This window comes from Metopolophium dirhodum, chromosome 8 (assembly GCF_019925205.1).
Source record: "Metopolophium dirhodum isolate CAU chromosome 8, ASM1992520v1, whole genome shotgun sequence".
NCBI classification, from domain to species: domain Eukaryota; kingdom Metazoa; phylum Arthropoda; class Insecta; order Hemiptera; family Aphididae; genus Metopolophium; species Metopolophium dirhodum.
The window spans coordinates 20,847,008-20,919,096 of record NC_083567.1 but is presented as its reverse complement, the minus strand read 5'-3'; the positions used below and the strand labels follow the sequence as shown (position 1 = coordinate 20,919,096).

The following is a 72,089-nucleotide window of genomic DNA, read 5'->3' as shown; positions in this document are numbered from 1 at the left end:
CGAGCGCCGCCGCCGTCATGTCATGTTACATTTATTATATTATATTATTATTATGCTCCGGTGTATCCTCCTCCCACAGGGAAGTGCACACACAAATGATAATAATAATAAAAAAGAAAATGTTCAACTAGGTCGTGTGTATGTGTGTGGAATCGTTATTACGATTATCATTTAAACCGCATGTATATAATATAAGTACCTATGTACACAAACGACGTCGTAAAAACGTATATTCTCGCTATGATATATATGGAGCGACGAGTGGGTTTTAGATCGCACAGTTATTATATAGCTGCCAGTTACCGGAGTAACAATATATATAATAGTCTTTTTCGTTCCTGCGTATCTGTGCGTGGAATAACTCAAGCCGGTTGCGACGGAATCAACTACTGAGAGCGAACTTAATTTCACAATAATTTTTAACAATTTGACAAACTTTAACCTATATAATATGACTGTAATAATATTATAGTATAACAGCTACGCGATTATGCGTGCATTTGCATGATTGTCTACCTTTACACACTAGTTAATAGATAGGTACTGTAATATATACCAATACGTCTACGCACGTCGTATTTTTTTTTTTTTTTTTTTTTTTATTGGGTAACCCGCGGCAACATAGGCCATTGGGTGTGGGGAGGGCACTGTAGGTTTTTATATTGGGTAGGTTTGGTAGGTTTTATATTGGGTAGGTTGGTACACGTGTGTGTTGTGTTTGGCAGAATTTCTAATGGGGCACCCGTAGGTTTCTGCCGTGCCCCGGGGTGGGGGGATGGCGGCACTTGTTCTCCGGACACCGTGACTTGCACGGAGAAAAATGCACGTCGTATTGTTTTACACTGCTAATGTTATAATATTAATATTAATAATATATACCGCCGACATGAATAATTTGTGAATATTTGTGGACATTTTATGTAAAATATGCATTTTATGTACTGATATATTTTGTCGTTATATTATACTCGTAATTTATGTTTTATGTATTCGTAACAACATTTTAGGGTATGATAATATATAAGATATATACATGTGTATAAGTCTTATATTACTGTGACATACGAATCGATGTAAAATATTTTCCTATTGTGTTTTCGGATTATCTGATATTATTGTCATTGTCTGAACGAAATTTCGTTCAAAAGCATGTCAAGAAGTATTGAGTATCTTTCCGATCGACAATAAGAATAAGAATATGTATATAGGTACTTATTATATTGAACCTACCTGCAATTTGTTGGTTTATTTCCTTTTTATCGCATGCACTACAGTGTTCTTCGTCCGCACGATATTATCAGTTTTTCTTCACTGTTTTCAGTGGCCGCTTATCGAGTTCGCAGTATATTTTTCAATAATGAAAATGAATATACTTGCATACCAATGTACCAAATACAGTACATCGTCGGATCGCTGTCACAGCCCAAAATTATTTATTACCATAACATTGTACGTTTATCCGGTTTAATACGTGTAGAATTCGCAGACTATGCATATATTATAGTATATACTATAACATAATCATCAATCGATTGGTATACTATACAATATAAGTCTCGTAGTTGTTGGTAAACATCCATTATCTTTAGCTCTCCACTTGTGTTTATGTATAATATTATAGTGCACTAGTGCGCACATATCGTGATAGACATAGGTTATAAATTATAATATAGACGACAAGGTTCACGTGGGACCCCGTGTCCCGTTGTGGAGATGGAAAATTCTATAATACATATAGAATAGGGAAGAAAAAAGAATGTATGTAAAAAAAAATTGTTAAGTCATCAGTACAAAAATCAATTAAAAAAATGCATAATATTAAAAGATTGTTCCCCGGCTTCGAGCCGATAGTTCTGACGACATTTTGTAGAACATAGCGTGCTGAACATTTATAAATTATGATGCCCATGATATATTTCAGTATTTACCCACTCTTTATCCCCTTAATATTATATATAATTATTATGTGACTGTAAATATTTTAATTTTGCTTTATGTTGTTAGTAACCATAATGTATCCAATTACCCCACCACCCCAAAAAAAAATTCAACTATGACGCCTAGGTGTCTTAAAACCCCGTTCACTGGCTGTACATACGTATATATTATACGCACCACTGACTGACGATAGAACAGAAAGATCGTACCTATTAACTATTATATATGTATAATAAAATAAATGATGATTTTATATTATATATTATTATAAGTGTACGTTTGTTCGTATGGGCGCCATATAGACTTGGAAACTACTGAACCAATTGACACCAAATTTTACACGCCTCTACCTTTCCTTCAGAGCTGAGATTTGGGTAGTTTTCTCAGATATAATATTTTCATTATTTCTAAGATAAGATGCCCCCCGCACTAATGTTATGTATACAAAAAAAGGTCGTGGGGAGGATCTATTCCTCATATTCCATTCTTCTCCATGGTCGAGTGACATATATTTAGGTACCTATACTATATTATAATATAATAATGATTTTGAGTATCCGTTCATGGCCTATATACAAGTTTAAATATATTATTTAGGTACCGTCTACCAGGCGCATATTTCCCGCTGCGGAAATTCCTAGATATTCTATATAGTGAGCGGAGACGAGCACTTCGATCGCCTGTACACAATATTATAATATACACTCATACATATCATACAGTATTATACATGTTATACACGATAGATGTGAGGTATATATATAATGTTTATTGTACATTATGTATCGTCAATATATACGTCGCACCACCGCGAACCGTGAGGTGGTTATCCGCGCACGGCAGCCAGGCGTTAATGGGGACCACAAAAAAATAATATAATGTATAGAAGAAAAATCCACCTGTGCCTCTTCGGCCATATTATTATCATTGGAATATTATTGTTGTAGCCGTGCGTACGTTGTATGGATATAATATGTATATGTATGTATTTCATTATTATGTATATATATATATGTTATGCATGTGGTCCGCGTTCCCCGGAGATCAGATTTCTAAGAATATGCAACTCGGACGACTACAGAATATAATATTATATTATATTGTAAACCGCGTGTCGGCGCGAAATTATTACAAAACGATAAACGAGCATAAAAGAGCTTAAAAAAAAAATAAAAATACTCGTTTTTAGACAGTGTACAATACGCACATAATATATATATATATGTACGACGACGTAGAATAAACACACTCACGGACTCGACGCGAAAGGGACGACGACGGCGACGAGGTAGGTGCGCTGCAGCAGAAACACGTGAACTGGGCCCGAGACGTTTTTACTCATTTCTACCCGCCGCCGCCGCCACCGTCTCCCCCGATAAGAATCTTAAAAGCGATCCATTATTATATTATATTGTTCTCTCGCCGTCTCCTCTGCACTCTCCTCGAATAATATATATATATAGGTACATATAAACACACCTATATATACGCACACGAGTAAGTATATAATATGGGTACGAAGGCACGCACATTGTAGCCGCCGCAGTCCCGTCAGCGTTAACGGTTCCCGATACAATATTGGATCGTATTGTCCGGACAGGCTGCAGTTTCGGGTCCCGAAAACTGTTTCCACCACAATAATAATAATATAATACCCGACGCGCCGTCGCCCTCCGCCGCCGCCGCCGCCGCCAGGTCGTATCACAATGGATCGCAGCATAATAACAATAATAATAATGTTTTATATTTATTCACATTTATATTATTTCGTACGAAATTTATGGATTTCCGAGTATACGTATGTATGTGTGCGTCTCGGGGACGAAACAATATTTCTTTTTTATAATGCTCGTGGGAAATGTTCGGTGCAGAGTGTTCACCGCCCACGCGCGTTCTGTTGTAAAAATTCCGCTAAAAATTACTCGGAAATATAATATTCATATTATGATATCCTGCAGCAGTTGTTATACAATATACGGCAGGGATACATCTATCGCCGTCGCCCCTACACGCCTATGACGGCGGATACGCAAAAGTTTCAAGTGTGACATTATACGCTTGTTTAATAATATTATTATATTTATATATAGCTGCGTATGCCACGGTATAGGTGTGAACAATTTCGAAACACAGATATCGTTCCCCGTGACCTAAATATATCATCGAGTGTCGTTGGACTCGAGACGAATGATGAACGACAATAATTATAAACGTTTAATTTATTTATTTTCAACCTAGTAGAGCAGCAGTAATCAACTTGTTTTGATGGTGCGTCGAGAGATCAAGAGTCAAACAACTTACATCATGTTTTATCCTCTATTAACAACTATATAATATGTACATAACCCAATCGGTTGTTCCTCTCGTCTCAGATAGGTACATATATATGCACAATATTATATACCGTACGGACGACACGCAACATTTTTGTGTAAATATGTTAAGATAAAAAATAACGGCTGCACACATCGCAAAACTGCGACACCTAGACTGTTTTTTATTTAAATATAAAAACATTATATTATATTTATATCTAATATAATATAATATGTAATAAGACGGATGATATAATATAATGTACTTAATATAATCTAATAGTTCAATAATATCAAGTAATTATATCATAAAAATGACGTGCACATAGACACAATTCAATTTCACATTTAAATTCGCAAATCAAACGTTTAAATTTCAAATTTTGATGAAATTGGACTTTAATGTTTTTGTTGTAATTCAAAAAATATTTTTCATAAGAGAATTGAAACTCATAACCATTACGTATACTATGTTTAGTACCTATACAGTATAGGTACACAATGCAATGAATTGTGCTAATATTTAGATTAATTTTAAGCTATTTATACCATAAACTTAATTCACACCGTTCTACGGTATTGACTATTGTATGAAATTATAATTATTATTATGCCATTTGTTTTTGTCAAAAATTAGTTCAATCTAACGTAATATGTTACTAATAGCAATATAAATACTCCTATATAATACAATATCCTTAGAAATATAGGATCATAGACCGTCTCCGCTAATCCATAATCGTTTTTCCTATACCTATTTATTTATCATTAAACTCAAATTTAACACATCCATTACTTACTACAGTAACCTACCTATACTCAATGAGGAAGTACACTTGCACCTACTATACAACAAAACAAATTCCTGATTATTAAACATTTCGTTTTTTCATTAAGTATTTCCGCATTGTGATAATTATATAAGTTACAACCAAGTAATTAACGTACAATTTTACGTAAATTTAAAAATATATATTATTTGATTGATACTAAAAATTATGTTCAATGTCATTTCTGAAGGAGAAGTTTCTATTAAAAATACAACAGTGACAAAAAGTAAATCATGTGCGTAACCCACAACCATTATAACAACTGCAGACTATTGACAATGTCGAATGTCGTAGGCCACAACTTAACCCTCGACGTTTTAATAATTTTATTGATATTCTGCAGAAGTTGAAGTAGTCAAATCTTATAAATTCTTTCATAATATATATAGATTGTAGGTAGGTATAATTTGATTCGAATTTTATGAAGTTATACATTTATTAGGTAATCGAGAATTGGAACACGTACTTACTTATTCAGCGTTTTTAAATTTTTAATAAATTACTATCTAGAACTCTGTAGTGTATGTATAGATAAATCACATATTGAATACAACTATATTTTGATGCGGATGAAAAAAAATTAAAAATTGATAACGTTTTAAAAAATTAACACGATTATAATTTTATTTAGTTTATCATCTGCAGCACAGTGACATGGCATAATATTATGTACCTACTTACTATATATTTGATAGTACCTACTTAGTACGTTAGTGATATTACTATACGCGATTGCCTGTTTTTGGATAATATTATGATAAAACGTGTGCAATCGACAGATTGTGCAGGTTATAGGAGAACGGAAATGGCCGTTACGGGAACTCGAAAATAATAATTCCAGTTGAAATATTGCAGAAATGGTTCGGCTGACTATGTGTAGAGTTGACGCGATATCTGAGTACGACGCGTTAGGTTAGGCGACTTACCGTATGCACAAAACATAATTATAATATAGGTATACGGGGAATATAAAATGTGCATCTTTTAATTTCCGCGTGTGTGTTAATCAAATCGTAAACTAAATATAACGTTACACCAAATATAATTATATATTTATATGCATAGGCACATTCTCGCCCATCCCTCGCGGTAATTAAAACAAAATCTGAAGGAAATGACGTAGTGACCTATACGTATATACATACAACTGCGAACTCTACAGTTCCTAAACCGCCTAATTGACGAGCACGCTGAACGTATCATTAACCCACATTGAACTACATCGACCGAACTATAGAGCACGGTATCAAACTTTTGGGCGGTGTGGATTACGTACTCGTATAATGACGTATACGTCACAAATATTGTGTAAATATATGGTCACTATTATGGGTAAATCGAAATTATAGTGTTTCGTAATATGATTCTTCCACGCCGATTACGTGAAAGTGTCATTACCTGCAGGGAAAAACAGCTGATAATAATAACGGTTTTATTTTTTATTATTTACGAAAATTGTATTACTGTATACAGCCACACATCTAAATAATTGTCATAATATAAACTCCACCACGTGTTAATTTTAGATTTGTGTGCATTAATTATATTGAAACGTAGAAGTGGTCCCTTTGTTATTAAACGAAGCATTTTATTTTGAGTTACTTATAATTTTTTTTTTTTTTTTAGTGTGAGCGAAAGTTTTGATTTTGAGTTTAAAAAGTATTTTAAGAATACGATTATAAGAATTTAGTTTAGTTTGTTATTGTAGTGAATCCAGATAAATTTTTTTTATCGAAATTGACACTGAATTATTTTATACCTAGTAATAATGAGGTTGGAATTAATATGTTGTTTGTTAAATATAACTCGCAAAGATAATACAAATGTCGTGTTTGAAAGCAAAAGTGATGTACTCGGCTGGATTTGCTTTCGTTCATTTTTACTTTCCAGTTTTGAAACCTGGTTTCAAAATGATAAAGACGAGATTCAAAATAATTTGCCGTGCAGTGATTAGATTTTCATAAACTGAGAGAATCGCTTTATTACCGGAGTATTCAGTGACAAAAGTAGTATAAGGATAGAACTCGAAAGAATTGGGTTGATCCTCTCTAAAACAATATTAAACAGAAGAGTGAAATGATAATCGATGAGGTAGGATTTAAAAAGGAGGAATAAGTAGGAGGTAAGATTTTATTTATTTTAAAAGGAGACTGGCATTCGGGCATTCCACAACCGAAACACGTATGTAACATTAAGAAAAACTGCAGTACAGTGTTAATTTTTTTTCTAGAGATAAGGTAAGGTTGAGTTTGTTATATGGTTTATTTGGTTGATTGTGAAGTAACGGTTGTGGACGCCAAATTGAGTGTTAGGTAAGCATAATATTGGAGTTATGTATGATTATTGATTACCTAGGCTAAATTTTTAGTGGACTAATTTTCGAGCATTTTCGGTTAGATTGATTCATATGATAAAGACATAAAGTGCATCGGGAAGTTTGTAGCCAGGTTTTGGTATTACTATTACAAATTAAAACATTCATTATAACGGAATTATTGCATTTAAAATATAAATTAATAGTATTAAAGTTTTTCTCGGTAAGTGTTTGGTGACTTCAAATGTTATGAGATCGAATCCAGAAAATTGTCTAATGGGAAATGTCAAGAACCGATGTTGGACTTCAGCTGGAGAGATCGAATTTGATACTCATTTTTAAAGGGAATGATGGAAAATGTTTAATTTATTTTGATAAATGAAGCTTAAAGACTTCATTTAGATAAGTTTGACGTTTTCTAGATCATCCACGGCTCATGAGTCATCAGAATTTTTTAGGAGGGTCTGAAGGTTTCATTTAAGAGGTTTTTTTTATGGATTTCCATATTTATTCATCTTTGACAGTGAGTGAAACTAAAGACATAATTGAGAAATGAGTAATTTCTAAATTTAGAAAATATTATTTTTAAAAGTGTGTTTTACAAGTATTTTTACAAGTATAGGTACTGGTCATTGCCAGATATAAGTTTTTAAAAACAATGTGTTTGAAATTTTAACCTAGTGCTAACTAAAATGCAATTCCTTACATTTTACTATAATATGACTTACTTTTTTTACAAATTATGACGATGAATACCAAAAATATTTAAAATAAAAAAGTTGTATGATGTTCCATGAAGATTTTCAAAATATGAAAAACTAAAAAGAAGAAAATTGTTGAGAGAATTTTCAGCCAACCTCCTTGTGGTGTCCATTGGATAACGCTTATTGGCTGAAGTGTTCGTTAAACATACTGTCATATACATTTATCATATTACTACGATGTACAACAATAGGGGAATCAACTCGTACAAACCTCTTAATAGTCTGGGAATCAACTAATACATCAAGTAAGTCCCGGGGAATCAACTCAACAATAGCGGAAGTACCTCAAAAGTTGCCGGTTAGCTTAGGCAGCCGAAAGTTAATATCGATTTGTATGTTTAGCACGCGTCAATCACTTTTTAAAAAATTAAACGTTTGTTAATATCCAAATTTTGTATTAAAATTTGTATCAAATAACTTCGTATAGGTAATTTAATTGTGTGTGTTTATCATTTTTGAAAAATGTTAATCATTCTAAGACCAAAGAATTTTTTTCGTGTGCGTCATAATATTGTTTTTTGGGTATACTATTTTAAAATATTTCACGTCTATATACGTATCATAATAATATGCACACAATAATTATTATCTATGCAATATTATAATATAATGATTTAAAAATTATTCATGCTGTATAATATATTAATATACTTTTATTACACTATAGATTATTTGCATTTAAAAATTTCGTACAGGAAATAATATAATTGCATATCGACATATGGTATACGTGTTGATATTTGTTTAGCGCGTTAACCAGCAAACACATAATGAGCCGATCGTTGTAATTATGATTTGCCAACCGATTTCCGCATTTTCGACTTTTAAGCTCACCGCTCACATATATATGTATGATAATGTTATGCCTATAGCATATTATATAACATAGCTTATCCGTCATTCACCGTAAGTATATACAACACCTGCGACCTATACTCGTCGCAGTTATTGTTTTTACTCACACCAGTCATACGGCGTATATTAAAATATATAATAATATTGGCACATGAATACGTGCGTCATATATATATATATATATTAGTTCCTAGTATATTATAATGTATGTGCATATGATGTACCATTTACCTATGCCTTTTTTTCTTCCAAAACCCACGTGAGTCATCCGGTCGTTCGTTCGTTAATACGTCATTCGTGATATTCGCAAGACCGCGTTTATAAAAATGTCTACGGCATTCCAAAATATAAACCGTGTACAGTGCAATAATATACAACAAGGTCGTTCAACCCGCAAAAAACAATCCTCGTTTAGTTCTCGAAATAAAAACTCGCACAACGGTCTTGAATCGTTATATATATTATAAAATAAGCATATTATGCTGTGTGCACATCAATAACATTATACATATAGGTACATATAATATATTATGTACATATTATATATATGTGTATTTGTGTGTTTTTGTGTTTGGTTTTAACGAGATAAATATATTATACATATATCATATATACTATATTTATCACTTAGACACACACACATTGTAGATTTCGTCTCGTTTCCTCGATCTTCGAAAATAATAATGATTATTGCGTCGAATGCAATAATTCGGTTCTGTTTAAAAATGAAAAAACAAAAAACCAACGATCCGTGGTAATATATTGAACATGCTCATTCTTTATTTTATGGAGTTGATATAAAATGCTAATGTATCGATTTTACGCAGACGTAATTAATTTTGTCCTGCGTATCTATATATATATAATAATATATATATACAATGATTAATAATATAGTTTGTTGACTGTGCAATTGAAAATGCTCAAAAATAAATTTCCAACATTATAATATTAAATAGGTAATATTTTGAAATATCTAAAATGCTGTCTTATGTCTCGAATAATCATCAATTATTTATATTTTTTTTATAGTATTCGTTATACTTATACAAGTTTTATTAAACAGTTAAAATAAATATTTTTGGAATCTAAAGGTCGCGTTCTTCATTGTATGCTTTAAATTGGGCTTTTACAAATTGTAATGGTATATTATATAAATTGTTATATTAATTAAAATTATAATTATTATCGCGGTTCTACATTGAAAATATAATCTCATTAATCTCGTTGTAAAAAAATTTTATTATGTACTTAAACGATAAAAAAATTAATATTTTTTGTTCAATTTAAGTGACGTAAGAATGGTTTTACGGTTTTGGGTCAAAAATGCTATACTATAATATAGTGAAAGTCGTATTCCACAATGTTCAATGAAATTGTTTAGTTAGGTGTCTCGCAGCGTGTATAGTCAGTATACAAAATGGTATATCAAACATTTTTAAAGCACAAAAACCATATGTTTCACACTTTTTGTTATGAAATAATAATGTGTAATTCTATAACTAGATATACGAAATAAAAGTCTTGATTATTCTTCTCAATTGTTATACTTAATACATACCGCTAATACAATAATAAAAAAACATATGATAGGCATACATATACGGTTTTCTAATCAGATTAAAACGAGTATATTAATGACCAATGAGCTAGATAAATGATAATGAAAACATATTTATGTATAGTTTCTGCGCTAATGTGTTTGATAAATGCATTTAAAAAAACAATATTAGGGAACAAATTGTAATTAAAAATGTTATCAATGATATCATCATTAAAATTGTATTTACACGTCTGTGCCAAAACTAAGGTTTAATTATTTTTAATTAAATATAATATGGGCAACGCCTTTCGGCAAACGGCATAATCATTTTTTATACTGTGTGATTAGCATCGTTATGTGGTACAATATTATTAGTTGTACGCCTATATATAATATAATACGAGTAGGTTACTCTTTTATAAATTATTATATTATATTATCATGAATCATGATTGTCGAGTGTTTCGTTGTGCGGGAATCGAGCGCCCCCCTAGGTCTCATATTAAATAGTACTATATTATATTATAATATCGTCTGATTGTGGTCGTACGTGATATTATTAAACTTGGGTGCTACAGGTGTAAGCATAGTCATACCCATTGCAGCAGACGATATCGGAACGGAAAACCGATATAATATATAATATATATATATATATAGGTATATACACGACGCGCCATTTGTGTATTCGTTGCGGACGTTGAGACGGTAGAGAATGGGAAGGTCCGTCATAAATTATTCAAATTCCGAGCACACAGAGAGAAAAAAATGTATTTTTGTTTTAAACAAAAAAATTTCCATTTACACCGTCGGAATGTCCGAACGCGGGCTTGACGATTTGAATTTAAAATCGACTGTCGCCGCCGTCGTCAGTTAGGACATAATTATTTCTAACGCATACCACAACAGCTGTAGTATAGGTAGGTACGTAGTTCGACATTATGATAAAGCGTTATTCGAACTTGCCATTTAGTTTATTGTTATCATTGTTGTCAATACATTATTATATATTTTCACGTGTGGATATATTTTTATTATTATTATATGCCACCGCCGGGTATCGACGCCTTCGTCATCAGACGGACAAAGAGGAAACCACACCACCACCATCACCAGCAGCTCCTACAGTATGATCGAGCATTAGGTCTTCCAGGTAACCGGTTTTGGAAACGAAAGAAAAAAAAAATACTAAAACTATATCCAGTTCGTCTTCACTGTCGATTTCTGCACCCTCCGCCGCTGGGCGTTGGTAACTCGAATTTGCGAATTTTATTCTCAAACAAAGACAAAAAATATCCCTATACAGACAGCATAATATTATAATCCTTCTCGGCGTAACAACATTATCGTTCAGCTGTGGCTAATAATAATAAAAAACGTATACCTATACACTTTTCCCCGATGCATAATATTGTACTGCGTAATTACAATTTTTTTCTGTATATTATTATATACGAATATACGATGAATAAATGTGCATTTTTCAGTATTCGGCCCGGAAGTATCGATACACAAAAGATAGATAGTATGGCTTATAATAATGAATTTATTATTTTTATTTCGATTAATTAATATTTATGATGAATTGGTGAATTACACATATATCTAATACAGTGGCATGTAACATAATATACGGTCCAAGTATTGTTCAGGCAACACCTAAGACATGGGTGGTTAGGTATTGATAGAAGAAAAAATAGGACATTTTATAAGTCAGTCTAACAATATTAAGGGTTAACAATTAATTATTTGAGCAACACCAATATTTTTTTTATGATACACGCCAGTACGCCACTGATTTATTATCCATATAATATTTCATGTACACAATATATATTATTATGTTTATGTAATATCAGCACAATAGTACAATACCATCGATAAAGGATATTTTTAGCAGAATTTATGTGATAAATATCCATAACAACTGTGCTCTAATATAGTATGATATCAAAATTTAACAATATAAAAACATTCAAACATGGCTAAATTTATCATTTATATATTAAAAAATGTTGTTTCTAGATATTATATACTTTGTAAATTTGTTATACAAATAAAAATAAACTTACAATATTAGAATATAATTATTATACGATAATATACCTAATATAACATTACTAATTAAAATATAATAGGGACATGATTAACATTCAAATAAAGGTTCAATATTCATTTGTCTTATCAATATATTTTACAATTTTAGTTTTCGCCTTATAATTATTTATTTACAAACTATAAAAATATTTAAAAAACTAAACACTTACGATATTTGCTATACCACTATACCTACACCGTATACTGAATGTGATATTTCAGTTTAACAAGCACTCGGTCGTTTTGTGATGTATTCCTTTTTATTATAAATTGCGTACCTACTATTATAGCTAAATAACCCGACTTTCCTCGTGAAAAAAAATTTTAAATATTTAAAATGTTTTACCGTAAAACTGGTACCTTGAAATACACGTGTGTCTTCCCCTCCACCCCTGTCCAAAAATGAAAATGGGTTAACGCTATCGCTATGACATCTGGGGGAGGGAATGTATTTGCAACAACTCTGTGAAAAAACCTCGTGAAATTATTCAAAAGGTTCGTCGGAAAACGTGAAAAACGAAATATAATGTGTGCCTCCCCCTCCAGTGGTAAAAAATTGCAGGAAAAGCACCGTGTTGAATAGGCGAGGACACTCTGTGGGGTATTTTGAATAACTGCGAAAATAATCGTAAAAAAGTTCAATGATGTGGCACTGTAGCGAGTCATTACAACATATGTTACACATCAAATACCTGTAGTTCTTATGTAATATACACTATATACATGCATGAGGATATGAATTATACTTTAGATAATATATAGTAATTAGTAATAGTATTGAAGCGGTATACAACGTTAAGTAAAATATTGAGTTGCCGTCCGGAAAACGTCCGACTTTGTGAAAATATTTGAGTTCCTTATTTACTATATACTATACATATTACAATATGGGCATGGCGGGAGTGTTATGCAAACCGATTTCGCCCAAGGTTAAACGTTAATGAGTTTACCTTCTACTAACTACTGTCTACTAAGTATAAGCCGAATGCATTTTAACAATAGTCAATCACATTATTATAGCTTCGCTTTTCGACAACAGGGCGACGTACACGTCCACAAATCGCGATTAAAAAAAGCATAAAATTGGCAGAATTTTTTATAATATACAACGTGAACACCATATAACCGTATAAAACTCGTACTTCGTAGTTAGTAGTGTACTGCAGTAAACTAATAATATTATTATTATAATAATTATGGTAGCATAATAAATACATATCATCAACTATGCGGTACATTGTACCACGTTAGTTTATAGAGTGACGTCATAGGAAGAAATCTTATCGGGCGTATTCCCCGCCGATAAAGCGGTATGTCCGGTATCCGTTTGTTTTATGTAATACGCATAGTGACGTCAAACTATGTACCGTGGTAAAAGCGTAGATAATAATCCCTTATCATCTGTTGGTAAAAGGTCGGATGCTTCCGAAAATGCTCGAACGGTATTTTATTAATATATCCTGGCTATATAATAAATAATAAATAATAAACTAAATACGAAGTAGTTATATAGTAGTTGTATATAGCTACACGTCATAGTAATATAAACGGTCGATAACGAGATGTGGAAGCGTTAAAATACTCGAAATATTTAGTTAATTTATATTTTATTTAATAAATAGCTCAGCTGTGTATATAATTGTGGAGGGATGCCGTGAAAATGTAAATCTCCGCTCCCATACAAGTCTTGGTTTTTAATTTTAACTTATAGGTAAATAGTTATGAGCTTTTGATCGGAACGGAAGTGCTTTTGATCATATTATATGTATAATATAATGCATATATAAAATACATGCTACTTCAGGTCTTCGGTCTTCATACGTTTAGCAATCGCCGTATAACTCGTAAAGCACAAAACGTTTCATCCACCATATTATTTGTAATTCGTATACACATATACATAGTATTTATATATATGGAATCGTTTATTATTTATAGGCATGTATTAATATATTATACCTACCTATTAATGTATTACACAACGATTGTAATTCAAACACGGATCGTATTGTTAACACATTCATTTTTCGAATATTGGAACTCTATATAATAATATTGCCATGTGCGGTGACATCAGCTCTCAATCGGTATATCTACTATGAATAACCCTACAGCTGGTATGAGATTGAGTAAATCCGATGATTTTAAACGTCTGTCATAAAATACCTCGTCGGGTTGGGGGGAGGAGGGGATTACGATTGCCACTCCAGGAAAGTGGATATCACTACAACAGCTAGTGCACGCCAGAGAGAAAATGTCACGCGGCTCCGGTTCGGGGGGCGCGCGGAGGGAGTCGACATGACACGCGTATAATGTAAGTATATAAAATATAAATATAGGAAACCCGCGAAGTGCGAAACCGTTGACGGCGACGGCGGATGACGTTAACGCGACGAGACCAGCGTGCGAATAACGATCACGTCGAGTGTGAAGAATGCGCGCGCATGTAACAATATTATATTATTATTAAATATATACATAATATATCCATGTGGTATAGTACACGACCGGGTAGGGCTTCCCGGATGGACCGAGTTATTTACGGACGACGGATGCGCGAGGTCGTAAGTCTCCCGCGGGCGTGTTGGAACGTCGTGTGGCTGTGTAGGGGGGGGGAATATCTTCACGCGCCGCGCCAGCAGATATTCCGCTGTAGGTACATATTTTCAATCTCGAGTATAGAAATAATAATGTAAGCTGACGTGCGTCCGAAAAAACCGACGGTACTTCCGGACCGAGATGCGCAAGTGCAAGCCTATTATAAATATGTAAAACAAAAACGGTTTATACGCAGCTACCGCGGTAATGCTGCACGTATAATACGCGTAGGTTATAAATTATAATAATAATCATGGTCGAAATAATTGTAGATGGACTGTGAGGGGGGAGGGGGGGGTAAACGGGACAAAAAACGAGTAGTAATCCCTCACCGAGGGTGACTATGGCGTGTATTGTTATTTAAACAAACGATGCTGCACGCGAGAAGAAGTAATGTTTACGTGGTTTCCCCTAAAGGAGCGCAGGTTCAAAATCAGAAAATTAAGTATATTATATAATATACGGGTGTATGGTATATTTATATGTTATTATAGTATATATAGTAGTACAAGTGCAGTAGCATTGACTAGTATAATATTATGGTAACAGTAGTAAATAGTAATAGTAGATTAGTATAGTAGTAGTATATAAGTAGTAGTAGTGGTACAAGTACAGCAATGATAGTAATAGTTGGTAATAGTTGTATAATAATAGTGTATGCGTCTGCTCCGTGTACCTATATAGATATTTGATATAATATATATCTATATTGTTATGTATAGTGATAGACTTATGCATTATATTATTGTACTGCCGGGACAGCGGTAGTGGTAACGACAGGCGGTTGCGGTGGTGCCCAGGAAATTGTTTTCAAACGGAGAGAATCGTTAAACCGTGACAGAAAACTATATGCCGGTCCAAGGACTCTTGTCGCGTTTTGATGCGGATGAGGAAAGAAATTACTATATTTTTTTTTATACATATATATATTTTCTACTTCCTTTTATATTCGTCGCGACATTCGATCGGTTTTATCGTCGTAACGATTTCGTTGTATTATAGGTAGGTAAGTTATTGTGTGCTGTACCAAGCGTGGTCGTCCATGTACGGCGGTGGTAATATCGTTACCGTACATCGGGTTTGTTATAATATTATAATAAATTATTTTTTTTTGCACGTGCAACTCGCACCACAGCAGCACGAAAATAACACAATCTATACGATCACCTATATAGACACGAAGCACTGCCAGTATATTAAAGTTGCTAATTTTGCCCGCGCGCCAATAAACCAATAAAGGGGCAAACTATATTATATTATTATTATTACAATTGCGAAGATCTCTGTTGCCGGTCCGACGGTCGACAGATAGTAGTCAATAGACAATAATGATAATATAATAAATTAATAATTAATAACAATAATAATAATTGATATAGGCGTATAAAACCGGAAATCATTTGTACTACACTCATATAATATATCTATACATATTTACTATACATTTTATAAATACGATACCTATATTTTAATCTCATACACCTATGCAATATGCACGGGATGAGTGGTGTAACCTAACCTAGCCTAACACCAAACGCCCTCCACCATTGCCTTTTTTCTGTACTCACAAGTATGATGTATTCGTGTCATTTGTATATTATATTCATACATGTACACTGTACAGTATACTTATCTCAATTCTCAGTACAAGATATATATTATGGTGGTTTTCAATATGTTTTTTATAGTCACTAACACCTACATGTCCTAATAAGTATCGCTATTGGTACCTATTTATCCTACACGGCATTTCACCCATGGATTCCACACATCGGTTAAGTATACTATATAAAGTATATGACGTTGTCATATATTTTCTCGTCAAATATATTGTTTCCTCTCAGTTTCCGGCATCTACGTAGTAGATAATACCTATAATAATAATGTGCATTCCTACACGTAATAATTAACATATATTTTATATTTTTATAGTACCACTGAAATAAAAAATAGTGTGATAAACAATACCTAACGATAATATAGTTTTAAAAATTGCATCTATATGTATACCTCCTATACTCGCCTGCCTACTATATTATGATATGATAATGACGTTGCGAAAGAGTTTACAGTATTTACAGATGTTAATAACATCATACTATTCAGTTTATCAGTACTTAACTTGAGGTGAACGCATTACGCTAGTATCCCAACTTCATTTTCAGATGAATTAGTGTAGTTCCACTTTTTTTTTTTAAATAATTAGGAATTTAGGATACATGGGACGGTACTTTATTAAATATTTAGGTGTTTTTTAAAAAATTACTAAGTACCTACTTTATTTTTTTAAAAAAGACTGCTTACAAAATGTGTGGAAGACGGAATGTTAATACCTGATACATCGATACGTGATAATCATGTAGACATTAATATGTCTCAAAATTTAACTCGGCCAATATTATGTGTCATCGTGGATTCTTGCGAAGAAGTACTGCAGATGATAAGTACCTATATGCTGTCCTAAAAGACAAGTAGACTTAACCTAATTTAGGTGAAAAAGATTCTCATTTATAGAAGCCTCCTACGGTTATATTCGATATTTTAACTATATAGGTAGGAACGAAAATAATTTTGTACTTGTGTCACCAGAGTACCTCTACTATAGTATAGTATTTCTTTTCCAAGTCAAGTGCTGATAACCGAGGATGGTGGATACTGACACACCTTACGACGTTCGCGGATCGTGTGTTCAATTTAATATAGGTACTTATACTTATATGTCTGATAATGACATAGTAAATCATATAGTTATTAATAAACACGTTCCAGCAATACACATATAGATGTATAATTACCTATTACTATTGGTATTATTGTTATAATGTGGCATTGTTGTTGCTTATATAAAAATATTATTATTATATGCATTTTATAATGTTCGCGACTATTGTAAACGAGCTACCGGCAAGCATTTTTGTGCGCTACATTCAGAGCGCTCGTTTCGTGCATAATATTAAATGTAAATCGATCATCGACGCATTCGTGAGCGATTAATGTACGGCAAACTGTCGCAGTTATATTATTATAATATAATATCATATTTTATCGATATTAATATATTGTCTCCGGCTGTAATTATTGTTATTCGGACTGTGTACGCCGCACACGATATCGTAAAATAATAATATGTAAGTGGTACGTTTGTATGCATATAAAACGTATATAATATTACATACATAGCTACTTAGGTACGCGCGTAATGTACACGTTCTAATTCCGCGAAACCGACAATTTAATCTCAATCTGTATTGTTCCGTTTTTATGCGTACATAAGCGTTCTCGCGAAACATTCCCTGCACAGTGCTGCACACCATTAATAATAATAATAATAATAATATACATCACATAATATTATTATGCGCATGTACATAGCGAGTGTAATATAATAATAAATAAAACGAGTTTTAGGCATTGCAATGATAGTGTTGTGTTCAGCTCACTTCTCGGAAAATAAATATTTTCCGTCCGGCAAAACTAGGCCATCGCGGTACGAGTTGCGACGACTGCGACGACGACGACTTAACCAACGAGTTTCCGTTTGTGACGAATATTACCATTAAACCATGTAATAATATTGTACCTACACTAAAATAATAATAATAATAATAATGTAATATCATCATCGCTGGGTATCAACGACTTTTGCGCATAATAATTCTATTTCACACTGTATTTTTCCCGTTTACTTTATCGTAGGTACCTACAGCACTTATTAATTTATATTATAATTTGTTAATAATATTATGCGGCGCGCCTATAGTCGCCCGCAGCCGCATATGTAGTAGGTACATTATTTTAATGGCCGGCAGGGCTCTTTTCCGTGATTACGATGTTACATCACCTCTATAATATTATATACCTTCACCGGTTTCGCGACCAGACGATCGACGCGCAAAAAACTACACCTACTGACCTATGTATTATTTCGAACTGTGAAAAGTGTATACGCTACGAGGGCTATAATTAAGTAGGTGTCTGCGTCGAAGTTACAATTTTATCGTGCATTTGTGTCTATATTCTGTGCGTTATCGTCAAAATAATTCGTCGATCTGACCGGAAGCGTAAAAACGCTAAAAGTTTTTACAAGTATTTCAATATTGTGTATAGTATTAATATAGTACTGTATTATATATTATAATAAAATATAATAATTTTATGCCCGTTGAAAAACAGCTTATAGGTGAAAACAGTAAACGCCGAAATAATACCCTCCTCCCGTCATTAGATTTTAATTTAATTTGTATTCGTTGCGTTGTTAATACGGATTGTCTGTTGGCATTTTTAAACTTGGATTACGTAATAGGACTAATTATTGAGCAAGTACGTAACACAGACTACGAAGAATATGAGATTTCGTTGAAAGGTTCGTTACAACCAACTCTTATAATATTTTAGGACGTACATAATAATATATGCTTAAAAGTCGAAATTGTGGCTGATTTGTATATTATTACAAATGGTTTGTTGAAAATAATAATGACCATCGTCATCGTTTTTAAACTGTTTTTGACGTTAACAACGAGATTGATTATTATTATTATTAGCAGTTCGCGATGACCATAAACTGTTTACCGCAAAATAATTGGCGAAAAAAAAAGAAAATGTATTATTATTATTTAAAAATAATACATAAGAGACGTTTCACAGATTACTTACACTCACACACACAAACATCAGTGGCGAATGGACAAATACGATACTAAGACTACAACTACTACTACTACTACTACTACTACTACTACAACAACTACTACTAATAATACTACTACTATTATTACTATTATTACTACTACTATCATTATTATTACTATTTATAATAATATTCTTCTACTACTACTACTACTACTACTACTACTACTACTATTACTACTAGTCTGTTGCGCGCAGCGTAAGTACGGCGTGCGCGCGCAACGCGGTACGATTATTATGTCGTGGAAGGGGCAACACTGAGAGCGATCCGCCGCCGCCGCCACGCTCTGTCGTATCACGCGTTCTGCACGACGCCCATACAATTATCAGCCGCGGCCGCGTCCGATTTTGTTGCCGTCAGGTTGCCGGTAGAGCATGTAGTGTCGTTCTTTCGTTCCGCGCACGACGACGTGATAATAACGACATATTATTATTAAATAATTTTTCAATCTGTTGACGTAAAATATTACGACCCGAGAGTTTTGTTACACGTAATATTGTTAATACTATTCTCGTTCCGTTCGCTTCCGCCAAATAATAATAATTTATTTTTAAAAAAACCCTCGTTCGACTGTGTTCACGCGCTGCGGTGCGTATTATAATTTGTTTTTCTCGCCCCGGGAAAATCGCGTTTTCCGCGTCTCCGTGGATTTTTGTGCGCATCGTGCGGTGATAGCAAAATAAGAAAAACCAGTTCGTCGCCGTCGTTACCTCTGTGTGTGCGTGCGCCGTGTACGATTTTACGCGCGTAGATGCATCGCCGTATGAACACCGTCGCAGCCAACACTCCAACGCCATCGTCATCTTGACACGGACAAACGGATTTCCTACTGCTGAGTTTATCGAGCACCGCGAACGTAAAAACCAAAAGGTACAGACTTTTAGATATTAAATACAGCGCTGTGCTGGACGCCTAGGGGTTCTTGTTTATTTATTTTTTAACTTCGATAAAATCATCGTCGTAGCGTGTTTGGAAAAAAAAATAATTTAACCGGTAGTGTTGACAGTCGTTTGCGGAAAATAAAATATCGTTGCATAACGCTTACGCACAGTATAATACCTCTCTGCCCTCGTAACATAATATACGTACCGATACATAATAATAATATTGTTATCATCGTTAGGTGGGTACGTAATACACGTTGTTAGGTACCTACGGTGGTGCACTGGCGTGCACGAAGCCTTTACATAATAACCCCGTGCTCGTAACACGGTCGGACCGATAACAAGTTTTTTTTTTCTGCTTTTAATTTTAATTTTTTTTTTGTATCGTCTGCGTCTTCGCCCACCGTCCGTGCCAAACTCGCTATTACGCAAAACAAGTAGGCGGTAATACGAACCGTCGAAACGACTATAATGTAGGGCACAGACTATGGAAGGGTGCCCGCCGGTGTTTGATGGGGTGCACACTGCACTTTACACACCGTCGGCGTGGTCCCTAACAGGTGTCACCCCGTCGGCGTGCGAAAAAGAGGGTTCCGTCTGTAACAGGCGATCGTATAATAGGTATGCAATAATGATAATAATAATAATATCGTCGGCGGGGAAACGGTGCGTAGTGGTAACCGTGATACGGTTTACGACGATTTGTTTTGTTTTTCCGAGTTTTTCCGTTCGGTCGCCGTCTCAGCGGCGTACGGCGAAAAAACAAAACGGAATAACCGCGCGCACGCACACACGCATAACGTCGCGCGCGCGCGCGTCGAAAGGGTTGGCCGCACTGGTTATTGGTCACGCACGTCACACGAGCAGCAGCAGGCCAGTCTGTGGCGTCGTCGCCGCCGCCGCTCGTATTTCCTGTTCCGCGATCATAACGATTGTGTCGTATATAATAATAATAATAATAATATACGCAGTCGTAGGTGTGTGTGTGTGTGTTTGCCCGGAGCAGCTTCGGCGGCTGTTGCCGTAGAGGAAGAGTGGTTAGGACGCGCGGCGTGTGGTGTGGTGTATTCGGTTGCGTCGGCGGTGTAGTGCGCACGGGAGGAAGGAGTGTGCGCGGGACACGGACTAGGCGGCCGGCGAGAGAGGGCTCCCGGAGACGACGACGACGGCAAGATGCGTTCTTTTCCGCCACCGCCTCCCTTTCTCGTCGAACGCTATTGTCCTACGGTTGACCTTGACTACGCACACACGCACACACTTATACACACGACCGGATTCCGGACGGACTTCCACGACGCAGACACACTCACACACACGCGCATACTGGCCGCCGAAGTCGGTATATGGTCGTTACGTGAAAAAAAAAACATAAATACATAATAATAATAAACGATATTTTACGCGTATTTCCCGGCGGCGCGCGTTGTCGTTTGGGTTTATTTCTTGCCTGCCCATTCGCGTTTCGGGGGGGAGGGTCAAGGATTTTGTTTTCGCATTCCGTCGCCGTGTGCTCCGCGATCGCCGCGCGCAAGACGTACAACAACACTTCCCGTGTTTGTTGTTTTCGCGAATTCTCATTCTCGGGATTTTTTTTTTGTTTGCTTGTATATTTTCCTTTTCCAATAACAACACACGCGCATCATTCGCACCGCAAATATTTTATACTGTCGACGATCACAACAACTCACGATAATTTAATAATATGATTATAACTACGATCATAGCTATATAGAGTTATGCGATCCAACGACGGACGGTGATAGTGATATTAATAATGTTTTACATTATTATTTTTGTATTGTGGCCGAGAGTGTGTGTGTGTGTGTGTCGTCGCGAGCGAAGGAGAAAAAATTTTCGTCCGCCGGATTGTTACAGACTCCTTGCTTCATATAGGAAGTGGGAGAGACGACAAAGAAGACGCACACTTTGTGTTTGTGTGTGCGCGCGCGTGTTTTTGGGAAGCTGCCGTCGCAGCCGGTGGAATGTAACGATGGGTCTACAACACTACGGGTTCGCGGCGGCGGTGCGCGAGGGGGTTCGGAGATGGCGGGTGGAATTGATGGCCGCGCGCTGCGGTGCGGTGCGGTGGCGGAGGGACTAAGAAAAAAAGGAAACGGCCCCGTTCCCACGGTTCGGTGTCTGGGGCGCCCCGTCAGTGTGTGTGTGTGTGCGTTTGTGTGTTCCTCTCCGGTGTTGTGTCGGTGGTGCATGTGTGAAGGGAGAGGACAAGGGATTCCTTATTTATTTTTTCTTCACTTCTCTTTTCTCTTTATCACCGCCGCCGCCGCCACAATCACCGCACCCCTACGACACCCGACGACGCGGAACACCTGCTCTCTCTCCTCTCTTTCTCGTCGCAGTGCACAAAAGGGACGCCCCCGCCGCGCTGGGGAGAAAAATCTCCACTAGATGACACATATTTTTCTTTTAATATTTCCGTCCCCCCTCGTAGGCCGTTATTCGGTGTTTGATTTTTATTCGTTTCCGAACGTCGGTCGTGACCGGGTCGTCGTTTTTCCAACAACACTTAACCACCGCCTCGTCCTGTCCGTCATTCACAGCGCTTGCAGGTGACCGACTTTTTAGTCTCTGGGTACGTGCAATTTTTTTTCTTATTTAAATAATGGTATTGTGACATAACGTCCGCAGGATATCGGATGCGCGCTCGGGGTTAATAAGGTCAATTTTTCCATTTCACAATCGACGACAGCGAATTATACATTTATTTATTTTACCTTATACATATTTAATTAAATAAATTATAATTATAATTAGTTAAATGTAAATGTTGTGGCTTCCGGTGATCCGATCCTGGGCTACAGCACACAATATTATATACTCAAGTGACATCACAACACTTGTCACGAAATAACATAGTCTAAATTATTACGATTTGGTTTTGGCTTTTTCTAAGAACAAATCGTGGAGGGCCTCTAGTTTTTCCTTATTTTACTCTATCCACTTGCACCGCTGCCAATCGGCCAAAGCAGCACCGCAGATTTTTGTCGTGCACGCAAAGCAACGACATGGAAGCGCCGCCACACAAGCCAAGTGAAACCCGTTTGGGTCTCCTCTCTCGACATATGGCGGCGGGGTAACATGACCTGTTGCTGCGTGCGCCGTAGAGCGGAAGTTCCTATTACGTATGTGTGTGTGTGTGTAGTCCCGGGACAAAGAACCGCGTTTACCGCCTCCGTTCAAGGTTAACCGCCGCCGCGTCTCGGTTTTCCTTCTGTGTGCATATTAAAATATCGCGTGTGTGTGTTGCTTCGTGAACACGAAACGAAACGAAAATCAAAAATTTTCCACCCGTATTCGATATCCTGCTGCGCCGATAAGGAATACCGAAGTGTGCTTGAAAGTTGATGGCAGTCGCAGTGCCGACTGCTGTTTGAAAATACTATATAATATTATAATATTATCAACGATAATCGACGACAATATTTACATTAAGACCATCACAGTTTTTTTTATTAGAAATAATGAATATTCTGCGCGCTCATAATATAATTTATTACCATGGCCTATGCGACGACGGTCGTGTTCTAAAGCGGAAGAATATTATAATATTACACCAAACGAGGGCACACACACACACACACACACACGGCAAATACAACCACCGCGGCGGTGTTGTGCGGTCAAAAAGACGTATAAATGTGTATAATAATATTGTTGAAATACCGGCGACGGACCGCGCACGCGTTTCCCGTACGACCGGAAGTGTATTTCTACCGCGGCGACGGCGATACATAACACGGTTTATTATGTTTGATATATTGTATGTACGAATTTTTTAATTTTTTTGTGGGCAACGACGGGAAGTGCACGCCAAGAAGTTTTTGTGGTACGCCGCCGTTGTTTTACCGTTCTATTTTTACGATCCGTGCGTGTCTAAAACCGTCGTCGTCTTCGTTGTGTGGTGTTGGTCGTCGTCGTCGTCGTGTCTATTATGAAAAACACAAAATAATAATAATAATATGAGACGACGACAACGATACTATTTCATTATTCCGTCTAAAAAACGGGCGCGCTGCGAAAAATCCTATAAATAACATAAATATTAATCTCGTACATGGACACGTACGCGTAACAATAATAATTTATTATTATCGAATACAAGCGACAACGTTGTACAACATTATCATGGCAAACTGATTATTACGTTTACTAACCGCGATTTCCGTACCATACATTTTGAACGACTGACGGACATATTTTTATTATTTACGTTTGACAGAGAAACGAATGGATAATTTTACAGCGTGCAAAAATCGCTTGTCCGAATATTATTGGAGGAAAAATATTATCGTCCTTAAAAAAGTAAAATATATACAATAAAATATTATTTTATTATAAATTGTAATAATAATAATATAACTACAGTAGTCGTGTGTTATCGGGCCGCTTACGACCATCGTTTCCAACTTTCGTCCACTGCCGACGACGATAGTTCTTCCGCCGGCGTGCCCCAAAATAAAATATGATGAACCAATGCATTTTTTTCATATTTTATTTTTATAAAACGATTTCTCTCCACAATAACATTATAGTATTATACAATGTTTATCGTGTACATTCTTCCGCGTTTTACTGAGGTTAACCTATGTCGGTTAACCTACTAACGACGACGACGATACGACGTACAATCAAATCGCGTTGTTGTTAACTCGCGGGGTCTATTATTATTAAAATATCATATGAAAACGATTGTTATTTGTTGATAACAATAGTATACGTTTATAATATCGTTGTGCTATAGTTCGACGGCCATCCGATTAACGTGTTGTAAAATATTAATATGATATTATAATATTATAAAATTTAATACGGTTTTTATCGGTACGTACATCGTCGTCTTCCTCGTCAGCCCGCCGCCGCGTCGTCGTTTAATAATAATTACCATATTTACGATATTATTTATAATTCTAGGAATTACTCGTTATTTTTAAGCAATCATAAAATATGTTAATTTATTAGAGATAAGACATTCGATTTTCTTTATGTTTCGTGCAATCTCTGGTCCGTTTCTTGTCATCCGTATGTTTTAATTGTACTTTTTATCTAACCGTGACGTTTATTTTTTTTTCTTTTAATTCGGTGAACTTTAAACGATTTATTGAGGCCAAATCACTGTTAATCGTTCCAACTTCCAATATATCCTCAGCGCGCAACGGTTCTATAGTAAAATTAATAGACAATGATGAAATCATTTCCAAGTACCTTATAAAAAAAAAACATTCATCCTCAACTTAGAATCAGCGCATAGTATTATTTATGTTTCAAGCATCTCATAAACAAATATCGTTAAAATGGTTTAGCAAAAACAGCTTTCGATGCATTCAAAGAACCTTTATCGTCTGGTACGTAGTAGATCTATGACGTAACGATGGGAGACGTAGTTTGAGTAGGTATGGTTGTGGTTCTATTATTACCAGCCGATAGTACCGCGGTTAATGTCCGGAAGGGTTTACATGTATCTATTTTTAACCGTTCGATTTTTTTTTTGTTTGAGACTTTACCCCACTGAGCCGGAAGAGCGTAAAAGAAACGATATCGCCCCAAGATATATTATTATAGTTTATACTTACGCACTTTTACTTAATGAACCATCTGACTGTCTGTTTCCCACAAGGGTTTTACGTGAATTCGGTATTTGCTGCAAAAAAACTACTCTTTTCTATAATAGGAAGAAGTTGTACGCGTTATGCATTAACTCGTATGCGGAAGATTATTCATATTATTAATTAGTTGTCGTTTCGAGAAGTGTAAGTTATAAGCTCGAGAAATGTTAATTATTACGTTGTACGTACCTACCATAGAAAATATAATTTCATCATTTATCATCGACGGACTCGTATATGAAAAATGTGTTGAGCAAATGTAAAGTATTTAATAATGTTAATATATTTGGCCGGCTCACGAAAACTCGTTTTGAATTTAGGTGACGAAAAATTATGCACTATTTATCTATTCTATTTATTATTATTATTATTTTCGGTTCCATTTCCTCTTCATGGCGGCGGTTCAAGGTTTTTTTCGAAGGTTCTTATTTTTGACAAACACCGGAAATCCCGTTATTTCGTTTGCGCGTCCCCTCGTTTACCTGCCACCTTGTCTTGGTTTAAGTTCGAGGGCAATTTTCGCGCTGTAGTAGAAAATTCACTCCGGAAATCTTATCGGTAGCGGCACAGGATGCGCACCGTACAGGACGACCTCCGGTCGTCTATAAGGGGAACGAAAAGAAAAAAAATACTAATAACGTGCATAATAATGACGTGGTGTATACATAATATTGTAAATACCGGAAGTACCGGAACGGAAACGCTGTACAATGTGGTTTTACACCTACCTACTGACGGTTGGTAAATTACGTTAATAATAATTTTTAGTCAAGACTCTATGAAGAAGAAAAATATATTTTATGATATGTCTTGTCGTCAATCGCGTTATTGGTCCATCTTATAGATAATAAGTAATTGTTATTTATTATTGATATAGCGGTCTACACTGTTTTAGGGAGAACGGAGAACCTGGCCCCAAAAATCCAACGAATCTTACAAATCCTTACAAAATGTCTGGTAAAAGTCCGTCCCCAGCACTGAGCATATAATATCATATATATTATTGTTTTATGATAATATTGAACGGTATACGTTTTAGACTTGTTTTTCGGTTTTAAAACTATTTGTAGCCAATACAATTTGTTAATACTAAAAGGCTTCTCATTTTTGTTTTTTACGGTGAACTTAATATTATTATTCTTGGTTATTACACTATTACTACAGTATACTACTACTGTAGTTCTGGTATATTGCATTATCGCATTTCCGTTTTGACGATTTCCGCGTAGACGATCACCTTGCGAGACGAACACGCCCACACCGTGTGTGCGTGCGTGAGTGTATCCCCACCGGAGACTGCTTGAAAAATAAAAAACCTACACACGTTGAGTACGCGTGCAAACCTGCGGCGCTGGTCGTGTTCGTTGAAATTACGTCATGCGTCGGTTTTTTCCCCTTAAAAAAATTGTCTTTACCCGGAAAACGACGATGATGACAACAACCGTCGGGTGGTTGAGTGTGAAAATGTCGCGTTTATTAACTCGTTCTCGCTTAATTTATATATTTATTACTTTTTGTCATATTTTTGGATAATTTTTTTTCCGCATAATCGGTCTGGACGTCTTGTAAAACGTCATTACAGGCAGTTGTAGTCGTCGTCGCGCGCCACCAGTCATCGCCCAATATCACTGCCGTAGAAAACCAATAAACGGTCCGTTTTCTTTTTCTTTTCACTTGCTGAACGTATTGTCGTTTTTTTATTACTCATGTGTGTGTGTGATGTGTGACGTGTGTGATTCGATGGTATAACAACAAGAGATCGGTCGGGTTCGTCCGCCTCGAATGATAATAATAATAATATATCTGCGGTACGTAAATAATTTTTTTTCGATAATGCAGGGGAGGGTATTTTACTCAAAACAGACGGGCTTGGTTTGTATCTTGGCGAGACGATGCGCCGGTCACGCGATCGGATATATTATTGTAAAATTATATCGTTTTAACCGTACAAGCACGTCGTTTTTTTGTAAATATTTATAACGTCGTCATCATTACAATATTATTAATATTATTTTCTTTACCGGGCACGTCGTAACGAAAACTTTGTTGTTTAATCAGAAGCGTACCGCCGCCCGCCACTACTGTTTGCATAACAAACTTGCACGTCCTCGGCGGACGGCGGTCATCGTCCGCTTGCGCGTAAACACAAAGCTGCGCACATTTCCGAAAACGCACGAAATCCTCCGACCACTCGCGCTAACGAAAAGCCGGCTTCTTTTTTTGTACGACCGCGACGATGGCGTAATAATATCATAGTATTTATTTTGTAAAATGTAAACTGCCGGAGTATTGAACAATAATGATTGTGGTACGCGCGTTTCTTCTCGGACATGGTATTATTATTATTATTATTATTATGTTTGTTGACGACGCTATCTGAAAACGAAACGTGTAATAATAATATAATGTAATTATGTCTAAAATAACATAATACGGTGTAGATAAAATTCGATAAGCGTAATACATTATTAATACGGTGTATAACGAAATATGGGAGGAAAAGGTCGGAAGAATGCAATTACCGCGCCGTCGCGTAAGAAATAGCGTTTCCGGCTGCGCCCGTTTCTCGCAAGCACACACACACACTAAACACACGACACACCGCACATTGCCATGTGCACAGTACGCATAATAACACACACGTACGTTATAATGCACAAACGTGTATAATATGGTAATCAATTCGTTTGACCTTCCTACCGGGTGTACCCGGATCCTGGTTCGGGTTCGAAGCGCATACCGTGTGCGAGTCGAATAAAATGGCCAACAGGCGCGTAGAATTCGCGTAGAGCTCGGCCACGTTTTTCCACGCTGCTACATAATAGGATATCGTCGGACGGTATAGTTTTTCAACCGTTTGATTTATTATCGATTAGTTATAATTTATAAATTATTATAGTATGGCGATTTACTGTTCGGGTTATTATTATTGTTGGTAACGGCTCCTCTCTCACTCGGCTCTCTCTCTCTCTCCGTCTTCCGAGACCGTATAGCGAGTAACGAGTATAATATAAAGCATTAGTAATAATATTATAGTTAAGTAACATAATATTATTTCGTTATCGTCGCAATTATTATTGTGTTCGCGACCTTTAGCTACACTCGGCCGTGTGTGCGCTGTCGATGATAACGGGGAACGAGCGCAAACTATCTCGAATTTTAATAATAATAGTTAATTATTGTTGTATGATATCCAGGCGATGTACGACGAAAACAACGTGATTTCACGCATGTATTTTGTTGCACCTCGTAATAATCGTACAACGTTGTATTCTCGGCGATTACTACGCCGGGAATGACGACGACAGGTGTGTTTCTCTATAGTCTGTGGCATTCGGAAACGCGACAATGTTGAAATATCCCAATAACCCTATAAGCGTCGCATAGGTACTATTATACAACAACTGCCTACAGTATAATAGACGAGTGTGTGCCCCTCGAATAGTGTACACTGTACAACGCTGCCGAGTATCATTATTGTTTGTCGTCCGACGTACTTTGAGATCGACGCGTTCGGCGGCTGTTTTGGCCACGCTACGCTGTACACACAATAACAGAAATAAATTGTTATCCCCCGAGAGGAGTATGGTATAACGTGTACGGCATATTATTTACCAACGACTAGCCATGTTCGTCGTATGCGGCGACTACAACTACTAATAAACAGTCATAATAATAATTATTGTAATGTACACACACATACACACACACACGCGCGGACGACACGACCGTTCTGCTGTCGTTAAGGTTGAGCCGCGCACATGATACGACAATAATATTATAATAATAGTATGACCGGTTCGGTCGGGAAACGACAAAAAGTAAAAAAAATTATAAAAAATATAATGAGCCGTCGTCGTTGTCTCGTTAGTGCTAAACGAGTTTCGCGATACGAAGACGAGGACGGCGACGGCATTTCAATAATAATAATAATAATAATTGGATTGCTGATAAAATTAATTGTATGCAATGTACATATTTTTCGGTGAGTGTTCGAAACTTCGTTCGCCGGTCGGTAATGATATTATTGAAAAATCGGTTGTCGTCGTTGGGAAACGACGATATCCATTAACACTGCGGTATTTTAATAATATATATTATTATTATTATTGTTTTGTTGTTCAAGGAAACCAGAACGGTATTTTTTCCGTGTCAAAGCGCGCTTTGCGGTTTTTTTGGTTTCCTGATAGAAATGTAGAATACGACCCGACGGCGGTACATTTCGGAATCGACGACACATGAAATAAATAACAATTAAAAAATATTATTATTTGCTGTCGTCTGTCGAACACGCTTTCCATCACCCCCCCCCCCCCCCCATACTTCCCTTCACACACGTATTGTGCGTAAAACAATATGATATTATGCACGTATAATAATACCTAATAATACCCGTACATAATCCAATACAATTATAACGTTATTAGTTATTACAAATTTCATAATAATATTATACATCGTGAATTTATGTGACGCATTCTTTGTCACGGCATTTCTCGCCACCGCACTCCGCCATACAGTGTGTGATCGTTCCGGGAACGACGTATACGCGAAATCCCACGCGGAATTCTACAGAGTGCTGCTCGCAGTGTCTGTTGGTGAGATGTGTTAAGTGCCAAAGGGGGGGGGGGGGGGAGGGGGGGTGTACTCAAACCGGAGCGCTAGACGAAAGACGAAGAAATACAGTCGAACAAAAAATTATAAAAAAAATTGTATGTAACCAGAGGACGGGACTTCGAATAACGCGCGACCGTCGTGATATACAGAGTGAGCAACATGTGTTTTCCCGTGAATTCATGATACCTATAGGAAAACGGAAAAACGGTGGTCCACCCAGCATGTATTATGTACGAAGGGCGTTAAATCTACTTGGGAGGGCGTATTTTCTATTTGCGTACAATATGATTATAATGTGTACCTACTGTACCTACATACTTTCCGGTCGCGCTCTGTATGAGCGAGCGAGTGCGGTAGAAAATAATTTGTTATTCGTTCGTACTTCGTATACGACACGAAGGAACGTCGTGTATGTAAAAACCGATTTCGGTTCCACTGCGGGTTATCGACCATCGGGGGTTATCATCATCCGTAGCAACAACTATTCGCTTATCACTTATTCACGTTCCGTTTTTCAATAAATTCGTCGTCGACTCAACTGCACCAACAAAAGTCAAAACGCCGGTGGACTAACTAGTTGTAGTGTGTGGTTTACTAGGAATTTTATTTACCGTAATATAGTACAAATCAACATCGACGTGCATTTCCGTCATTAGTTACTATTATTTATTATCAGTAGTAATTAATCGGTTTCGCGCACACGTACGTGAGTACTTACAATCTTGCTTCCGCACAACCTCATGCTATTCACACAACCGCACAATACGTTTTTCCGCGTCTCAAACTAGGTTTAGTTGTCCCGGCGGTAATTTTACTCTCTCTCTCTCAAAAATACCTTAAATATTACGACCTGCGCTATACATACTGCTGGTGGGTTTCAGATTTTTACGATCAAAATCAGTACCTTACGTGGAAAGCGGACAAAAATCTGTTGCGAAACGGTGGCTTCTTTTTTCGGCAACAGGTTATAATACCTGCTGTGGTGCGCCCCGTCGCGTGTTGCGCAATAGCCGCGTGGGAGAGTATAATGTAGTTTTATTTTGAACGTATTCTCCGTTTTTTTTATATTTTTATATTGTATCTTGTTTCGGTCTCGAGACCTATAAAATTGGTAGTACAATCGTTGTCAACATCTACCGTCGTCGTGTTGTGTGTCGATTACGTTTACCGATGCGCTTCTTTTTTTATATAGGTACTATGTTCGACCGACAATAGGATTTAATAGCTGCATGGTACCTATATTGTATAATAGTACCTTATAGTGTGTGTAATTTGTGCGGTTTATCGAATTCGTATAGGCTGGCGGAACGTGAAAAAAAAAAACCACAGACAACGGTACAGAAGACGACCGAACTGATCTTGTATAATAAAATATAATATATATTGAGAGAGAGAAAGAGAAATAGAGAACAGGTAAACATGACAGTATAGGACCTATAGTAGGTCCTATCTACGCGTATTATATGAAAATCATACCTTCCGAAACATACGGATGCGCACAATAGACGGCGAGCCAACACAGCAGTCAGCAGCACCCGGGACCGTTATGGAAATAGTTACAAACGCAACGTATTTTGGCAACAATCACCGATGGATTTCTTGTCGATCTAGGGTGACCGAATACCCGTTTTGTTTTTCTTTTTATGCATATTTTAGTACGTTTTCTCTGGGCGATCCCCGCATTTTTTTATCGTCGAGTTTAAGTCAGACCTTAACCGTAACCACTACAACAGTATATATACCTACTATATATTCTATATAACATAACCGATATTATTAATCTCGAACATTATAAATATAGCCGTGAACGAAAATAATTTCAACAATTATTATTATTCGGAATATTTATTATATCGCTCGTTATTGACAGGTGTAATAAATTCGTCATTTTTTTTATGTTTCAGATCGATCCTCTAAAGGCATCATGAAATTGATGCCCCTGACTCCGGGTCAGGTGTCAACGATAACGCGGCACGGCGGTGGCGTCGGCGTCAGCGGTGGCCTAGGCAGTGGCCTAAGTGGTGGTGCTGCAGTCGGCGGCGGTGCGACCAACGGCGGCACCACCGGCGGCCCAGGCATGACCAACAACGCGGCCGCCGCGGCGTTCGTGTTCAACAGCGGTGCAGCGGCCGCCGCTGACCTGTTCTGGCGTTACCACCATCACCACCCGCACCACGGTGGTGCCTTTAACTTCCCGCCTTCGCCAACCCTGTTGCCACCCACTCCGTTCCCGTCGCCACTCGACTTCAAACACCACTTGCCAGCCAACCTTAGTGAGTGTAAATATAATATTATGCTATGCACAGTATCCTAAAAACTCGTTCTCGAAAACGGGAATGAATTAATTAAATGTTGTGAATCCCGCAAGACACGTGTCCTGAGCGGGCGGAAAACCGTTTTATAACACCAGTATTTGATTGTTTCTCTCGTTTGCACAGTTACCGACCCGAGAATCTGGACCAAAGAGGACGTGACCACGTTCATACAGTGGGCTGAAGTTGAATTCGACTTGCCGCGATTCGAAACTGAACTGTTCCAGATGAACGGGAAAGCGCTGTGCCTATTGACCAAACAGGACCTGGGCGAACGGTGTCCGGGTGCCGGCGACCTGCTCTACAACGTGCTGCAACTGTTGCGGCGCGGCGGTGACATGATGGGCACCGGAAGTGCCGGACACCTGCCCGGCAGCCCAGTCGCCTCGCACTTCCCTTTCAGCCCCACGTGGTGTCTGCCGGCACCTTCTTCGCCGGCCGTCCTCAGCCCGGCTCCGTCCATAGACAGCCAGTCGGACAGCCCCCGGCACCTGGACTACCACCATCAGCAGCCGCCGGTCGGCTCCACCACAACCACAGTCGGCCACCACCTCACGCCCAGCGTGTCTATATTCCCGACGACTCCGACAATTGGTAAGTCGTAAATCGTAAATTTTAATATAGTTCCTGCCACACTTTCAATTCAGTATAATAAATGTGTCATCACAATATCGTCTACACGACTACACGTTGACGATTTGACATTAATAAAATTGGCACTGAAATTACATTTAAACAAGTACATATCATGTAATTTCTACCAGATGCGCCCTGTAAACACGCACCTTAGGTGCACCTGCTTACCGAATTTGGAACAATAATATTTATGGTCGTGTGTTTTCCGTTTAGGATACTCTAACAATGGCGGCACGAGCTCTGGCGGCAGCAATCAATCCGATTCCGACCCAGAAGAATCGTCTGCTAGCAGTGGCACGCTGAACTTACCGCCGCCCACGCCTACCACCCCCGTCTTCATCAACGTCACCACCGCCATACTCTCCTTCTACGCCCAAACAGTCGAACGGAAATATATTCTTCCCGTCTGGCGGCGATTCAAACTCAATCGAACCAAATACAAGTATGTTGCTGTTGTTTACCAAACAAGTTCGTTTCGATTGATTAACACGTGCCTCTTTGTTTACAGATGGTCGACTCTTGTGGGATTTCCTACAGCAACTGCTGAACGATGGTCAACAGCGTTTCACCGGCTTCATAGCGTGGAAAAACCAAGAAATGGGAGTGTTCAAGATTGTCGACCCCCCGGGTCTGGCCAAACTGTGGGGCATACAGAAGAACCACTTGTCCATGAACTACGATAAAATGTCCAGAGCCTTGCGTTACTATTACAGGGTAAACATCCTCAGGAAGGTGCAGGGCGAAAGACACTGTTACCAGTAAGTTAATATTTTTTATTTTTGGATTTTCTTCCATGTGACATTGTTAATTAACATCATTTTTATCTGTGTAGGTTTCTTCGTAACCCCAGCGAATTAAAATGCATAAAAAATATATCTCTATTGCGTCAACAAATGGCATCCACGCCTCAAACTCCAACTACAACTACTCCCAAACTCGAATCAACAGGAGATGTATCTGATGAAGACTATAAACCAACCGACTTGAGCATGTCATGTCCACCCAGCTCGTGGCAGGAAGGACCTCAAGACTTGTCAACAGCGTCGACTAGTTCATCAATGCAACTGCAACTTAACATGTCTACTTCGATGACCCCACCAGTATCTTCTGGAATGACGAAAGCAGCTCTTAAACTTGAACAAGCTTCATAAAGCAGCTGCCAAAATCCTCCCTCCCCCACCGTGCGCCTTTATTAAATCAGCGTATACAAGTTTTACTCAAGAAAAAAGTCTTTATTATATATATATATATTTTTTCTTAATATGTTACCAAGTCGAATGTTTTATTTTGTACGCTAACCACGAACTATTTCCATACATATTTCCTAATGGTATGTTCGGGGTGCAATCCACACAGGGTATTTTATTATATCCAAATAAATAATAATAATAATAATAACAAGATTTAGTAGTACTAAATATGTCAGAGTTATTAACAGTCTCCGACTGCGCCAATGGCACATCCTTAAGACTGTCGCACAACGAAATATACACAGCGCAACGAATATGATGCTTGCATCCGAAGAATGTTACGTTACCAGTAGTATATTATGGATTTTTTTTTATAATTAATTTAAAAAAAAATTGACTGACATTATTAAACGCAGTTGACTAGTAAAAGTTTATGCGAGAAAAACACGTCTGAGACTTTGGATTATATTTTTATACAGTTATATATAGCCGAATATATTTTAAGATTTACATTTTTAATTATGTATAAGCAAATAGGTGATTGATATAAACAAAAGTGTCTTCCTCAGTATAGAAAATTAAAAGTTAATAAGAGTAAATAGTAATTAAAAAAAAATGTTGTTATAATTTGTTGAATCATGTACATATGTCTATTTAAATAAATTTATTATTATTATTATTATTATTATTTTATTATTATACATACATAATAAATAAATAAATATATATATATATATTTTTTTTAAGTGTATTAACTTAATCAAATACCTCATAAGTTTATTACTAATTAGGTTATTAAATTGTTAAAAAAAAAAACTAAAATACATTTACTCCATTGCCCAAATTGTAATGTACATGCTGTAATGTCTTTCAATCATGTACGGCCAAATCCGTACATATTTATGTATTGTATTATAATTATTTATAACAATTATACATTGAAAATGTGATGCCCCAAATTTGTTCTGTACAAACACAGGTTAAATTAAATTAGGTTTGACTTGTGTTGGGTAATTAAAAAAAAAATATGTATAATTTTTTTTTATCTACTTTAACAAGACTTGTTGTTTTTGATGTTCATTTTATATAATAATATATAAAAGTATAAATAACTGTTGTCTTCGATACATTTTTAATTATAAGCTAACATTCCTCATAATAAATCGTAATCCTTTAAATCTTTTTTTTTTTAATATTATTAAATATTTTTGCAAAATTGCATATTAGAACCATTTCAATAAGGCCTATATAATATATAACAGTTATATACATTTTTATTTTTCAAAATTTTGTATTGCGATCATGTCAGGAAAGAGGAATATGTTAATTTTATTTGTAACACGACTGTGTAATTGACTTACTATTCGTGAATAGTTCAATTTTGTATTAATTACATTAATAATTATTAATTTTTTTTCTTGTTGTATTTTGTAGTAGTATTATTATATGAATGGTCTCATATTCAGGGTTTAAAGAAAATACATTTATATAATATTTTATTTTAGAGTTTATGTACATTAAGCTCACTTGTTGTAAACTCACGGGTAAAATTTTTAAGAATTTGTTTTTTTTCTTTTTGGAAACGATTTTCATTGCTTGTATGTTGTTTTGTAGAGGTTTAAAATTATTACTTATTGATCTCTAAAATAAAAGAAAAAATTAAAAATTATTAAAACCCTAAAGATAAATAGTTATTTTGTAGTACATACTATATTATTATGTATAAATATATTAATTTTCTTTTTTAGTAGCAAATATAGAATCAAAGACCTGAGATGTTTGTTGCATTTGATTAAATGAAAATAAATTAAGATTTTTTTCGTTGTAAATATTTATATATAAAAATATAAAATATTGTAAAATATTTTTGAAACAAAAATTGTTTATTTGTTTGGTTTTTGTGATCATATTATAATACATACATTTTTCATTTGTGCAAAATAACACATTGAATTATGAGCCATTTTTGTATGGAAATAAAATGTGTATACATTTGAAGAAAACTGTTATATCATGTGGGTACAGTACTAAAGTGTCACACTTATTACTTATACCACAAAAGTCAGGCACTTACTAGTTGCCAGTCGAAAAGAAAAGTTGGAAATAACTTACAAGTTATAATTTTTGGCAACTTCTAACCTGAACTGATTATTTATTTATAATTATCTCTTCAGTGACTAATATAGCTAGTTTGAATTTTGGTATTTCACAAAGTAACAACTAACAATTTATATTTTGGACATACCTAAAGGTATAAAAAAAATACACAATAAACAAATTACTTTTTGGAACAGCACTCATACTAAAATTTTTAACGAAATACAAAAAAATATACACATTTTAAGAAAAACCTAGTGTATTAAAAATATATACTGTCAGTTTTATGAAACTATATGTAATTTACACTGACAATTTTGTTCAATGTCGTCGAGTGATTTTAATTAGAAATTAATTGGTCTGGATTTTGCTTAGCCTCGGAAGGCAGAGGTGGCAATCATGTATTTTATGGTTCACTGAACCACCAAAAAGTTTGGGGTGGGTGTCATTTTAATAGGTAGGTATACTTGGTCTTGATAATCAGTGTCCGGTATAGCCTTATAGGTAATTTAAAAATGGTTAATTTAATGGCCAATTCATTATTAGCAACAAATAGATACAATCACATATATTAACAATCAACTTATGAAGTTATAGACAGCTTTATGACGAAAAAATAGTCACATAGAGTATTAGACAATGTGACATTATTTTGTTATTCAAAAATCGCAATCAATTGTATACTAGAATTGTATTATAAGAATATTGTTACTACTGAAATATTATACTCTCTAATGAGAAATTGGCTGAAATGTAGTCACTTATACTTTAATATATTCAATTCAACAACTGCAGATGTGTCAAAGCTCGATCAAATTTGCTTTTATTAATAAGTGTATTGTAGACGAATTTGAGGTTTTTAATAAATGTTTATTCGTTATAGAAATTAAGAAATTTTTTTTCAAATTAAAAAAAATCTTAAGTTTGTTCACATTAAAAAAAAAAGGTGGGTAAGTGGATGTCGCTCTGCTGTACAGTAGGTTACAAGTGGGTCACTGTAATGGATGGTGTTAAATTTGAATTCAATGATATAATATCATTGTATAAGAAAAACGATTCTGAGCGAAAACGGTCAGTCAGCCTATGATATTATTGTAAATAAAGTAATTTATATATAACCTATTTACGCGGAGCCTTATTTTCAATTTTCAATCCTTAGCTATAAAAGTTGAACATTTTATAAATTTTCAACTACAAAATAATTATTAAATTATAAATTTGATAAATTTTGTCAAAATTTGAACTTTAAATGCTTATAAAAAAATTGTGCCTATATATTTTTAATATTTTTCAAGTGCTATTAGAACGATATAACAGGAGCCTTATATTAAATTTTCACGCTTTTTTACCCAACAAATAAAATTTTATTGATATTATAGAAAAAAAAACTAAAAAAAATTGAAAACTGACAATGTCCGTAAACAGTTCAAAAAGAGTCAAATTATTTTCAAAATTTTATGGTGTATAGAAAATGCTAATATAAACATTCAGTGATATTTTCAAGTATCTACAGTCATTCGTTTTTTAATTACAACAAAATAAGAAAATCGTTACACGAGAAATCGAGTGAATATCAAATGTTGTAAAAATATCGCTTCGCTCAGAATCTAAAATATATTTCATCAACTCGTTATGAATTACGCTTTTTGTTGATAAGAAAAAATCTAATTTATCATAATATCATCATTCATCACAATTATTAAGAGGACGCCTCATCAGCATATTATGTATTGTCTCCGTCTTACAAGCGGTAATAAAGCACGATTGAGCATATACCTTATTAGCAACACGATTGAGCATAGAATATTTTATGCGATGTTGCCACATTCATTCACATTCACGTGGCCAAAATTTTGTAATTTCTTATGTTCACGTATTATTACACCAATTATTATGATACCAGACGCGAGCCGTAAGCTGAGCCCATCTTTATCGACAATGTTATCGATTAATAAATTAGTTCCAGAGCAATAAAGTTCCGACGTTTTAAACATTTAAAATTGGGGGAAAATATATAAGATAATAAATTAAGGTACAATTCCAAAATTGTAATAGAAATAATATCAGTGTTCGATCGCCCATATATTATAAGTATTCTAGATTTAAAAACCATGCAGTATTTTTTTTAATTCGTACCATATTTTGATTTTATTATATATAACTATTATTATTATTATTAAACAGATTTATGAAATGTGACTATTTTATTGACTATGAAATCATGTTATTATTTTTGATATGTTAGATTTTGAATTATTTGAATCATTTAAATAAATATTTTTGTATAAAATACCTTAAAATGGAAAATGGAAACGTTACAGAGTTTTTATGCTCAATCGTGATATGTTACGCACTTGTAGACGGAGACAACATATGCGGATGAGGCGTCCTCTTAAGCATGTTTTAAAATAAATAATCAAAAAAAAATAGTCAAAAAAGTTATAAAAATTAGGTAAGTTTTTGTACCTATAATATGACTTTTTGGTAAGTGGGTAGGTGGTATTAACTATAGTTGAACCACCAACTGAAAAATGTCAAACCTCCTCTGTCGGTAGGTACACTGCATATACTATGACGCAGCCCTATATTGATGCACTGGTTGATATACTGACATGTCACCCTCCTGGAAAATGTAAAATGTAATGTTTTTCATTTAGTACATTAGGATGCATAACAACTTGTACCAGAATAACAGTGGAAACTGGAAGAAGATATAGGTCTTGTGTATGCTCAGTGCTTACTGAGAGAAACTCAAAGTTTATTGAAAAAGTAATGGACACCTAATAGTATATCTACCTACCTATTCGAAAAAAAAATCATAAATTATTTGTATAGTTAAAAAAAATATATGTAGTCAAATAATCTGAATGTTTTGAATGATATTCATTGTTCGTTGATAGGTAGGTAATTTAAAATTATGAGGCAAATGCACGTGTTCGTATTGCCTGCATAGTGCATGATAACATAAAGGAAATCGCGAAATCACAATGAGAGGTTAAGATAGAGGTTCAAAATGAATGTATGTAAATTCTAATCATCTAATCTTAGCATACCCAAATAGAAATTATATCAAATTGTATGTTGAAAAAGGGCTCCAAATATGGATTGCCCCAGGGCACCAATGATAATATGCAGTATATTATAATATATCAGAAATATGTATGATAAAATTTGTTTTGAGTGAATAGTTCAAATTTTGATTCTTATAATATCTTATGATTTTTTAGGTGCCCGAATGTCTGTGACTATAGTAATATTTAGAATGTTATATAGACGGGTGATGGAGGATGCCTCCTGTCCCCCCTGGACAGAGTAGGTACTGTTTTTCTAGAAATAATTGTGCAATAATTGCAGTTGCATCTACAAAATATTATTATGTAAAATAGCGGCTGCAGTATGACACGAAGGCCTTGGCCACTTCCATTACAATCATAATATTATATTATTATCGAACGTCATACGCGGTGCTGCAGTGTCGCGTTTAACGTCGAGTCCCACAATATTGTTTTCGTCATTGAACAACGGTCGCGTGTCGTTAAATAGTATCTTATTTTTGTTTTTGTTTTTTTCGCATCACCCGACGACGTATGATAAGAGCAGAGTAGCAGACGACAGGTTGTTTTAATTTAAGGACGCTAAGGTATGAGGAGGGGGGGGGGGGCGACTGGGGGAGACGAGCTGGACCGCGACACCTGGCCCGGTACCAACAGATCTCTCGAACGGCCGTTCCGCTGCGATAGGAATCCGTCGAAGGCGGCCAAGTAGACCGCGACCGGACCTTCGGCCCGTTCTACTTATTGCTGCAGGTCTCTCGCCTCATCCCCGGGCATACTTAATGTAGAACGTCCGTTTTATCATCCTCCTCCACCCCGCACTTCTGCCGCGACACTGAGTGGAAAAATAAGCCGGTGACGCCGAAGCTTATACCTACAAGAAAAGAATAAATAAATAAATACAAAATAATAAAAAATCGATTCAACCATCGCAAGCGTTTTCGGTGAAGTATCTTCTCCAAAAGATTCGACTGTCGGACTATCCAGTATTAAAGGTCGCACTACGACTCCAAAAAGTAATTTTTACAGAAGAGACGTTTTAAAATGCAATGAATATTAATTAGTCAACAATAAGTCGATAAAGCACGAAATAAATTAGTTATGAATACAATTATTTTTGGTATACATATAGGTATACTTATGCGGGCTATGTCATTACTTTATGTTTCCATTGCTACTAATATTAATTAAATACATAAATTAATTTAATGGGTTATGCATTTTTGATCATAATATTGCACTTTTGAATTAAATTATTTTTAAAGTAAGGCAGTATGTCAATATATTACTCTATTGAACTGAAACTAAGTACACATTTTTTATTAATTATAAATTATAAACTAATAATAAAGCAAAATAAATCAAAACAAAATTCATTAATTTAAAAAAAAACTAAGAAAAAAATTGTTTTAAATTAATTATACAAACAACTAATGACAAATTAACAACTTCCTATTACCAATGATTTAAATATTAGGAGATCTAATTATTGCAAGTTTTTCAAATAGACTAATAAGTTTTAGTTACCTAAGTTATAATTATTGTATACTTGACAAATAATTATGATACTAAATACTAAATACCTATTTAAGTATATTTTAGTGTATTTTTAACAATACACGCATAATACTTCATAGCCATATGCCCACATAATGTAGCAGAGGCATCTTCAGGTCAATTCCATGGGTTGGAACACCGTTGACATTTGACGCAGCTTAGTATTTAAAAATGTTATACTTAAATAGTTAAATGTTAAGTAGGTACCTATATTTACCTTACCTAAATGCAGAACTCATAAACGGTGTAGTGTACTCGTGTAACGTATGCAATTATAAAACAAAACTAATGATATGGGTGTAATTAGGTACATAAATAATTTTCATGAACGTCTGAAGATTAAATTTTGACTAACTTGGATTGCCATTACACAATTAACGAATTTAGTTTTTTTTAAATATATTTTATTTAGTGATATTTAATCGTAAAAATTTTGTGAAAAGCTTTAACATTAAAGTTTATTTTTGGTAGATAGTAAAATTTATTTAATTGGCTTTTTTTTTTTGAGCTTTAAAAATAAATCAATTTTCTTTAATGGATCGGGCCAGAAGAAGGTCCACGAACACAAGTAGAAGATGACCACTATTTCAGTAATATTTATACGTTCTTCAATCTTCGGACGTCCTGGTGCCAAGTTATCATCATCGGTGATAGATTCGAAAATCTTGACCAGCTCGGCAACACTATTCCTCTTTTTTCCATTATCCACTGCAGTTGCGAATATATTTGGGGGGGGGGTGGATCGCCCTGGGATTTTCACCACCACTATACATTATTACAATATAAAATAATGGGAGGGGTTGAACGTCATTACCTCTGTGGATTTGAAATTCGCTCCCCCCTCAGAACTAGGATATATCCGCCACTGAGCCACTGAATTAACAGCTTCAACAGTTTTAACAGATCACTGTTAACACAACATTAACTATTACGTAATGTTATGAACTAATTAGTATTATGGGTGATTGTTTTTAAATAACACGAACCGTTTACCATAATATATACCTAACGAGTAATGGCAAAAAAATGTACACAAATGCACATACCTATTTATTATACATACGATTCAACAGAGAAATCGAGATAGATAAACAAATGATCGACTTTGATGTAATAATAATTTATTGTATGCCTATATTGATTTCAATACCGACCGATTTTAAGGAGTTCAGTATAGGCAATTTTCTATGTGTGTGCATGCGGGTCGTGTAAATTTGTGCCTAGTAAGTGATCATTAGTATGAGCTTTGGAAATAAATACTATAGTCTCTTTGATTAAATATACACGTGATCTGGTGACTTTTTATATACAGCGCTACCGGTGGTAAGGTATTGATTAAATATGTATTTTTTTAATTTTAAGTTTATTTGTGTATTATTGTAGTCAACATATTAATAAAAAACGTTTTGGTAAAAATCCGAGATTAAAAAAATGATTATTCAACGAGATAATGAGAGTTGATTAATAGCCGCGTGACGTCATAGAGCCGACGACTGAGCTGCAGCCACCTATATGTTTTACGTGTAAAAGTAGTTTGATTTGCACAATGATTTGAATAACTTAAAATAGTATTTCAGAATTTTTTTTCATAATCCAAAATATATATTTTATGTGCTTAAAACGATGGTGTGATTTAAAATTTAATATATCTTGTTGTTGCATACATCTTATAAAATATAAATTATAATTTAGTAAAATTATTGAGTTCGCGACTCGCGTTGTATTGCCGTATAAACCAAATCTTACAAAATTCACTATAATAGATTTATCTACTATAAAAAAATTAGAAAGTATATCAAAATCATAATCACACCAGTGTCAAAAACACTTAAGGTTACATAAAAAAATTTTAAAAATATTATATTTAACGATTGAAATCGTTGCGCTTTTGCACGTAAAACATACGCCGCCGTTCAGACTTCGGTTCTATGACGTCACACGCATATTTCCAAACGCCTGTATCTCATTGAATAATTAGTGTTTAAGTGTGAGACTCACACCATATTTCTTAAATATACTTATACTTTAAATCTAAGCAAAGTTGCTTTTAGTGTTGGGATATCCATTGACCATTAAGGTATATAAGATAGACAACCTAACGTACAACACTTCATCACGAGGCTGCCTGTGCCGTTGACGTACTCGTGTATGAGACCCTGGTGTGGAAACCCGGTAACGATGTCGTAAGCGACCTACATGAGGTACATGTTAGGTCAGTCGGCAATGTTGTTGGAATCGATAATTTTAGTGATTTACAGACAATATTGTTTGTGCTAACTGCTACCCGATAATTAAAAGGACGACAAATTTATATTTTATAGACCCACAAACTTGATGTTTAATAGTGAAACGTGACAAACGTTTTATGTCAATGGAGTTTGGAAGGTGAGAAAAGTGGTTCTGTGCATCCATCAAAGGTGATTTTATTTTTGTCGGTTTTCTAAATGACCTTTTGCTAGTAGGATGTTGATATACGTAGTAATAATGATAAGAATGTACATGGCAACCTTTTTTTAAATAGTGCATTTTATAAATTATTTGGTCGTATTTTTTGTTTTGTTTTTAATAATGTTATAATAGTTATAAATACTTATAACACTTATAACTATAAATTACAACATACGTTTTCATAAACAAATGTTTCATAAATGTTTACTTTAATATTTTTTATTAACGGTTTTTACGTATTTTTTTGGTACGTTGTTTACGCGATACCAATGTGTTATGTGGATTGCGAAAATTATGGCAAATCTCTGATGATAATGTTTTCGAAAAACCGAAATAGGAATGTCAATATGTCAATATTTCATTAGGTATAGTTATTATTATGGTATTTAATTTTAAAAATACAAGATTACTCTTTCGAGATTAACCTAACGCCAAGATTTGCATTCGCATTCGGCAATGGTAATATGCAAAAATACAAAAAATGGCAATGGGAAACTAATTAATTATGTATTTAAAATATTCAGATGTTGTCTGAAACTCTGAACGATAACGGCAGCGTCATCTACCGGCGCTGTTGTATCCTTTCCGGATAAAACCTCCCGAAACTGTACCTAACCTAACCGATAGACAGCGCTGTTGTATACAATTTTAGTTTTAAAAAAAATAACTGCAATTCCAAATTTTTGATTCTTCGCCAACAGTGAATCGGCACGGGCCACAGATTCTTTTTCGTTATACGATCATTTCACATTATAGATATTTTTACAAGTAATTTTTACAACTATATAAGTATAATTTAAGTTTATTTAACACGATATTAATATATTTTAATTATATTTCAAATATTGAAAAAAAAATATATTATTGATTCTTGAGTTATAATGACATCCATGTTAATGAAAATAGAATTATAGATACTTGTTACTTGTAAGAACTACCAACAACTATCTGTTAGTGCTACACTTGTTATGCTACTACCATTGATCACTATGAATTATTACGATTAATGTATTATTGAATATCTTTGATAGTAAAATTATATTAAAAATGCCTTTGATCTTGCCATCTTGGCAATAGCTGCATATTGCACTTATTGAAGCTGATTTATGTTTGAGATTGGTTAAATCAATTTTGATACAACTATTTCACTCTTTATTAGTTACCCATGTATAACATATTTTATTATGTTATCTTGGTGTATTTAAATAATAACTGTGGATCACAGTCAACGTGGTTCTTATTCAAATTAAATTATTTGATATTTTTTCCTATTCTGGTATCTAACGCATTAAATATTGGATAGATTCATCAAATAGAAGCAATAGTAAAGCAATCAGTTGTATTTTATCCAGTCCAAAGTTTGAGCTGTATTATAAGGTAGTTAAACATAATTATTTATTAACAATATTCTAATGCTATGATTTACTGTTTAATCAAGACAAACAGAACGAGTAGGTAAGCTATGAGAAAAATGTTGTCCAATAAAGATGTTATATATTCTTTGTTAGAATAAAATAATACAATCATTTTTTGAATTTACACTTAAAGTTATAAACTTGAAACTATAACAACTTTCATGGTCTAGTTAACATATTTTATTATTTAACGACAAAAAAATAGTTATTTAATTATTATTATGTCTAAATGTCTTCAATTAAATAAAAATACCCTGAGTTAAAAAAAATTAAATTTTGTTTTACTTTTAAAAAAGTATGATGTGTTGTGTAGAAAAAATCGATTAATTTAATGGTTCACTAAAATTGAATGGACCAACTAAATCATGTTTAAGGTACCAATACTTCACCATTGATTCATTAATTGTTTAATGATTGTTTGGCATTAAAAAGTTCATATTAAGATAATTACGGGTATTGGATATTATAATTTAATAAAATTATATGTGTAAGTAGGTAGGTAGCTAAATTATTTGAAGTTATACATTTATAACAATACATAACACATTATTGTCTTTCATTATATCATACTTATTATTATTATTATTTGTAGTTACATAAATAAAAATATCTATCTTAAATTGTTATAATATGTATGAACACAAGGAAAAACAATTTGATGAATAAATAAATAAATAATAAGTGTACAATTTTGTTTAATATCAATAATATAAAGTTTAATTTCAGTTACCTAATACAAAACAAAAATACAATTATATAATAACATAACAATACTATATTTCTTGGTAATCAAATTAGTTATAAAAACATAGATTTAACCATTTTATTTAATTTGCTGTAGCTATAGACAACAGACTTTAGTAAGCCGGCCGTTGGTATTCCTTTTATACTTTGCATAAGACTAGAATAAAAAACTATTCTACAAATACCATTGCGCACAATTTTACTAACATCATCTTGTTTTGCTAAATCTTCTAATATTCTATCATTATTCAATTTGTTCTTATAAGATCTGAATAAAATATTCTTTAAATTTTGTGGTAACCTTTGTAAATGATACAATTTGCTCTGTGAACTCTTGTCTTGTTCTACAAATGAATTTATAGAGAGCCTATCGCTCATTGATTTAAAAACTGGTGTATATAATGTCCTGAATTTTTCTATTTGAGGTTGTACAATGTTAGCCACTTTGTTCTTGTCCTCACCAATAATCATACGGAAATCTCCTCGATACGATAGACCTGCAATGGCAGTATATAAGTCTATTTCGGAAAATTGTTCAGGTAACTGAAGTAATGCAGCATGCACAGCACTTCTTAGATTATGCATAACCAAATCACTTAATCCTTCATCACGCAACATTAACACGGGCTTGTGAAGCCGACCAGCTATGTAAAGTGTGTACCATGACTGTAAATCTTGACGAAAATCTTTAACATCTATAATGCCATATTTGAACATTAAGTTGTCTACTGTGATATGTGTATTAAAATATACATTAGCACCAAATGAAGTTTGAACACTTGATAAGACCGATGCTCCTAAGTAACGAATCGATGAATAATGATCTGGATTAATTGTTAAATTCTCTCGATGAAAGTCGTGTGTATTGTTTACAACAAATATTAGGTCCACCATTGCACGATCCGTACGACCAGCCTGTTGAAATACACCAGATCCATAAGCAAAGCAGTACACCAAGTGTTTAGTAGGAAATTTAGTGAGAATCCGATTTAAATCCACAAACATAGTTATATTAATCGTTAAAATTGTGTACAATAATAATATTTATATTGTTAATCATTAACTTACAATTAACTAATATTTACATTTTTACGAAGATTCAAAGCTGAGTGAACGGATTTATATAGGTATCTATAGAACCCAGCACTTTAATTTTTCTAAAGAACTCAAATTTGTTGATTACGACAATTACGTACTGGAGTGTGAGGTTTCAAAGCACCGAACAAGTACTTCATTTTTAAGTTTTTACTAAATCGTCCATTTGTAGCAATCCGAAGCAATATAATTATTAATTGTGATTTACTGATTTTGATTTTAGATTTAGCAACTATCAACAATCAACACCTTGTGAATTGTAATGTTATCTTTCAATGAAGTACAGATAACATTATCAGCTATAGCCGTAGTATCTACTATCTAATAAAGCTGCTATCTGCTGGTAAAATAAAGCAAAACTTGAAATTTTAAAAAAGTATTTTATATTGTAATTGATAGCAGCACTAGTAAGAGAATTGAACAATAATATTATTATTTTATATTTCTTAATGCTTCCACGACGATACTTGGTATGCATAAAAGCATATTATTGTATATTATTTTATGGACTATAATAATATTATACTAAAATGTATTTAAACAATACAACAGTTTGTTAGTTATTTTGTAACAATTTAATAATTCTTTTTATGTTATATTCATGCACTTTGACTTAATAAGTCAACTGTAAAGTGAATTAGTTTTATAATGTGAACTTATAGCCTACAGCCTATTGGTAATAATTAAATAATGTAACCAATACATAATCTATAGAAGACATTTGAAGTAGGTAGTTATAGTTCTATTGATACCTATAAGGAGCACTTCATAGTTTAGATGGTTAACTGCGACCATAATATTATTATTCTAAAAAAAAAAAAAATACAGGTGAGTTAGTTGGGTACCTACTTGGCTACTTACATCAGGAAATGCATTTTTATTTTAATATTTTTACACGAATGATATTATATAGGTAAAATGCAAAGTACAAACATAATTAGTTAATCTGTAATCATAATAACTTTTTTAAACTAATGAAAGTTTAGTTTCCTTCATAATTCCAATATTCGCTTGTCTAATCTGCAAGTTTATCTACTCTACACACCGTTATTATGTCCCATAATCGAACTGAATGGGCTTTTCTTTATTTTTTAATTCTATTATACTGTAACATTTATTCATCCGTTATCTTCATAGTATGAATTGCAACTTTTAAACCATAATTAGGTACACATTATTTACAATTTGAATGGTTGACCAAAAAATATTTTTACACAGGGTGGTCCATCGTGTTGTCCCGATTTAGGTATCGTTCAACTAAAAGAGGAAAACGGGAAGTCACTGTTGGTCACCCTGCATTTTATGGGATTATACTAGTGGGACTTACCGAGTGTAGCAATGTAGCATAGGAGCAACCATGACAAAATAGATCTATTTTGTCATGGGCGCAACTAGCTGGTGTTGTACTAGGTACTTATCGGCTATCGCCTTCAAATATTGTGTTAGCACCCTCAAATAACTTAAATTGGCTACGGAATAGCATGAATCAAGAACGATTTTCAAATGTACCTATTATTGTTAAATATTTAACAAATCAATTAAAAACTGAAGATATTATTAACGAATTTGCAACTGAAGACGCGAACAATTACTTTTATATAGATAGGAGGTAGGTACCTATATAGTTACTTATTATTCATTTTATATTTAAGTAATTTAATGTTATTGTTAAAGAAAATATGTTAAAAAGGTGGACAAGTGGGTATCACTCTGGTGTACAGTAGTTGTTGAGCATGTCGTTGCAATGACTAATGGATGTGTTATATTTTAATTCAATGATAAATCATTGTATACGAAAAACTTTTCTAAGCGGAAACGTTGTGTCAGCCCGGCATACTTGTATAAATAATCAAATTTAGTAAAAGTCAAAATAATTTGAAAAGTTTACCATTTATTGAAAATGGTAATTTTAACATTTGGTGAAAATTACTAGTGCCTGGGATTATTTGTTTTTGAATTACAACAAAACATCAAAAATTCGTTAATTTACCAGTGAAAATCCAATATTGTAAAATTAAATTCAAACGCTCATAAAAAATTAATGTTACTTTTTGGAAAACCTTTTTATTTGTTTAAGGTAGCAACATTTGTGGTAACTTCTATTAAAATTTCTAAAGTTAGCTATGAAAAAAAAACTCAAATAAATACATTTTTAACTGAAGAATTGTTTTTCGAAATTTTGTCAAAATTCGAACTTTAAATGCAAATAAAAAAATAATCGTGCTTATGAATATTTCATATTTTTGAACTTCCATTAGTGAAACTTATAAGGAACCTTGCGTTACATTTTCAAGCTTTTTTAGTAAATAAAGACAGAAAGTGATTATAGAGAATAATTTTAAAAAAATGTACAAAATTCGAATAATTTCCCAAAAAGAAACAAAATTTGAAAAATGTTACCAGTCATCAAAAATTCTAATTTAAATCTTTGGTAAAATTTCTAAGGACTACGTTTATTATTTTTTGAGTTGCACCATACAAATAAAATGGTTTTGTGTAAAAATTATCACCTTCTTTTGTTTATCTTGACATTTTCTTTAATTAACTACTTGAATTTTAAATTTTTACCTCTCAAAAGTACCAACTAGATTTACTTTTCTATCAGAAAAGATGCAGATTTTGAAAATTGGAGCATTTTTACTAACCCAAATGTTGATGATGGACAGAAAAAAACACATAATTGAAAATACAATACATTCTTTTGCTCCGATCAGAATCTAAAATGTTAAATTGATAAAGCAGTGGTTCCCAATCTCCACTTTTCTACGCTCCCTTTATAGATTTTCAAAAAGCTCGCGGTCCCTCCAATAAATTGAAAACATTTAATTTATAGGCGTTGTTGTGGCACAAACGTTTAGGTACCCCGTCGAAGATTATGAATGTTTAGCGGCTAAACATTCTGACCTTTATCGATACCCAAAAACTGGTCGTTATTTTCTTTTTATTTTATGCCTGCGTTGTAAAATAAAAATAATTAAATAAATAAAATATTTACTTCATGATGGCTGCTTGTTCCTCTCCAGAAATGTGTCAAACTCACTCCACTCATGGGAGCTCCCCCTTCCTGGTTAAGATACACTGTCTGTGTGACTGTGTTAAAAGAATAAAGTAACTTTTATGGTACGCTTGGAATAATTTTAGCAACCCAAAATTTAAGGTCTAGTTGTGCCTATAGTCACCTATATGTATAACCACCTATAGGTGTGCATTTTTTTTTTACTTTTTACTTTCTTAATATTTTCTTAATATTAGGATTTCATTAATGTTAAGATTTTCTTCATATTAGGATTTTTTTAATATTAAGATTTTATTAATATTAGGATTTTATTAATATTAGAATTTTCTTAATATTAAGATTTTATTATAAATTATAAATTTATCTATTTTATTAATAAAATTATTAATATTATAAATATGTTAATTACTGACTAATATTATTAATATTAATATTAACTAAAAACTGGGGGGTCCTACTAGACCGAGAACAGTCGGGCGGGAAATATCCATTTCGATAGATAATTGTTTTAAGAAAAAACTTAGAAGATTTTGTAACCGACAACACTCGCAAATTCTTTGATATATTAGGAATTTCTTCTCAGTTTTTTAATAAATTGGGATGAAGACGAAGATTATAAAACAAGTAAAGCAATCGTTCAGTCAATGAGAGTAGTCAACGATATTGCAGAGAGAGGAGTGGCTTTGATGGAGGAATATAACAAATTACACACCACAAATGAAGAACAAAAACAGTTCCTTTTGTTACTAATAAAACAGTTTAGGCAAAAATATCCGGACAGAAAAAAATCAACTTTAATATTATAATAATGTAAATACTTGTAGAATGTAATATTATAACATAGCTAATTAAAATAATAATACTTACCTTATATGTAAATATTATAATAGATAATAAAATTTACAAACAATTCATTTTTTTCGAAATTTATCAATTTTCAATTCCTGGTAGCGACCTTTAAAAAAAATTCAAAAAAAAAAATTTTACATGTATGTAATAGTATCTCCGAGGTAGGTATAAAATAATTACGAGGTGCCCTCAAATAAATTGAAGAAAAAAATTTATTTGCCCATATAAGCATCACCCTATTGAGTATATTATACTATATAGTATAGCCATTAGCCAGTATGATATGTTTTTTTTAATTAAGTTTCTAATTACATACCTAATATAATATTATAGATTTAAGGACTTGAGCTATTTTACGTTTGCAAAAATAAAATGTTATTATACATTTATACAAATTCCATTAATTTACGTTCCGGAACGAATAGTCTAAAGTTTATTTATATGTTGTTCCGTATGATTGCGTAATAGAATTATTAACAACGTTCTGGAACAATCGGTTATATTGTTCCGTTACGGGCACATGCTTATAGTTACTTATATTTAGTGTAAAGGCCGTGTAAGTATGATATTAATCTTTATTCTTTATTAGTTTTTTGTTTAGTTTTATTATAGTATTTTAGATTGGAACAGAACTTAATGACTATTCCGTCAATCGTTATTAGTCAATAGTCATTAATACAATAATACATTTATATATCTACCTATATACAACCTACTTTAAATTTGTATAGGTACAATATATTATAGTTAAATATATTATTGTATTATATATTTATATACAACATAATGTTTGAACTTATTAATATTTAATAAATTCTGTTCAAATCACATTTTCCAAACCTTTTTGTTGTATCTGAGAGAACAAATTAAAAATAACAAAATATCGTAAGTCTGCAAGTGTATAGGTAAGATGGACATAGGTTTTATAAATACTATATTTTTTTTAATGAAAAATATCTTATCGTAATATTGTTTACAAATCTTTAAACACAAATAGGTACATAATAATGTAACTTAACAACAACTGTCCAGTTTAGTGGCATGTCGGTGTGTGGCCTAAAATATAATTTAACCTTTAAAAATCAGTGAATTTAAATATGTTTGTGCGAAAAAAAACTTAAAAATGTATTTATTCAACAAATTATATTGTTATTTAATTATTTTAATATTATTTTAAATACCTAAAAGATTATTAATTAGATAGGTAGGTACTGGATAGTTAAGATGAAATTCGTTTGTAGATTTGAAATTTGATTAGAAATCATAAAACATTATATTGTAACATGACTAATAAAAATCTAACCTAACCTGATTTAAGTTCGTGGTAAATGTTTATGGTCATGACTTTTATAGAAAAATTCGTATAGGTACCTATGGCTATATGAAGCGTAGTTCTATTTGATTATTCAACTATAATTGTAATAAATAAATACCAAATGTATGGTTATTTTATTACCTATTTGTCCAATTTATTTTGTTAGTACCTATATTAAGAAATAAGAGTAGGTTTATGACGTATTGTACCGAAGTTAAAATTTGAGCATGAATATAAAAATTAATTATACCTATATTGTAGTAGATATACTATAGTAGTATGTTCTTGCACTGAACTCTAAAGAATTATATATCTTTATATAAATGATATATTTGTGATTTAATAACACTGATTTTAATTGTTGGAACATGTATGTAAATTTAAATGTAAATGTAACATGTACAGCTGGCCCTTTGCATTATATATTTTAGAATATAGATTTTGGTGTAGCCGTGTAGGTACCTATAAGGCTATATTATCCGTTATTACTAGGTAGTATTTATATTTTATAATCAATAATAATTAGTAGTACCTATGACTGCAGTATTAGCATTGGCCAGTATAGGTACCTATTATGTATATGGTTTATTTTTTATCCAAAATAAAATACAGATTAATTATACATAAAGGTAGATACATAATATAGTACCTACGACCTACCTACCTACATATTTCTTTTCAGATTCGCTGCAGTGGTGACTGGTGAGTCTGCAGACATTGACAAAGTGGCAATTTTGTCGAATGTTATTTTCTGCAGAGTATCAAGATAAGAGAACATACAAAAAATGCAATCAACACTGATACATTTCTCGTAAAAAATTTTAGTAGCGCAACATATAAACTGTAAGTAGATTTCTTATTTTATATTTATTTTGAACGATTTTTACGAGTGTAAATTTAGCCCGAAGCACGTTTCGCGCAGACCTGACCTACGATCAGTTTTTAATTTTGTATTTTATTGTGTTTTCCGTACTTGGTTATAATATACTTACAGCCAACAGTTATGTACGGAACGTGCCACTGGACGTTTATACGCACGTTGGGCCGTTCACGTGGCAATGTCTACGCTCTTATTTGAGAATGAACAATTTTTTTGTTTTAACAAAACCCTGCGTGATTGCATGAATTCCAGCCAACCTTGTTAACATTATTTTATATTGGTTGAAGTAGACTGAAGTTTGTTTGTATCTGTAAATAATATACATAGACTCATAGTATATACATACAATAGGTAGGTATGTAAAAACTAAAAGTGCAATATCGGAACTAGGAGAAAATATTTTTTTTTCCATAGAGTTCTATCATTATTTAACATAACAAATATTATAATATTATACTAAAATAGTATTAGAAAGTAGTAAAATAAAAACTGTAATGTTATATTATAGTTTAAATTATCGTAAATTTGAATACGTCATTAGTATTGTAAGCATATCTAAATAATATTAAACAAAAAATTTACGAAATGATTGCTAGTACTGGGAAATGTAGAAAACTATATAATTTATAGTCATTCACTCATTAGGTAAGTATAATCGAATGCATTTTATAAATGCAATGTTCAAGAATGTCTGGGCTTTTTGTTTAATAACTTGTACAGTAGCGTATGACGAACTCATGCAGTGTTAATGTGTTATAAGTACCCATCGAGAATCGGATTGACTGAACAACTTGCGGTTTATTTTTCTATTGTTCTGAATATTCCGTATTAAAAACGTTATCGAAGTTATTGCATAGGCATGCATAAGTAATAATTAATAAATAATGTGTACGAATTTATGAACTGAATTAACTGTAGGTATGTGCTACAGTTATATTTAATATAACAAAAAAGATAAGTTGTGTAATTTTAAATGTCTATAAATTAGTAATCACACTAATCCATCAGTCAGTATTTAACCTGTACAATGATTATACTTCACAAATCTAAAGGTAAATCACATAATATTGATATTGTTAGATTTTATATATTTCTCTAGGAAATAGGATGTTAAAGCTACAAAATAAAATCGGTATCGCGCATTCATCCCGTCCAACATTTCTGTTCATGTAATGTTCATATTATTAAGTACAAATGAATATGAAAAGAGTTAGGTGAAATCATTATTTCCAAAAATAAGAGAGCAACGGGGGCACCCGTGAAAATCCACAGGGACCCAGTAACACGACTCTACAATGGTTCAGTTTTCAAAAGAATAATACAGTAGGTACATTGTACACGGAGACGGAATATATATATTATATACTTATTTTTTTTCAACATTTTTATGCTACCGAACGAAAGGGTTTTTGGTGCCTTTTATGTCCACACACAATACACCTTTCATATTTCAAGTCTTTTTCAATAATACATCTGGAACTAGATATTGTTACTGTTGGACTGCGGTGAAAACACCAAACATTATTGTTATTATTCAAAACCATCTGCCATAAAAAAAACCTATTTTACATGATTTTTAAATGATTGTTCGAATTGTCCGTTTTAAAACGAAAATATATAATTTGAAATAAAAGTTGATTCGTGACTACAATAAGTATATAATTATAATTTATAACAACTCTGAGCAATACTAATTTGATGAACAAGCATTTATAGGTACCTACTAGTAAAATTATTTTACACAAAACTTTTCAAATTCTCTAGTGTATTACTAGTTATATACTGTAAATTGTGTAATACAATTAATTTCTTATTTCAACTAAACAAGTTTAATTTTCTTAAAAGCTTAAAGTCGAAAGCGCTTAATCTTATTGTTTAATCATAAAACGATTACTGTACCCTTTTATCCAACTAATTAATTACTTAGTTAACTTATTGTTGATCTGTAAAGATTGTTTCTTGACCTTTTATTTTTCATGGAACTTTGAAAGGTGATGATGAATTTCCGTATAGTTATTTGCCGATATAATGAAGTATTTTTTATAAGTAACTAAGTAAATAAAAGTACTTAAGTACCTATACTTAATAAGAAATGTTTAATATTGTACTTAACTACTTTTTTTTTTGTATTTGAGTTCACATATGTTCAAACTATATATAAAAAAAATGTTTAATGATTAAATGATTGAATATCAGAAAACGAATGTACTCGTGTATATGCATATTAAAAATATGTACAACAGTCACCAGATCTACCTGATCTACCAGATCTACAAAGCTTTATCCACCCCCACATTAATATGTTCAGTCAATTCAAAGGGGAAAAAATCGTTATATAGATAGTAAAATAAATACAGTTTGTTCTCAATTTCTTAAATACATTTCTTTTTTCATTTCGATGTTCATTATCAATAACTGATTTTCATCTAAATTCATTTAGTGTGAAATGTTCTCAGGCTTACTCGACGAATGGTATGTTGTAAATAAACAAATAAAAAGTAGTGAAGTAGTGTTGTTTAGGTGGGATAATCGTATCGCAAACTTACATCATCTTAGTTAAAATATCTATGTTTCTTTAGAAATAAAAACCCTCATTTAATCGTTTACCATCAGTTTAGGTACTATGTAATCTGATTGACAGCAAGGTGCTTCTGGTCCAACTGTAATTTCTATCAACGAAAGGGGGTGAAACCCCATTGTTTATCATGTGTCACTTGAGATAACACGATAAAATGACAACAATGTCCATATATTATATTGACGTCTTGAATGTAACAAAACTTTTTTAAGGGAAATTAATTCTTTAGACGTATTTTTATTTATCTTGCGTTTTATAGTTTGTGAATTAATTACAAATACAAATTTATAACGTACAAATTGAAGGGTAGGTACTAAATTTAAATAATCACAGATTAATATTACATTCATTAACAGACAACATTGGATAATCTAAGAACTTTTTTTAAACACAAATAACTTGGCTAACGACTATAACGACTACTAACTGGCTAACAAGTATAACAGCTTTCATATAGTACTATAAATACTATAAATTTATTCAAGTAGATATTAGTCTATATGTCATAATTTCTCGTTTCTACGTCTTACTTATTGAAAGACTTGAGATATTTTTAATTTGCTATTCGGATATACGAAGGTATTTTATATTAATTAATGAGTAATGATATAGTACTGTAGGTTAGGTTAGGTTGTCTGCAGATAATATTGTCAATTTTATAGATGTTAAAATAATAACCCTGCAATCGAGTATTATTTTGGTCTTGATTTTTTATAGGATATGGTGTGTGTCGTGTGTAATTTTATATAAACAGACGGCCTTAATTTTAACGACTATATATTGTGTTGAGGCTCTACAATTTAATTTTTTTGCAGTTTTTATTGTGTATGATTATATAGTAAGAAAATCATATTGGTTCCGTGCAGCCCACGTATTTTTAATAAAATACTTTTTTCTTCTTGAACTATTATTATTGCCTATAGATAAATTAAATGTCTCAAAAAAATGGCTATGTACCTACGTGAGCGATTTTATTAAAGTTATAAATTATAATAATCGATTGTAAGGAATTTATTGGACAATGTCTCAAAAGTTTTTTTCATTGTTATTTCATACAAACGTAACATTATAATATTATGATTTACAACAAAATTTCGTTTTGTTTTTGATTGATTTTTATTCAAGAAGTAGAACTATTTATATACATTTATTAACAGGTGATAATTAGTGTTATTTAATTGCCCGTGTCTTGTATACCGTAGTATAGTGCATACTTATAGATACTGGCGCCTATATGGCTGAGCCCTAATAATTACTACTAAACACCCACTGCTCGTCATGCACTAGTGAATTGTTATAACATTTATTATTAATCTTTTTTTTTAATAAACAACAACAATAATTAAAAGCTTACATTCAATGTAAGTGTTATATTATAACTGGTTGAAAATCTACCATATCACAAGATTTGAATTGAAGAAATCCATTTGTAGTAAACTTATTAACCATTTTCATAATTAATATAAACCGTAATTCAAAGGTTAGATTAGGTATGTTCTTCGATAGGAGTTCAAAGATAGATTCTTGGTATCTGCGAATTATAGTAGGTATATTTAATACTATGACGAAACTACGAAAGAGTTGTCTAGTCTAATTCATAAAGAATGATTTTTTACAACATACATAGACTGGGTGCCTACCTAGATGCATCTTATTTTCACTTAGCATAATTTATTACTGTGTTAAATACAAAATTACCATCTGCTTATATTATTTTATTAAAAAAATATAGTATTATATTCAGATAATACATAGCCAGTCACCTAAATGGTTATCGTTTCCATTAGATGGAAACGGGTCTATAAGTCGTTTTCAATAATTAGTATGTATTGAAATTATAGAAGTACTAAATAACTTCATAATTTATTGTTAAGTAATTAAATTTATATCGATATAAAATGAATAATAAAATAGTTATTACATTAATATAATAACTCGTGGGTTAATATTAATTATATCATTCATCTGTTTTATTTTACAATTATAAAAGTAGTCAGCTCCAAAAATCAAAAAATGTATTTAATTTAATTTTAACGTCTGAATAATAATAAAAGTATACCTAATATACCTATTGTATTATGTATTTATGTATAGGTATAATTAGTATAAGCTGGTACTAAAGTACTATTTCTAATTTCAATCTTACCGATATTTTACGTAGGTACCTAGGTAGGTAGATATTCAAAAGGATAATCGTCTATACAGCATGCGCCATGCACACAGGATGATAAGACTTTTCATATATTCACGTATAAAAAATGTGTTCGTAAAAGACACTTTTGTCTGCAGTCGTTATTCCTTGTGTCTCATTCTTTTATTTGCACGTCAGACGTCCGTAGGTAATCAACTCGTCGCCGAACGCTTTTCGGACAGGTCCTATACCCGTTTACTACATTATAATATGGGTCCGGCGCTGCGCGTAATGACGCGAGGAGAACAACGATGACGGTCGATACGGGTGGACCACTCTTCTTCCATACATGCAACGGAGGTCCGTTGCGATATCGTGTCACTGTTAATTGGCGTGTGCCGAAATTCCCGTCGCGGGGGGGCAACAAAAAATAAAAAAAATTCTGTTACAAGCGTATAATGTAATATACAACTATATAACTATAACTCGAGAATAAAAACCGTCGTCGTCGTCGTCGTCGCCGCCGCCGCGCTGTAGAGTTAACGACCTACGCCGAACAAAACAAATACACATAATACGCATTATAACATGCAGTTATAATATACAGTCGGGGCATTACACAGAAAAAAGTAGTAAAAAATAAATAAAAATAAAACCCGTCCCAAATGATAACATCGTTATTTTTTCGGGTCGTAGGTAAAAAAATACAAAATAATAAATAAATGAAAAAAAAAATGATAGAAAAAAAATGAACACAGAATAACAGAGTTTTTGTTGCGGGGGCCAGGTGGGAAATGATGAGCACGCGGGTCATTGTCTTTAGGTTTGGGCCGCCAACAACCCCTCCACCCCCGCATCGTGTGGGATTCTTTAGCACTGCAGCAGCCGCTAAGTTTTTTTGCCAAATTTCCCCCCGGGATGCGATAGCTTGAGCTTGTATTTATAGTGGGAGGATGTGCATAAAAAACAAACGTAAAAACCAGCCTCCACGACATCATAGGTAGGTATATATATAGTTATAGGTACATATTATATATTATATAGGTACGTATAAGGTATAATGCATAATATAATGTTATTACATGGACATTATTATAATAAGCCGGCTGTGTTATATATATTTCTTCGCACCGTATAATATTAAATCGAGCCATATAACAACATTATTTTAGACATAAACCACATGCGTATATCATGTAATGATACGACCGCGACGGTAAAAAATCTGTAAATCACGATCAATACCTAAATTGGCCTCTTTATATAGTTTATAGTATCGCTGTGATTTCTTTATTATTTCGGTGTTCTTGTCTCGCAGCTATATGGCATCAGCGGCGATCAGCCACATGCCCACTTAATAACAATGTAAAAACGAAAAAAAAAATCTCGTTTTTAAAATCATCGTTTCTCAATCGTGTTGTATATGTTTCTACATTTTTGCAAAATACCGAGGTCGGGCGGTCTATATTATAAATTAACTAATAACAATTGGACACTTCGAATAATATTCACACAGATTTTACCAACGAGACATTTTTTAAATTTATGTTAGTAGGTACATTATAGATATACCAAATTTTTTAAATTTTTGTCCTAACATATTTTGAGAATTTAAAATGTTTAAATATTAGTCTTTCAAAATATTATCAATTTTAATATGATAAAACCTCTGATATTAGGTGCAGTCAAACCTTGGTAATATAAAATGGATTTAAGGTAATAAATAGGTAATAATTAATTTAATAAAGCGCTTTGTAATATAAAGTTTATACTGTGGTTATAAAGTATTGCACATTTGCACTTGAAATTTGAATTAGAAATAACAGAAATGACTAAACCACTTAACCACGTGTTTGAATATGCATTTTTAGAACGTTGTGTCATGTCCGATCTGATGATTACTTTTATACTTTTGTTAACCAATTATTTGTTATTTTGAATACCAAAGACCAAACATGTGATTACATGTAACAAATCGTATTTTTAATAATGTAGACCATGTATTTAATAATTGATCATTTCATACTTCTTAAATAGTAGATAGGTCACATTAATTTTAATGATAGATTAGGTACATTTTTATACATATTTTCACGCGTCTTTAAATGCTTTTTGGATAATTATACTGTATAATAAAATTTAATAGGATAGTCAAAATTTGTTTCATTTAAGATTCTACCTATTATTATTACTACTCGTTTTTAAAAGTACCAATTAATTTTTCATACTATATTTTTTTAATGATTTATACAGTAGCTAAAATTGTTAATATTTTTTTTACATAATATGATTATACTGCCACCGGTATATTTTAATGTTTGATTGTATGTATATTATGTTTCAAAACTTGCACATTTTTGAAGGTCCACATACGAACATTATAACTATTAGTAATCTGGAACGAATAAGCATTTATGATATTTTGGCGCAATTTGATGATCCGTTATAATCTACTTACTTTTAACTCTACCTGCAATATTATCAATCAATGATGTAAATACCAGAGAAAATGTGAAGACTTAATTAGGCATAAAAAACCTGTAATGTAAAAATATTTTTAAAATAACAGGGGAAGTCGCTCTGCTGCATGTATAGAACGTGTCGAATGTGTCGTCTCATTGAGTAGGCCACTTTAATGGACGTGTTTAATTTGAAATTTTAATTCAATGATAAATCATTGCATAATATGAAAAATTATTCTGAACATTTCATTGTGTATAATAAATAATAATTTACTCAGTGGTGAACAGTTTTAATATACCTAGGTATAATGTTTGTTGAATTACAATAAAATAACTAAAACTGTTATTTTTTGTTTAAATATTCAATTTTGTCAAAATTTAAACAAGAATTAATGTCTACAAAAAAAAAAAATGTTTGCATATCTATTTTTGAGATTGGTGTGTTTCTTTGAGAACAACTATGATGAGGAACCATGTATTACATTTTGAAGCCTCAGGTATCAAAATTAAATATTTTATGAATTTTTAACTATACAAATTAATTTACATATTTTATAATTTGAAATTCTTATAAAAAAAATCGTGACTCTGTACCTACCTATTTTTAATATTATTTTTATTTTAGTAAGAACAACTTATTAGGAATCTTGTATTAAATGGTCAAGCTTTTTATTTACAAAAAAAATTTTATCATACATGTAGGTACTGAAAAAAATTTTAAATATAGAATATTTCTTATGCCTATAAAAGTATAAAACCAAAACGGCAAAAATCTTTTGAAATTTATATAATATTAAGAAATGCTACTATAAATATTTGGATAAAAATTTATTTCCTATAGTTTTAACTTTTGAATTGCAATAAAGAAAAAAATCTATTTTGTCAAAAACCAGTCTTAGGTAGGAATAAACTCTTCAGCCATATAATATCAACCCCGGTTTTCCTCAACTCTTTTTTTATTTTTTCCTAATTATTTTGTCAAGTACTGGAAATGTATTACTTTTGAGTAATAGTGTACCAATGAGTAGAAATACCAACTAGATTCAATTTCCTTCCATAGACCACTCTCGTAGTTGGATGTTGAAGCATTTTTTTACTATAAAAACAAACACACACGCACATTATTGTCAAACCAACCATACACATCTAAATGTTATTTTCCCAGAGGGGTAAATACATTTTTATTGAATTCAACACATTTATCAAATATATATATAAAAAATAATGTTATAGTTATAAAATATAGGGTCGCCTAATCGAATTAAATTACCGGAATACAATTTTAAAAACAGGTTTATCTTTAAAAGTAATAGACGATTGGAAAACCAACCGTTTTATCAAACGTTTTATAGTATGCCATATAAAATCGAAGAACTTAAGTATTAAGAGAATATACAAATTATAGGAGATAATGAAAGTAGTATTGCCTGGGTCGAAACACATTTGCATCAAGTCTCAAAGTGTATGACGTACAAAGAATTATATAAAAACAGGTGTAAAAAAAATTTAAAAAGTATAGTATCCTTGAAACTTAATACAGACGCTAACAGCTTAATAATTTTCACAATGAAAAATATAATTGAGTTTATATGCTTCAATATTCCAACTGCATACTATTTGTATAGCACCGAAAAAGCACTAAATAAATATAAACATATATATCATATTAATAGTAATTGTGATGTTTAGATACATGGTGTACCAATTAGGTATAATTTATATAAAAATAATGTATAGTATAAAATAATGTAATACAATCGTCCCCGGTATATTTTTTAAGGTGGACATAAAAAAATAAAATATACCTAACATAGTAATATACTAATGATAAGAAAAAAATAACCAGTAATGTTTAAATTTAAAACAATAGCAATTGCTAATTAGATAGTATTATAACTTAAAAATATGTGTTTGTAAGGATAGCTGATTGGTTAGGTAACCAATAAACTAATCACAAATCAAAGACTACTAAATGTAGTATTTTTATTAATATTATTAACTACATTTCATTTACAAAATTTTTAGTTATTATATAGGATCTTTAAAGTTATATTTTTACTTAGTTTGTTTTAAACATTATTATTTCTTTTATTATTAGGTATATAATAGTACATTTGATCGTATCAAAGTGACAATGATTATCGACGTACAACACATACATTCATAGTACATACATACATAAATAATTATATTTATAGAAATATTTAGAAATTTATTCTATTTTATTTTATTACGCATTAAACAAAATTAGATATTGGACAAAAAAAATAATAGGTAGTTTAATATTCAAATAAATATTTAAATAATGTGAGGGGGAAATGTACTATTTTACCAGCATAAGAACACTCCGTAGTCCAAAAATACTTATAGAGCTACATACAATTTTCAATCCGACTGTATACTTATCTTATGGCAGGGGCGGCCAAACGGTCGATCGCGGACAATTTCAAAGTCGATCATGTTAGAATTTATTTTTAGAGACTCGCGTACGAATTACTTATAGAATTGTCGATAAGTTTTATCTGTATAATTTTTATCTTTTAATCTGGTTTCGTATGTCAAATGTTTATTTTTCACGCATGCTCATTTCACTGTGTTCATTCGGTGTCTGTTGTATTAAATTTATAATAACGTATTTAAATTCTTTAAAATGTATAAGTATGAGTGCACATAAGAAACAAAAAACGTATCATTTTCATCAAGAATGGGAAATAGATTTTTTTTTTTACAATACTGAAAGACAAGTACATAGGTATGTTTGATATGTCGAAGAACAATATCCACAACAAAAAAAGGTAATCTAGAAAGACATTTTAGAACTCCGCATTCAAAATTTGAGAGACGATTTAAAGATATTCAAAAATTAGAGCCGATTATTACATTTATGTCTTTTCCTTTCTCCGAAACAAACAGTATTGAAAATATTTCTACACAAATAAGCAATTTGTTTGACATGGATTCTACAAAATTTGAATCTGAAATTATAAAAATTTAATGAGATATATACCTCAAAGCTCGAGGTTCTGAAACAAATTTTTGGAATTTACTGAGTGAAGAAAAATATCCGTGTTTAAGGAATCTAGCTTTGCAGTTACATACTTATTTTGGATCTACATACTTGTGCAAAACAGCATTTTCTTACATGAAAATGATAAAAACAGAATGCCGAGCTACACTCTCTGACGACCATTTGGAGCAATGTCTTCGATTAGCAGTTTAGCAGTTAGCAACTATTCGTCAGATTATGACCAATTATTGGTCAATGACATGCAATGCCACACTACAACTATGCCCAGTTCAACAAAATAATATGTTAATTAAACTTAAGTAATTAGATTTTAGAAATTATTATTTTTAGTAATTATTAACTAGTTTATAATACTTATTACAGTTATTCAATAATAAAAAAATTTTTTTATAAAAGTCGATTCTCAAAGGTGAAGTATATTTTTAGTTGATCGTGGCCAAAAAAAATTTGGCCACCCCTGTCTTATAGAGTATAAAAGTAAAAATACAATCATCGCAGGTTTTATATATAAGTGAGTACGAAATACGAACATATTTCATACATCAACTAGCGAAACGCCAGGTATATCATGCATTCATGCATGGTATAGGTACCAGCTACCGGGTACCAAAACTATTTATGCAAGTGGCGTCGATGTATGAAGAGTATAGATAAAATATAGAGGAATATGGTGTACACTATTATGTAAGTACTTAGTACGCTCATAATACGGCAGTTGATGATGATTAGGAATGAAGAAATTATACGTTTTTAAAAGAAAATGAGTATAATATTGTTGTCGCCGTGGTTGACATACGACCAGTGTACCACTATGTTACGCGTCTCCCAGATTTATTACTCGCGAGGCGACGATGAGAAATATTTTTTTGATCGCTCACTATTTTTTTTTTTATTATTATTTCCCTACTCTTTCTACTGGGTGGTGACACGCGCGTCAGCGTTTTGCGTTGGAAACCAAACCGATTAGCTTTGCGCGGTATACTACACTTACCAGTTACCACACGCTGCGCCGCCACCGCCGTCGGTGGGTTTTATCGGGTTGAATAATATTCTAACCGCCACCGAATGTGAAGAAAAAACTAACAAGTAGATAAAATTATACACACACGCGCACACAAACGTATATTAAAACATATTTATAAGGTATATTATGTAGGTATATAACAACCAGCAAGTCGATCTATTACGAACTTGTCCATTAACGCGTGTGAAATGAACACGCCGCCACTGTCGAAATCCAGTTTTCTGATCGTTTTTTTTTCCTCCGTCTTCTTCATAATATACGCTTCGTCTACGGTCCTCGTGTCCTCTGGACCACTGCGCGATGACGACAACGGCGCGCACGAGAATTTGGCAAAACAGGAATTAATAGTATTATTATCTTGTGGAAACGTCTTTCCATCGGATTCCGTTAAGTATATATATATATATAATATATATACATACGTAGGTACTGCCGAATAAATTGGATGAGATTAATATATCGAAAATTCTTTTTTTTACACACACACGACGATATTTCTGACAAACTGGTTTGGTCCGTGCGCGCTGGAGCCGCCGTCAAGCGCGTGCCTCGAATCGTCGTCGTATACACGGCCCGTCGCCATTACTTTTATCTCGTATGAATTAATTCCTTGTTATTTATTTACTTTTTTTTCACCAGAAATCTCTGCGCGTATGTAATATTTTTTATTTTTTTTTTATCGTTTTGCCACTTTTTTATAATTATTCCACCTCTTGGCCCTTATCGATAATAGATTCATCTTCCATACCCATACGTCTACCGACAGATCGTTCAATTGTTTTTATTTAATGAGAAACCACAGGTTGTATTTCATTCCCCGATGACAAACTTTTATATTATCATAAAAAACAGATTTTAGTTCTTCATAGTGATTGAGTTGTTCTTATAATTTGTTGAACATAATATCTCAATAACGTCTATAGTATATATTATTATTATTTAAACATTGATTTCTTTATTTCTTTTTTATCGTTATGGATACGCTTTTATTACTTTTTAGTTTATACATGGCATATGATGATGTTATTAATGGAACTGTAGTATAGTAGAGTTAAAATTGATAAGAATTATAAAATTTAAGTGACCAGTTTTAAGGCGAAGTAATTATAAATATCATTGTTCATAATTTTATTAAAATAAATAATAAAATAACACGTTATTTACATTATTCATAATTAAGAATTCTGTTATTATTCTATTACGTATAAATGAGAATAATGATGTGAAAAAACTACATCACCTGAAATATTAAAATGTATTCATTTTAGATGTTTAAAGTATAATCTGAGAAAGAGACTTTAACGCTTGCGTAATGCTGTCAAAGTTTTCTAAATAATATTATGTTAATATTCTTTAATAATCCTATAATATCAATAAACATGTTAAATTCTATAATTCTGACATAAATAGTGACTTTAAATCTCATATTATACTGATGTACATTTGACACTTATAGACTTGATCCGTGGTTGGGTTAAATCACAACATTTCTGTCATACACCTATATGATTTTAAAAATAACGACAATATGATAGCTGTCTATACATATATATTATATCTTCGTCACACCGTATAATCAAATGTGAAGGATCAATTTTTTTACTGATTAATCATTATTTAGTTTATATAGCTTACGTATTATTAAGATGGGTTCGAATATTATTCAAATATAAAGCGTATAACTTTTTTTTTAATTTTAATTTTTGTTGTTATATCATAAAAAAAAATATATATAGGTATACCTACTAAATAAGTAAATGCTCTAAGTATCACTGTACTTACATTTTAGATACCTACCTACTATATAATTTTTAGATAGATATACCTGTTATTTAAATATTCATTATTAAATCAAATCTCTTGAGCCTTAATATAACTATAGTTTACAAGCTGTGCAACAAGGAGGTTATAAGATAAAATATATTATCTGCAGTATCTTTAAATTTGAATTTCAATATATTATTAAAAATTGAATTATCTGTTAACAAATATTTCAAAAATACCTTTCCTATTTTCAATAATATTCACATTACTCATTATTAGGGCTGGGATTGTAATGCCCTAAAAAATCTCAAAAAATACAAAAATGACTTATCTATAATATACGGTTCCAAATAAAATACATTATGTCTAAAATTGTTTTTTTTTTAACAGATATGACTAGAGTACCTATATAATTTCTATTTATAACCATAAACCAAAATGTGCAAACATCGAACCATTAATTTATTGTGCTATTGTATTGGATATTTTCTATGGCCTCAGCAGGATACTTTTCGAAAGTGTATTGTCTAAAAGTATAACTACTAAAGAAATTTTTTTGTTCAAAATTGATTTGACCGAATTATTATTTTTACGTTCGTGTACTCGTATTTTCTCTATGTAACGTCACAAATGAGTATGCCCTAAGCAGCAGCTGTGAAAACGCAAAAAGTTGAAACAGCTGTCCGTCCGCCACATGAAACTTGCATATAGATTATAACAATTAATTAAAACACACATTTATAGTTAACGTGAATTTCGTATACAAGTATTTCAATAAAAAAGTTATAGCAATTGATATGTAAAATCCATTTAACTTCGGATTATACATAAAAGGGTAAAAATAACAACTTATATACCTACAATATAAGTCTCTCAACTTTTTATATCAGTGTGGACGATACCTATAGGTATTTGTTAATATTATTAAATGATTTAATTTATATTTTGAATAACAACATCTCTCTTTATCGCTTTTAACTTCTGAGTGTATATAATTATTTTATGAATTTATCATTAAATTAAATTTTTGTAGTCCTTTTGGAAATTTTAGCCTGAAAAATTAACTATTTAGTATAGTAATTTGATATATTTAAAAATTATCCGTCAAGTTACCATTGTCAATTTGTATTTTATTAGAATATTATTATAAACTAATTACCATTTTATTATATATGTATAAGCAGGACATAATAAGTATAATATTGTATAATAATTATATAGGTAATATTGTAATAATGTAATATACAGTCATATATACTCAAATATTGATATACATAAATTCAATGTTTATAGGTAGGTGCCTAACTATTATATTAAAACGTATTATATGTTTGCCTTTAATTTAAAGAAAAGTATTTTGATACTTTGACACTTATACCTATAGTATTAATATAGGCGTAATATACATGTTTCCAAAACATGTATGTGCACTTTAAAACATACGAGTATAATTATTATCATTTAAAATATTTATAATATTAAACATAGACAGAATAATACCGGGTATGGCAGGTGCGTCAGAACTAGATTAATTAAAAACTTCAAAACAAGTTTTTCAATAAAGAGGGGATGATTTTTTTTCAATGAATATAGTAATGTTACACCTTTTGTAACTTACTTCATAAATAAATATAACTCATAATAGACATTTTTATACACAAAACCGTGTAATTTATTAGTTTGATGTATATATAAACGATTACTATGTGTTAATACTATTTTATAAAATATAGATGACACCTTAATAATTTTTATTTTTAATTAAAAAAAATATATTCAACGAAGATACCGCATATACTTTATAGTTGTAACTGATGTTATTAAACTGATATTAATTATTAATTTTGTTTATACCTATATTAAACATTTTATAAAAATAACCTAAGACATAAAGTATATAATGATATTATAATCGTGTGTATAAAGTTTATAGCTTTTAAATTCAACATAACTATTTATTATTTTTTTTTTTTTTGTTATTAATTAAAGTTTTACTGACGTAAGTCATCCTAACTTATTGTTATTGAGTTACATTTTTTTTTTTAGCATTTGGAAAATTGATAACAATGACATAACTATTAATCAGTACAACTTTCCGTCAATAATATCCTTACTAAACCTTCCCGCTCTAGCTTCTAGGCATGAATCAGCAGACGTTTATTTTCTATATACACTAATCAATAACTATATTGATGCCCCTTATTTATTATCGCATTGAACATCCTAGTCTATAATAACCGATCTACTCCCATGTTTTACTTATTATCACACAGCACAAATTATTAAAAAAAACTCGCCAATTCAAGATCCATAGGCTTTGTGGAATAAATTTGCTACTGATGTTGATTTTTTTTTCTCCGTTATCCACAATTCATAAACTACACTTAATTAAGAATATGCAATATTGTATTGATAAATCTATAGGTATGGTTTATATTCTTACAAGTATTGAATACTTTTTTGTTGTTCATCTTATTAAGTTATTATTAATAAACTATTATTATTATTATTAAAGCAGGAATGAGTGGAATAAATTAGTGTTGCAGGCATCGAAGGGCCTGGATACGGTCTGTAACTTTAAACAAAAATGTATAATATAGGTATACCGTATACCTATATTTTATTTAACAAACAAATCTAATGGTAATTATAAGAAATATAGTTATTTAATAATTAATACCTAGTATAATATAGTTATTACTTATTTATCATTTGAAATGTGCTTAATACGTAGTTAGCAGTAATATGAATTATAGGTACGTCCAGTATAAACAAAGTATATAGACAGTATATTATCGTACTTAGGTGATGTTATTATAATATATTATTGTATGTGGACTGTGGACACACGTCGTCGGCGGCGGCTGCAGACAGAGCCTGCAGGAGTTGGTCCGCAGAGGTATGATGTACACAGATATAAGAGAGAGATAGAGTGAGAGAGAGAGACGTGTCTGCGGCGTAGTCCAAAAAATGTATTACACTCACACACACCAAGACGACACAGACACACAGCCGACGGGAGTATATTATAAAACTTTGCACCTGCTCTCGGGGCGGCAGCGGGAGTATCGAGCAGCCGCCAGCGGGTAAACGTAGGGAGAGCTCGCGCGACTGGCGCACGCCACCGATCGGCCGGGTAATCTCGCCGCCGCCGCCGCCGCCGCCACCCACTACGACGCGCGCGAGGTACCTATACCTACTCAATACCAATACATGTGCGCACGTAAAATATAACAATAATAATAATAATAATAATAATAATAAATAATATTAAAATATAAAATATAAAATTTGCTTGCATGTGGTGGGTGGGTGGGTGCGTATTGTATACGCTGCATATCATATTATTTATTATTATACATACATATTGTTATTGCCGCGTATATTGTCCCGGTGCAGCAGCCCGTGTGCGCATGGCCTAGGCCAATATCACATATTCCGCGTCGATGGCACGTTTCGTTTTATGGAAAAGGGTTGTGCGTTTTGTTGTTCGACGTATACGCTCTCGGTAGTTATATCAGGTATTATAATATATATTGTTATGATGTTGATGATGATGACCGGCGACACGCGAAATCCGTTTCACACCGGTCGTCTTATTTCATAACAATATGTATAATATTATATTATTATATATATTTTATATGTGTGTGTGTATCGTGATGTATCCGCTAACTGACTGTGTGCACCACTGCAGACTACTACATCAGTTGCAACAATCAGTATGTTATAGGAATATAGGATTCGATATTAAAATTTAAAATATTATTTGCTTAGGTGTTGTACACTAATTGTACTGTACTATATGCAGTATCGTGTAGGTATGTATATAGATATTGCATACTATTATTATGATCATCGTAAATATTAAATACAAATAGATCAAAACTGTACATTTTTCAGATTTGGATAAGTCGTGGCCAACTGCAGCCTTTTGTTGTGTTGGTTAAAAAATAACTTTTTAGATATTTTACCAAGGCTTTTTCTGCCTTTTTTGGTAGGCGTTTAAAACAGTTTCCTATAAATTTGTCGTCTTCTAATTTATTTTGAAAATTGTCCTTAATATCAACACACTGAGTAAATTATAGGTATTTTAAGAAAATATATTAAAATTTAAAATATGTATTATTATTTAAATATTTAACAAATTATTATTCAAATGTTGAATCGCATTAAGCATTTGTATATTATAAAGGTGAGTACTTTATACCTATTGCGAAATCATAGTTAACGTTATTAATTGATTAACTGTAATGATTGTATACCAATATACCGTATACCAATACATGTAGAATAATATATTACATTTTTTTTTTGTTAAACCGATGAGATAAGTATAGAACTTCTGATTGAAATTTTTTTACAAATATTGTCCATTCATCATTGTTATCGTTTATGAAACACAACGCGATATATTTTATTTTATTATTTATATATATAATATATATAATATAAAATTGTAGGTATATATATATTATATTATGTATTAAAAAAAATACCAAATTATTAATGATGACCATTACTGGTAGGTAGGTCAGATCTATCGGCTTTGTCAAAGATCACCTGGTATATATACCTATAAGAGTTTCTATATACATATATAATGTGGCGTTATGTATATAAATCAATATGATCCCTAATTTTCGATAAGTGAATGTAAAAAACATCAATAATTTTAAGAGGAATATATTTTAGTTTAAACCGGTTGAAGAGAGTTAGTTATAATTTATAAGTTAACAACCAACATCTATCATCTGATAGTTAATTTTTTTAAGTTGAAATTGGTTAGCAATAGGTAACACTATTGATTATTGACTATTGTATCAAAAATAGTTTTATATTTTTCGTTAAAATATTTTTAAAAATGTTGGCCCTCCCGAAATTGTTTCCTGTTACGATCTTGGAATTATATGTAGTATACTGTATATCTATATATTTCATACGTGTATGGCACAATTAAAAAAACGTATTAAATTTCTAGCAAAAATACAAACAAATATTATACCCTTTTCTAATTCATATGATGCATATATAGTATATTATAATAGTACAACCAACAAAAACATTCAATTAGTTTAGCTGAGTCATCAAATATAATTGTATATAAACTAAACTCATCTCCATTTTACTTTATTTGGTTAGCATTAGCAATAAGCAATTTTGTTAATTGAGAGACTAGTGAAATATAAGTTTTAAAATAGAGTGGAAAGTAGTGCCAGGGAAATAGAATATCTGTTGATGGGGGCGTTAAAGTTTTTGGATCATTCCCAAAATATATGTCCTAACTATATAAAATTAGATGAACATTTACATTTATACCTATTAATTTTACCAGATTATTTCACTTATATTTATATTTAAAACAAAAATTAAATACTTACTGTTTTCCAAACATTTAAATATTATGTCACATTTTTTCTGATCTT

General features: G+C 32.5%; 2 protein-coding genes across 4 annotated transcripts; one reads left to right on the top strand and one right to left on the bottom strand.

The window, feature by feature from the left end:
• Positions 1-20,253: 20,253 nt before the first annotated feature.
• Positions 20,254-36,320, top strand: LOC132950111 (ets DNA-binding protein pokkuri). The gene is given in 7 exon segments (XM_061021338.1): positions 20,254-20,814; positions 32,974-33,342; positions 33,508-33,975; positions 34,231-34,346; positions 34,348-34,459; positions 34,526-34,775; positions 34,850-36,320. Coding segments are annotated over 6 exon segments (1,614 nt in total). The 5' UTR covers positions 20,254-20,814; positions 32,974-32,993; the 3' UTR covers positions 35,169-36,320.
• Positions 36,321-45,984: 9,664 nt separating this feature from the next.
• LOC132950394 (phosphatidate cytidylyltransferase, mitochondrial) lies at positions 45,985-47,865 on the bottom strand. 3 transcript variants are annotated; one of them, XM_061021828.1, is made up of 2 exons: positions 47,607-47,865; positions 45,985-47,436 (listed from the first exon to the last, which is right to left on the bottom strand). In XM_061021828.1, the coding sequence occupies exon 2, from the start codon at positions 47,413-47,415 to the stop codon at positions 46,576-46,578; it is 840 nt and encodes a 279-aa protein (XP_060877811.1). In that variant the 5' UTR covers positions 47,416-47,436; positions 47,607-47,865; the 3' UTR covers positions 45,985-46,575. The 3 variants fall into 3 exon arrangements, with proteins under 3 accessions (XP_060877811.1, XP_060877810.1, XP_060877808.1); XM_061021827.1 differs by having other exon boundaries at positions 45,986-47,436; positions 47,590-47,865; XM_061021825.1 differs by having other exon boundaries at positions 45,989-47,865.
• Positions 47,866-72,089: the final 24,224 nt, after the last annotated feature.

Excerpts from the sequence above, each read along its gene's own strand:
- LOC132950394 (XM_061021825.1), bottom strand. The coding sequence starts at position 47,526 with ATGTTTGTGGATTTAAATCGGATTCTCACTAAATTTCCTACTAAACAC.